At 47.5% G+C, this 60,948-nt stretch overlaps 1 protein-coding gene and 1 pseudogene across 1 annotated transcript; both read left to right on the top strand.

Annotated features, from left to right (window-relative positions):
• Nucleotides 1-15,834: 15,834 nt before the first annotated feature.
• LRRC38 (leucine rich repeat containing 38) lies at nt 15,835-44,485 on the top strand (the record flags this gene model as incomplete). The annotated part of the gene is made up of 2 exons (XM_056122914.1): nt 15,835-16,969; nt 44,145-44,485. Coding segments are annotated over 2 exons (1,389 nt in total), but the record flags the coding sequence as incomplete, so codon positions are not given.
• LOC130032277 (uncharacterized) lies at nt 18,558-18,680 on the top strand (annotated as a pseudogene).
• Nucleotides 44,486-60,948: the final 16,463 nt, after the last annotated feature.

Below are 60,948 nucleotides of genomic sequence, written 5' to 3'. Positions count from 1 at the left end.
ACCCGTGGAGTACTCAATATGCCAAAAACAGTAACAATGATGGCCCTAATTCCCCTGACCCTGAAAGAGCCCCCAATATGCCATTGGACTACACTAGCATGCAACAGAGACGCATGGAGACATTACCAGCTCCCGCTCGAGCAAATCTATGAACAATGGGATGACAGTGATACAGTGACACAGTAATACATAGCAATAAACTTGGTTCCCTTTTCATTATTTTGTTTCCCCTCTGCATGTTTACAAAACAAAATTGGGACCAGATTGCTCATCTTGTTTCATATATGGCATATTTTCACTTAATATTTTGCATATCAATAAGCACTCTGTTAAAGCAGGGTTTTTGCAAGTTGCATTGTATTTCATTAAGTGGACATAGCCGGTCTGCTCACTGCTATACATTTTCTATCATCTAATTCTTTTTTTTTTTGAACCACACCCAGAGGTGTTCAAGGGCTATTTCTTACTGTGTGCTTGGGTGTCACTACTGGTGGTGCTAGGGTGTGAGGTGGGGGGACTCTCAAGTGCCAGGGATTGAACCCAGGCCTCTAGCATACTGAATGGTGTATCCCTTTATACCAAATCCAAATCTATACCATATCATACCAAATCCACACATTGAAATTCTAATCCCTAAGGTGATGGTATTAGGCTGTGGGGGTGGCCTTTGGGAGTAGGTAATGAGGGTGAAGTCTTTGTGAAAGGAACTAAAGCCCTTATAAAAGGGACCCTATTGAACACACTAACCCTTCCTATGGTATGAGATAACAGTAAAAAGAACCCAACTACAGGCCTGAAGAGACAGCTCTAAGGGCTGAGCACATATTTTACTAGGGAAATGAACCCAGGAGGTCCCAGCTCATTCCTCCAGTAAATGCACCATAAGGAGTCATACCACAGCAGTGATCCAGGAAAAGCCCCAACAACCCCATCTTCCTCCCCAAATCCAGTATAAACCAAGAAACAAGCCCACACCGTATTAGAACTAGAACCTGACCATGTTCTAGTTGCTAAGTGTTTGGGCTTATTTTATTATTTTTTAAAAATTTTTGTTAGTGAAACACCTTGAGGTACAGTTGTAGACTTATAAATTTTTGTGCTTGAGTTTCAATTATACAATGATCGAGTACCCCTCCTTCCACCAGTGCCCATTCTCCACCATCACTGATCCCAGCACCCCTCCCACACCCCATCCCCCCATCCCACGCCACCTCTGAGGCAGGGCATTTCATTTTGTTCTCTCTCTCTCCTTTTGGGTGTTGTGGTTTGCAAAAGAGGCATTGAGTGGCAATCATGTTTGGTCTATAGTCTACTTTCAGCATGCTTCTCCCATCCTGGGAGGATCCTCCCAACACCCTTTATTTGGTTCTCCCTTCTCTATCTGAGCTGCCTTTCTCCCTAGCATGTGCGGCTGGCCTCCAAGCCATGGAGTGAATGTCCTGGTATTTATCTTCGCTATTCTTGGGTGTTAGTCTCCTATTTTGTTACTTTATGTTCCCCAGATGAATGCAATCTTTCTATGTCTGGTCTCTCTTTCTGACTCATTTCACTTAGCATGATACTTTCCATGCATTAGCACAGCGGATAGGGCGTTTGCCTTGCACGCAGCCAACATGGCCGACCCGAGTTCAATTCCTCCACCCCTCTCGGAGAGCCCAGCAAACTACCGAGAGTATTCGATATGCCAGACCCAGTAACAACAAAGTCTCCAATGGAGACGTTACTGGGCCCGCTCGAGCAAATCGATGATCAACGGGAGGGCCTTTACTTTTATACTTTACATACATAACTTGTATGTAAATTTCATGACTTCATCTTTTCTAACAGCTACCTAGTACTCCATTGTATAGATGTACCAAAGTTTCTTTAACCAGTCATTTGTTCTTGGGCACTCAGGTTTTCTCTAGATTCTGGCTATTATAAACAGTGCTGTGATGAACAAACAAGTGCAGGTGTCACTTCGACTATACTTTTTTGCCTCTCTGGGACATATTCCAAGGAATGGTATTGCTGGGTCAAATGGGAGCTCAATTCTTAATTTTTTGAGAATCGTCCATACTGTTTGAGTGTTTGGACTTATTTTAAGGTTACAGGAGAGCCCTGTGAAGTTGAAATTTCAACCCTAATACCAGGCTTTCTGTCTCAGGAACTGTGAGACAAATTTCTATTGTTTCTAAGCCATTCTGGTATTCTGTGATATAGTCCAAGGACTGAAACAGTATTTTAGATTCCTTTTTTTAAATTTTTCCCATTATAACTAACCCTGTGATAAACATCTCAGTGCCTACCTCTGGTCAGCTAGTGGCTTTAGGCAAAGCTCAGATAACTTTTTGAAAGATCCCAATGGGAGGAATGTGAAATGCAGTTTAGAGTGTGGCGAAGCTTCTAGACAGCAGCTTTGTAATCACCAAGAGTGAGACTTACTCTCCCAGATCAGGACTAACTGGGGGACAGCAGGTGGAAACACCAGAAACGTGAAGAGAATGTCCAGGACTTTGTGACACTGGATGTGGGATGGAGAGAAGTAGCTGCCTCCAGGGCCATAATCAGTGATAACAGCAATGATACTAAAATAACACAATGATGATAAAATTAAAGAACTCAACATGTGTCAAGCGCTGTTCTTGGCTTCTATTGCTTCTTTTAATTTTCTTCCTTTCTTTCACTTTTGATTTGGGGACACACCTGGGTGCTCAGGGGCTACTCTCAGCAGCACTGTGGGCACCATGCGAGGATGGTGGGCAAACCTGTACCTCCTGCCTGCAAAGCATGTGGTGCTGCTCTTTGAGCCATCTTCCTGGCCTCCTCATACAGTACTTGGGACTTCCACTGTAAGTAACAGAGCTGGGAGCCTAATGCTCGTGGTTGGCAGTACTCTCTGCATGCTTAGCTCAGTGCCCACAATCCCTACTTGGTTCCCTTAACTGGGAGCCAAGTTAATGTGGCACATGTGGGCCTGCCACATAAGAGGGGTTGCCTGGAGAAGAACAGGTGGCCATTTTATCCTACAAATGAAGCAAGTTTCAATGGCCCCAAACCACTTGGAAGATGTCTGTACTCTCAAAGCAGGGCTTCCAACTGGACATTGGCATTATAGGTCCTAACTAAAGATTTATCCAATAAGGGTACAGTAACATGGCCAAACAGGGGCTCTAGCCAGAAACCAGATATTGCAGATGGAAGATAATTTGTGACTGGGACCAACTGGGCTGCCAACTAGGTCTGCAGGGTCTGAGTTTATCTGCTGAGTCAGGCACAGCACACAAGGGTGGCATGGCAGAATGCCCACCCTTCCAGTTGGCCCTGGGCTGTCACTTTACCCTCAGGGCAGAATGGAAGCCCCAGAGGTAAAATGCTACTAGCCAGACACTGACAAGTAACTTCCAACATTTTTCCTGCGGGTTTACCTGATTCTCTCACCCCTTTTCCCAGAAGAGGACCATACATACAGGTCAGGAGGGTAGTCATCTGAAATGATTGATCTTGAGGGCCACAAAAATCCCCCCTCAATTTCCAGTGCTGCTCTGTTTCTGAGGGCTCTCTCTACCTCCCCTACTGGTTTAGATTCTGCCTGGTCTCCTGAAGGCCCGAATGAGGCAGCCACCACTCTGTCTCCTGGTTCTCATGCAGCCCCTGCTCTGTGAAAGAACACCTACTCTGATGTTCTTTTTGGCTTTCTTCACATCAACTCTGACTTATAAACTGAGTCCCTATGTCACTAACTTCCTCCTTTGGGGAAGCAGAAAGATCTGATCTTGGCACCAGCCTGGAACTCATCTGAGATTGAGATTCAGTATAAGAACAATTCTCTCCTCTTCACTCCCCTTCTTGATGGAATCATGTCCTCTAGGGCTAAACCAAGGTCCCTGTTTAAAGGTGAGGTAGAGAGCAGAGCTGTGGGTGGTTTTGGGTTGCTGAAAGGGTTCTGTGTGGGCAAGTACTCAACTTCATCTCCCTCAAATCTACTGTTTAGGAGTTTGCCAACCTCTCAACCCTCAGCTACCCTGATCCAGGATCCCATTATTACTCTTGTTTGAATGAGTTTTATTTAAATATAATTTACCTATCACAAAATCCACTCACTGCAAGAGTACATCTATTAATAGATATAGAGTTGGGCAATCCTTATTACATTCAATTTTAGGACATTTTCATCAACCCCCAAATTTTCCTTCTGCTTGTTAATATTAGTCTACACTTCCCTTGTTTTCTACAAGATCTGTTTTTTTCCCTATGGATTCACCTATTCTGGATATGTCATGTAAATATAATAATTTTATTTGTGTCTTTCTCTTTCTGGCTTCTTTAACCTAGCTTAATGTTTTTGTGCTCCAGCCACACACTAACACGGATCATCAGTTCATTCTTTTTATAGTGCATTAATTTTCCACCAAAGTATGGACACGTCACTCTGTTTATCCATTTGCCAGTTGTTGGGCATTTAAATCATTTTCAGTTGGTGTGAAAACGAATAATGTGACTGGGATCACTTGCCAAAATACCTCAAGATAGACTCATGAGGTCCTTTCTCTTGGATGGTTCTTGGAAATTTGGGGGTTATCATACCCTTGTCCCCTTAAACTGTATGACAGTCTTCTGACCTTAGCCTTGCCTCTCTCTAGTTCAGTCCTATTCTGTCCCCATAAGTCATTTCACTGGCATATCCAGTTATGTCTCATCAGGATAACTCCTGAAGTGCTCAGAACAAAGCCCAAACTCTGACCTGTAATTGTTTAGTGGTCTTCCTGCCACAGCAGCCCCCTTCTTCCCTCTTCAGTTCATATCTCAGGTTGGGACTAGACCATACTGGGGTGTCATTGTCTCTCCAATGTCTAAATCTCTTGAGAAAGAACCCACAAGAGATGAACACATGGAAATTGCAGCACTACGACCAGAGCTTCTACGATGCTGGGCAACAACCAGGCGTAGATGCTCCCAACAAAATTTCAAAGCAAATTATAAGCTAGGAATTGGATAGTCTGGGTGAGTTTCCAGTACTGATTTGAAAGTTTCAGCAAACCTTTCTCAAGTGCTTGCTGCTGAATTCTTAGGTGTTTTTGTAAGAACTTGTGTCTTCATGTGTTCAGTTTCCTCTCTCTGTGTTTTATTTTCCTTCTGAGAGATTTCCCTTTTGCTTAGAAAACTTCTATTTGTCCTTGAAAACCTTTATTTTTCCATTATCTCACCTACCTTCTTGGATTCTGCCCATCCAGGTAAAATTATTATTATTACCTTCCTCCTCCTGTGTATCACTTTGCTTGATAAATACTTTAATCGTGGTATGTTTTGTGAATTATTTACATCAAAAGTATGGGTATCATACTAAGTTAATCTATAAGGTATCTGAGGGAACCACATTTATTTGCTTCCATCTATTTAAAAAAATCCAGTTTTTTGGCATATAAATGCTCCATACTATTTATTATTTTAACTAAAATAAATATTATCAAGTCTCAAATCTCTCATGGTCCTGGTGGCTGATAACACCTACCTTACTTTGTGGAGCATAGTGACAGACACTGGTGCAGATAAGACCCGTCCTTGCAAAGCGGCCCAGAAGCAAAGACTTGCAAGAGAGAGTATCTGGGCAAAGTTGGCAAGAACAGGGTGTCAGTCAGCACCAGATGTTAGGTCTTGAGCCTCACTCACCCTCCTAGTCACATGAGCCCTAGACACAGAAACTGTAGCATATGCTTAGCAAGTCATCCTAACTGCAGCATCTAGCCTTGATTGGGATTGAACCAGGGCAAAGCAGAGTTGTAGAGGTGACAGGCCTATGATGCTGAACTTCATGTGATTGGACTTTCTTGTAAGCCGAGATCCCCTATAAAATATGCGTGTATCTGGCAAGAAGGGGAATAGCCATCAGATGCTCCTGGAGGGTGTTTCACCATGTGCCTGTCATTCTTTGCCCTGTGTTTGCCCGGACCTAGTCCTCAACGTGTCCGGGTCACGTTGGGGTAAAAACTGTTCCCCAACATTACTTACCTTCAAAAACTTTTAAAATAAGAATGAAATAAGAAATAAATATAAAGATTAATAAAAGACCAGAAGGATTCTGCAAAGGCCAAGTTCAGTAAATTCTGGTTTGGCCAGAGCATGTGGCTTCTCAGCTGGACACGAATTGACCTCATTTATTTCAGGAAGGCTTGAGGCTCTCCTGAGTCTTCTACCTTGGCACCATTCGGGCAGGTGTTTGGGAGTCAGCAAAGGACAGTGATTAAGTGCTCAAGACTGTTGAAAATTGTGGCCTTGGGCCTAGCAGTGTTGCTCAGTAACAGTTGATGTGAGGCTATAAGTTCAGTCCCCAGCACCACCAGACATGCTCAATAAAATCCCAGCTGCATTGCTGTTGGGATTTCTGGGACCCTACCAAAGTGTGCAAGTTTTGCAGCTGTTGTGTGAATTTTGGTGATAGCAACAACTACAACAACAAAGGGAAGGAAAAGGGAAAAGATGACTCTAACTTACCCAATGTCTTCTGAGGTTTTGTCTTTTTTTTTTTTATCATTGTCATGTTTCCAGTGTCTAAAATAATATCTGGCTCATAGAAGTGCTCAAACTGATACTTGCTGTATAATGAACGGAGCCAAACTGTCCATTCAGCCTTAAATCCCTCCCAGCCTTGTCACCTTGACCCCATGAATCTGTTTCCTTATCTGAAAATGGGAGTAGGGACTGGAACTACATTTTGGCTTATTGAGATTAGAGCAAGCTTTACATATCGTGAGCACTCAGTGAAGGTTAAATATTATTCGTGCATACATATCATTTTTTTCTGCTGTCTTTAAGATCTTCAGTAATGTTGAAAACTATTTTAGATGAAACTTCTAGACTGAATAAGCCTGCGGCTTGCATAGTACGAGTGTCAACCTCTGCCACAGGATGATACAAACGACTAGAGTCATTGGTTAATTGTCTCATGAACTCAAGTGTGATGGCTTTGGGAAATGCATGTAAATTTATGCAAATAAAATTCAAATGCATATAAAAATAGTCTCATGTGTGCCTCCGCATTTACTAGAAAGAATTCTGGTGGCTTTATACTACTTGTTAGGGTTATGTCAGGTTTACCATCTGCCCACTCAGGAGCACCACACCTGGAGGTACGTGTGTGGAGTGGAGGAGGGGTTCTTGGGAACAGGACAGGATGCTGGTTTCAATACTCTGAGGACAGCTTACATACTGTTCAGCCACTAGATATACAAGGCTGATCCAAAATAAAGTTTAGAATTCTAACATTTGAGACTCTCCATCTAATTAGCATGTCTAATCAGCAGCCAATTAAGACCCTCCCTGTAAGTTGTCCCTGTACCTGAAGCCCTCTGAGTTTCAGGACACTGGTTTTTGGGTGGGTGAGGGCCAGTCCTCTGAGCTCATCCACTGTGATCTGTGGTCTGTGTCTGTGAAGTGAACACAATGACCAAGTCTTGATTACTGCTTTGGGGCTTACATGGAGAGTATCCTATCATCATTATTATTATTGTGGAGCGTAAGGGTAGTATGTGTGGGGTTGGGAAATTAGTTTATGGGGCTCTTAGAGACCTACACATCTGTGACCTTTGATCTGGTTTCTCAAAGCAACTCAGATCTCCTTTTAAAAAAGAAATCCAACTGACATTCTGTAAGGAAGAACGATTCTTTCAAATATGCATTCACTCATTCAACAAAGATTCAATGGCAACCTGTCCCCATAAGCTCCAAGATTTAAAGAGAAAAAGTACACAATCTTTCTTTGGGGGTGGGGGTGGGGCACACCTGACAATACTCAGGGATTACTCCTGGCTCTGTACTCAGGAATTATTCTTGGTGATGCTAAGGGGACCTATGGGATGCCAGGAATCACACTGGGGTCAGTCTCATGCAAGGCAAGCACCCTACCTGTCCTACTATTGCTCTGGACCAGGACACAATCTTTGTTCACTGAGCCTTTGTCTGCAGTCCTTGTTCATCAGAATCTTTCTTCTCACCCCAGAACTCACTAGCAATGAGGTCGAGGACATAAACATGTCGGCAGTAAGTGACATGTTTACCTTCACAAGGGCACAAAGGGCACAAAGGAGGGGAAGAAACAGAAGCCTGGATGGCAAGAGACACAAAGGAGGGAATATCAGTCTGTACCTGGGGAGGTCAAGGCTGGCTGCAGAGGTACATGGTGCCTTGAAGGGCAAGCAGGAGCTCTGCCTGGTGGATGGGCAGAGAGAACATGGTGTGCCAGGGCACAGAAGCATGAAGCTCCCAGATCCAATTTGAAAGACGTGTCAACGGTGTCAAGATGTTCTTTTCTCTAGTCAACCCACCCACCCATCCTTCCTGACTCCCTTCTGATGCCTGTGATCTGTGATGAGACTGATTGGCTGGTTCTACATGATCTCCTTGACTTGTTTGCTACTGTCTCTCCAAGGACATTGGGAGCCTCCTTTTGCTGTCTGCTCTCTCAGGACACAAGTCAGTGCCTTTCTTAAGCAGGGAAGGTATCTGTTGCTAGTGACGATCCTTCTGTTACTTCTACTTATCAAGTCCCCTATGTCATTGTGCCATGAGCTCATGTGTACATTATCTCACAACTCCACTAGCCCAATGATGAAAAATATTCCCCATTTTCTAGAGGAATCACCCAAAGTTTAGTCAGCTTACTGCATGTGCAGAAGAGACATATCTTGGAAATGATGGAACCAGGACTGAATGCAGGCTGACTAGCCTATGGGCCAATACTTACAGCTCTGTCGCAGCCTATAATGTCCACTCCTATTTCAGTGTGCTTAATAAAGTCATAAGAACTGAAGTTTTATAGACTGACAGGAAAAGCCCAAGCTCTAGCCATAGAATGATTGTGTCTTATTATGGCAGCATCATCAGCTGAGGACTCCCGGAGCGTGCATGTGACTGGGCCTGCTCTGTACTCCTCACTTCATACAGGACCTATTCTCCTGGGATTGAGAAGAGAGGTTCAGATAAGTGCCCAAGGAAATTCAAGAAGGTGCCTTCTGGAGAACAGGTTTCCTTGAGCCAAATCTGTAACATGGCAAGAGGCAAATGAGAAAGATAGAGGGTGTGAAAGCCGAAGGTGAATGTGATGAATCTAGCTATGAGGAGTACCGAGCATTTGATATAAGGTGAGAGTAAGTAGAAATGAGTGTGGGGGACCTCAAATTTCTCAGGTTTCTCAGAGGTTCCTGCATGAACCCCAGTTCCTTCTGCAGGCCCAAAGCAAAGGTCACTTGGGACGGATGAAGTCTTCAGCTTCTCCAGAACAGATGGACAGGTTGTCCAGGTGAGACCCTCCCTGGAAACTGTGGGGGAAAACTAGCCTTGTTTAAGAAGCCATACTTCAGGGTAGCTAGTAATTAACTATATATTCCTGGGCATCTTTTATGCTGTAGATTAACTGTAGCAGCTGGAGCAATGTAATAGCCCCCACCTCCCTCCACCACCACTTCCCCATCCCCTATGTTTCATTTCGGTTGTGGAAGGTTGAGTTTTGGTGTAAACGAATAAGCAAGTTAGGCAATGGCAGGTGGTAAAAGTGCTTTTTAAAAAAGTATGAGAATAAATGGTAGTACAGATCATAACTGAGAAGTCATGGAGGCCAGTGCTCCTTGGGCCTGGTCAAGAGCACAGTAAAATGCCCCAGCGAGAGGGCACACAAGGGCAGAGATTCAGGGCAGGAATAATGTCAGATATTAAATGTGTCAAGAGATCTGAGTGGCTGGACAGGGGTGAACCTCCTCACTATAACTATGGGTAGAGGGGGTCTAAAATAAGGTGAGGGAGGCTGATTCTACTTTTGATCCATGGAATTTTATTCCAAGTGTCACAGTGCTTTAGCTAGCTGTTGCTGTGTAACAAATCATCCCGAAGACTATTCATTTCAAACAAAGCACATTGTTTGGAGAACATATATGCTGGGGAGTCCTGAGAGCTTCAGTAACAGGACTTATTCTTGATTCTGTAAGGCTTATTCTATAAGGACTCCTGACATGATTTGGGAGAAGAAGCATGGCTTCCTTAAAAATGGATGCTATGAGACATTGGGATAATCCCATTAGTGGGCAAAGAAAACAGTAACAGTAACAACAGGTGTGTGTGTGTGTGTGTGTGTGTGTGTGTGCGTGTGTGTGTGTGTGTAGGGGGCAGTGTTTGGACCACAGATGGCAGTGTTCAGGGGCTACTCCTGACTCTTTGCTAGAGAGTGACTCATGGTACTTTCTGGGGAGCCATCTGCAACATTGGGGATTTGAACTGGGATTGGCCATGTGCAAGGCAAATGCCTTAGCCAATGTACTATATTTCTGTCCCAAACAATTATTTTTGTGTTGCAATTCTCAGGGGTCAGGCATCTTGGCCTACTTTTCTGGGCCCTCTGATGCAGGGTTTCTCACAGGTGACCATCAAGGCATTGACTCAGCTGTGGCCATTTCCAGGTTGAACTGGAGAGCCTCCAAGTTCAGGCGGGCAGGATTCAGCTCCTCACGGGCTGCTGATCTGGGTCCACCCTCAGTTTCTCAATAGATGCTTGCCTCTTGCCCCTGAACCTCACCCCCTTCCAGCAGCACACTTTGGCAAGAGAGACCAAGAGGTGAGCAAGTCTGAGAGCAATATAGAGGCCACTGTCCTCTGAAACCTAAACACAAAAACAGGACCTGTCACTTCAGCCATATTCATTAGAAGAAAAGTCATGAGTCAGACTCCACTCCAGGGCTTGGGTAGTGGGGACCAGCGTGAATCATTTTAGACGTCTACCCATCACACAAGCAGCCATTGGAGGTATCTAAGTGGAGATGTGGGGTGATCTTATATTTAAAGAATTACTTGGTTTTCTTGAGTACTGGGATGGGGTGGGAGATTGGAGCAGGAAAGTCAGCAGGGTCTTTGTCTAAGATAACAGGAGTTTGCAGAAAGGTGACTGTGGAGGTGCAGAGAAGGAGAGCTGAAGGGTCCTCTCAATGACTTTAAAGTAGGGGGAAGGGAAGAGGAAGTGGAGGAGAATCCTGAAGCTGTCACCACAGCTGTCACCTGTGTGCCCAGAGCTCAGGTGCCTTATAATCTCTGGGCCTGTGTTCTGGGCTTTTCTCCTCCTGGGAGGATTCGAGATGGTGTGAGCTGCATCCTCCTCTGCTTCTGCTCCGGTCTCAAGGACACACACGTGCTGGGTGGCTGGCCAGCATTAGGAGCATGGCGTGAGCAGAGAACAGATGCTTCCTTGTGCTGCCTGAAGGAGTGACTCCACACCCTCTGTCTTTTCAGTCTGTCCATGCTCCATCAAAGTACCCACGACCTGGGGGAGGAAGGTTAGGGGAAATGCTGCTCACCTGGAGGTATCCAGCTGGAGTTAGAGAGGGCGGGAGTGGCTGTGTTTGTCCTTATCTCTCTGTGTGTCTGTTTGTGTCAAGAGAGTTACTGTTAAGTGGTGATTTATGATTCAGGCTAGGGATCAGGTCCCTACTGACCCAACTGACTCAGGTCTCAGCTGACCCAGAATGTTAGCGCATCACTCACAAACCGCTTCCAGAGAGATATTTGCACCAATTTTTTTTCTCTGCCTGAAGAAAAACACCCGTGTGCAATCCTGGTTGTCAATTGACTGTGCCAGTTTCACTGCTTTGTTTCTGAAGAATCTTATTTCATCCTCACCACAAAGCAGGGAATAGGCACCAGTGTTATCCCATTACACAAATGGGAAAACTGAGGCTAGGAGAAGGTAAGCAACTTGCCCGGTGATAGAAGCAGGCATGGGGAGAGCCAGAATTTGGTCCAAACCTAGGTTTCTTACCACTGCCACCACTCTGTCACCTATGTAGGCTGGTTTCCTTGTTCCAGCAGTAAAATTAGAGGCAAGAATTCTTCTACTAATAGTAGGTTCTGACTTAGCAGAGGGGGACAAAATAGAAGCAAGACCAAAAGCCACTCTCATCACCCCTAGACCCACTGCGGTGGAGATAGTCAATCAGGTTTGCTATTATTAGGAGGCAAGAGATGGTGCCCTCTGGTGGTAGTTTGGAGAAAGAACAGTGGGTGGTAACCAGGGAGAGTAGTGTGTTAGCAGGTGGGCATTTACGTAGCTGCGTGCATAAAGCTGACCACTGTTTCCCAGGAGCCAAGATGCCCCAGGAAAAGAGCTAGCCATATATCCTGGGTCCGTGGGATGTCCTCATGTCTCTGATCAGATCTGCTCATCAGAGGACTCCCATAACCCAGTGACATCACCAAACATGGGCTACACGGTTTATTATTCAAACCTAGAGACAGTACCTAAATTTAGATTCCTTTCCCTACTATATTGGCATCATCTTGTTTGCAACATGGAGCCTAGGATTTTTTTTTCTTTTGCTGATTTAGAGGTCAGTCTGACAGCCAAAGCTAGGGTAGCTCATGACTGGGTTGTTTCTGCTCAGAGGCACCCAGTCTTCATGGAGGATTTCCTCGGGACCATCCTTTGCATAGTTCCTCAAGGTCCAACCTAGATGGATTCAAACATGGCGTCTTATATGACCAGGCAGGAGGGAACTGTACAGGGGTTGGGGCACAGAACGGGAGGGCCAGGCCTTCTGTTAGTCCTCAGCTCACTAGATGGGGAAGGCATGACACAAGGTTCTCGAATCATGTGGTGCCTGGGGGATTTTCCATGTCCAACAGGAATGGGAGGGTGCGGTGGCTGAGACTTAATACAGAAACGAGTTGACAACCTGAGTCTCTGCAGGCCCCTCTCTGCCCCCTTTAGGGTTTTTCCTCACACTGGGAGTGACCCCCCTTTTCTGGAGGGGGGAGCAGGTTGCGGGGAGCAGCTGGGAGTTAGGGTGCCTGAGTTCTATTTCCAGCAGCGATCACTGACTCACGCTGTGACCTTGCTGAGGTCATGTCTCTGTTTCCCTGGCTGGGAAAAAAAAAACTCAGAGGTGGCAGCTTGCATTTTTGCAAGGCAGAGGAGACCTGGGATATGGGGATTTCCCTGTTTCCCTTGTCTCCAAATCTTGCCTGGTTCCCTGGCTATTCATGAGACGTTACGCTCAGATTTATTTATTTCATTTTATGTTTTTTGGGTCACATCTGGCGATGCACAGGGGTTACTCCTGGCTCTTCACTCAGGAATTACTCCTGGAAGTGCTCAGGGAACCATATGGGATGCTGGGAATCGAACCCGGGTCAGCTGCGGGCAAGGCAAACGCCCTAGCCACTGTGCTATCGCTCCAGCCTCCTACGCTCAGATTTAGATTCGGGAGACTTTAGGGAACACTCAAAGCAAGAATCCACGTGCTTCTGCCATAGCAAGAGCGTTTTCACCTGCGCCGTTTCTCCAAACACCTCTCAGCTCACCTTCCCACACTTGCATGGCCCCACATAGTCTTTACATTGTAGGCAGCAGGTGGATGAGAAGGAAGGTATTTCCTCTCTACTTTCAAGGCAAGACCAAACCTAGTATTCCCCAACACTTTCATCACCAGGGGGGCTGCTTTCCTCCATTTACTCCCACCCACCCCCATGCCGCCTCCCCCCTTGCAAGTCCTTGCAACACACCTAGCATTATGACATATGTTTTCATTCACTACCTTCACCCCTGAGCGCCTCTTTCTGCTCAGCACAAAAGAACTAGGGCTACTACTTGAATTCCTTGCCAAGAATTGCAGCATTCACTCTGGATGACCTCATAGGTAAAGGCCCAATTTTCACCATTTCTTTTCTTTTGGGGGGATGGGGAGGAGGCATTCTGCTTCATGGGACCCAGGGATTTTGAGACCAGGGCTGCAGTTAGCCAGACGCCTAGGCAGGAAGGTCCCAGGAGCGACGCCCCCAGGGCCACGGGCTGTAGCAGAGGACCCCCAAAGGGAGGGTCCTGAAGCCCTAATGCTCAGGGCTTCAATTTGGAATAGTTCATCAGGGCCCATTAGTATTGGCATGGGCGCCTGGAGACCGGAAAGGTGGAAGATGATGCTGATCATCGGGACAGCTGCTTGCAGTTCCCGGAGTCTATGCCCAGAGACTTTTGCCCACCTGGCTGAGCATTGCCAGGCTGCAGTCACGCCCCCCTCCCGTGGCCCAGCACTCTGCCCGTCTGGAGCTCAGAGGCTGCTCCTCCACGACCTGCCTCCTCAAGGGGAGGAGACTCAAGTGCGGGCTGAGACCCTGAGATTGAGACTGTCCTGGCACACTCGGGGACCATGGGAGAGGCGGTGCGCTCAAGAGGTCTGGCTTGCCGGCCTAATACATAAGCCCAGAAAATGCTGCAGGATCCGGGTGCCTCAGAGCTTCTCTGGGATCCCTGGCCCCACCCCCAGCAAACATTTGTTCTCTCTTGAGCCCTTGGCTCTGCCCCAGAGACTCAGATTTTGATCCGTCTAACAGCAGCGGGTCTGCACGTGCCTGGGGGAAAGGCTGGGGGCTTAGCTCTGTGGTTTGGGAACCTGAGCCTCCTCCCGGCCAGTGCTCATCAGGGCGGGGCCGGGCAGGGCCACTGTGGACCCATTGGTCAACAGCTGTTCCCTGTGTTATTTTGGTCTCGGTGAGAGGTTATCCATTTTCCAGGGAATTTGGACCGAAATAGCCAAGAGCAAGATGATCTCTAGGTGGTTCTGTGGGGACCTCTTCTTAGAAATGTTTCTGAAATGGGATGGAGGGAAATGCCTTGGGCTTGGAGAGGAGATAGATGAAGGAGAAACTCTCCTGGAGGGACCCAGTAAGCTTCATGCTCCTCTAGCCTCCACACCTCCCAGGAAGGCTTGTGTATGGGGTGGCTTGGAGGGAGGAGGGGAGTCCAGATAGGTGTTCCTCTTCCTTCCTTCCTTCCTTTCTTCCTTCCTTCCTTTTCCTTCCTTCCTTCCTTCCTTCCTCCTTCCTTCCTTCCTTCCTCCTTCCTTCCTTCCTTCCTCCTTCCTTCCTTCCTTCCTTCCTTCCTTCCTTCCTTCTTTCCTCCTTCCTTCCTTCCTTCCTTCCTCCCTCCCTCCCTCCCTCCCTCTCTCCTTTCTTTCTTTCTTTCTTTCTTTCTTTCTTTCTTTCTTTCTTTCTTTTCTTTCTTCCTTTCTTCTCTCTCCCTGCTTCTATCCTTCCTTTCTTTCTATCTCTTCCTTTCCTTTCTACTCTCTTCTCTGTCCTCCCTCCCTCCCTCTCTCTCTCTCTTTCTTTCTTTCTTTCTTTCTTTTCCTTTTCCCTTCTCTCTCCCTGCTTCTATCCTTCCTCTTCCTTCCTTCCTTCCTTCCTTCCTTCCTTCCTTCCTTCCTTCCTTCCTTCCTTCTTTCCTTCCTTCCCTCCCTCTCCTTTGTTACTATAGTTTGTTTTAATTTTTTGGGCCACGCCCTGTGACGCTCAAGGATAACTTCTGACTGCACTCAAGAATCAATCCTGGCACAGTTCCGGGTGTGTGTGTGTGGGGGGGGGGGGGGGGGAGCAAACCATATAGCTTGCAAGGCAACCTCCTTCCCCTCTGCATTACCTATCTGGCTCTAGTGTTCCTGTTTCATTCCTTTCTGGTTTGGTTTTGGGGCCACACCCAGCAGGGCTCAAGGTTACCCTTTGCTCAGCACCCACTCTTAGCAGTGCTGGGTCGGAACCAGGACCTCCAGCAAAGGAATCCCGGGCTGTGCCCACGAAGCTCTCTCTCATCTTAGCTTGTTCTCTTGACCCGGGGATCCGCTCACAAAGCGAGAAATATTTTCCCCTTCATTTTCCACAGTGGTGGAAGGTGGGCCAAGGGAGATGCGACCCAGGTGGCCCTGAGCTCACACCACATCCATCGGAATCCAGAGCCTTATATCCCTCTCGCTACAGACAGTGGCCGGCAGCTGTGGGAGGGCGGGTACCCGTTCCCTACCAGCCCAGGGCCAGCATGGAAAGTGCTGACGGGTCCTGGTCTTCCTCGGAGCCACAGCAGGGGGCCCTGGCAGCTGCCGGCCCGTCTCCTTGAGATGGGTCAAGCGCGGGTGGGGGCGGGAGGGCGAGAAGACCCGCTTCTCCCGGGGCTCCCTCAGCTCCCAGCCCGCAGCAGGTGCCTCGCACCCGCCCGCAAGCCCCCGGGGATTGCCGCGGGCGCGGAGCCGGGAGACCCAGGTTGCATGCCCTCCGGGACCTGGGGGTGCGCGCGGGGCGCGAGGGCGCACGCCCGGGACACTCGCGCGGAAAACGTCCCCGGGCTCGGGAGCGCTGCCCGACAGGTCTCGTCGGCGGGTCTCCCCGTTTGGGGGGTCGGGGGGACGGCGCCCGGCCGCCGCCCCCTGGGCTTTGGCCGCGGGTGCCGTGCCCGTCCCTCGCCCCTCCCTCCGCGCCACTCCCCCGCCTGCCGCCCGTCCCCGCCGCCCAGCGCCGGAGCTCGCGGGGACACAGGCGTCGGCGTGGCCATGCGCCCCCCGCGCCGCCCCCCGCGCTCCAGCCGGCGCGGCCGCGGCGCTCGGGCTCTGCTGCCTCCTGCTGCTGCCCGGCCCGGGGCGCCCGTGCCCCGCGGGCTGCGCCTGCAGCGACCCGCACACAGTGGACTGTCGCGACCGCGGGCTGCCCAGCGTGCCCGACCCCTTCCCCCTGGACGTGCGCAAACTGCTGGTGGCCGGCAACCGCATCCAGCGCATCCCCGAGGACTTCTTCATCTTCTACGGCGACCTGGTGTACTTGGACTTCAGGAACAACTCGCTGCGCTCGCTGGAGGAGGGCACGTTCAGCGGCTCGGCCAAGCTCGCCTTCCTCGACCTCAGCTACAACAACCTGACCCAGCTGGGGGCCGGCGCCTTCCGCTCGGCGGGGAGGCTGGTCCGCCTGAGCCTGGCCAACAACCGCCTGGCCGGCGTGCACGAGGACGCCTTCGAGACCCTCGAATCGCTGCAGGTCCTGGAGCTCAATGACAACAACCTGCGCAGCCTCAGCGTGGCCGCCCTGGCCGCGCTGCCCGCGCTGCGCACCCTGCGCCTGGACGGGAACCCTTGGCTCTGTGACTGCGACTTCGCCCACCTCTACACCTGGATCCAGGAGAACGAGTCCAAGCTGCCCAAAGGTGAGCCTCTATGGGGGGCGGCGGCGGGGCGATGTCCCACACAGCCCCCGCTGGCTTCCCAAGAGGAGGGGGGAGGAGGAGGAGGAGGAGGAGGAGGAGGAGGAGGAGGAAGAGGAGGAGGAGGAAGAGAAGAAGGAAGAGGATGAAGAGAAGGAAGATAAAGAAGAGGAGGAGGAAGAGGAAGAGGAGAAGGAGGGGGGAAAAGGAGGAAGAGAAGGAAGAGGAAGAAGAGGAGGAGGAGAAGGGAAGATTAGGAGGAGGAGGAGAGAGAAAAGGGCAAAGGAAGAGGAGGAAGACGAAGACGAGGAAGAAGAGGAGGAAAAGGAGGAAGAGGAAGAGGAGAAGGAGGAGAAGGAAGAGGAAAAGGAGGAGGGGAAGAAGGAGGAGTAGGAGAAGGGGGAGGAGGAGGAGGCAGCGGTGGCTTGTGTACAAGTAAGAGTTAAATGAGAGTTTCTCAGGGTGCAGCCTTCGTGGTTCCCAGCCTGAGCTTTTCCTGGGACTGCTGGGAAACGTGGGCCAGGGGCATCTGGAATCCTGTATAATTTCTGGGCTCCCTGGCCTGCTCCGTCCTCCCTTTCTAAAGTAAGGTGGGTGACATGTCTGGGTTCCCAAGGCCACAAGCAGCTTCTGGAGTTTGGGGTCCTAGAATTGGCGGAGGGGTTGTTTTACGTTACCCTTCCGTAGGGAAGACATCCTTTGGTGTGTCAGCACCCTTCTTCCTGCCGTGAACCTGGAGAACTGGCCAGCCAGTTCTCAGAACTTTCCTGAAGCCCCTGGGGCTGAGCAGGTCTGTTCTCAGTTTACTCTTCTGTCTCCAGGATGAGAAATAGTCCTGGGGAGAGAATCTTGGTGGTCTGCTCAAAGCCATGAGGCAGGGAGAGGTTTCTAGGGCTGTGGCTTTGCCAGCCAGAGATGGAATCACCCAGTGAAAACCTGTGAGCTGCTGGTCTGGTTGCTTTCCTGATGGATGGCTCCAGGTGTGTCCAGACTTGGTTGGAAGAACATGAGGGCACAGCAGTTATGGGTTCTCATGAAAATGAGCAGGAAGTACATAAAGCCAGAGCTCAGAAGGTGGGGACTGCAGCCTCCTGCAGGGTGAGCCTTCAGATAGGGTGTGGGCAGTGTTGGTCTCCTGGCAGGTGAATTCCAACCTTGTAGTGAGCACCAGGAGAGCCTCCAGCAGGGCGCTCTGGACCCCGTCTCCTGCTTCCACCTGTCCTGAGGGTTGGGGAACCTGAACCATAGGTGTCAGATACTCATTAGGAAAGGTGATCTAGCCAGTGATGTGGCTCAGTGTAGAGCACTTGCCTTGCATGTATATATAATGTCCCAGATTTAATACCCAGTAGGATCCAGTCTCCTGAGCATTGCCAACAGTTATACCCCAGCCTCTGGGGTTAACTGTGATTAACTTTTTAAAAAATCACTGGGTGTTTGTCCCTAAAATCAAAACAACAATAACAAAAGAAGTAAACAAAGTAAAAGGTGAGATAAATGCAGCTTTGGGCCCGTCAAGGCATCACTCAGCAGCAGCCCCTTTTGTTCCAGAACGGCTCTATCGGCTCTATCGTAAGCGTGAGTTTGCCCAATACTCTGGTTTCTTTTCAGATCATATGAATCTTTTGCCTTTTTTTTTAAACTAAATATTTCCATGGAGAGGAACAATTCTGAGTTTTTACGCAATGTTTTTAAGCCTTGCTTTTGCAGGGCAAATAAAAGAAGCACGCTTTCCCTAGATGAGACTTGCAAGATACAGAGTCCTCTAATTTTAAGCTTTGATCTTTTTTTAGTTATCTGGCTCCCCTTGCTCTCTTCTCACCAAAAGTTTGTCCTGAGGAAGACATCGCTGTGGTCTGGGGTCGACCTGATTTCACTTGCTCTGGCCCTGCTTGCTAGGGGAGTTGGCATCCTCAGTCCCCACGATTAGTTGAGCTAGCACAATTGGCCTCATTGTCATCTGCATGAGGGTAAGGCATTCCGGGTCAGAGGGCATGAGCTTTAGGCTCTGCATGCATGACTGTGACCTTGAACATAGCACACAACCCACATGGGCCTCAGTTTCCTCATCTCTGGATACTTTGGTTGATACCTGAGGTCTTGCAGAGCCCTGAATTTGGAGTCTGAGACTGTAGATTTGAGTCCCAGCTTAAAAAGTGGATATTGCACCAGAGTGATAGTACAGTAGGTGGGGCATTTGCCTTTTTTGAGGCCAACCCGAGTTTGATACCCAGAACCCCATAGGGTCCCCCAAAACTTCCCTCAGGAGTGGTCCTTGGCACAGAGTCAGGAATAAGCTCTGAGCAACACTGGTGTGGCCCCAAAATAAAATGGAGAACTGGGTGTCTCTGGGGTCACTTTACCGCCCCTTGTCTTGTCCATGTGAGATGCTGGGATTCAGGAATGCTGCCTCGTGCATAGCATCAGGTGGTCTTCATGAAAACCAGATGATGTGGGTGAGAGTAAGAACCAAGATGGATGTGAGGGCACTTCCTGCTTCCAAGAGAGAGAGGATATAGGGACTCTGACAGTAGAGGGTGAGTAGGGAGTATGGGCAGTTGAATGGTTTCAAGCAGACATGGGGTGGGGGAATCTCATTCTGGGCAGTGAGGATGGAGGTAGCTAGAGGGTTGCATGAGGACTTTGGGTCTGGGGCATGGGCCAGGCTCACCCTAGGCTGTGCACGTTGTGAGTCTCAGGAGCTGTGAACTAGAGGCGGGCATGAAGTTGTGGATTAGCACCAGCCTAGGCGGGCTGGGTTTCAATCCACACTCAGCTTTGTGCCCTAGGCCGCCAGTGCCTGACCTCTTTGAGCCTCAGTTTCTCTAACCCCGAGGTCAGGGTGCAGAACCACCCTTATCCCATGCTTCTTGTCCAGGTTGGATGAATGATCCTGATGAAGGCCACAGAGGTGCTCAGTGGACAGTAGGTACCCAAGAGCTGCCAATCTCCCCTTCCCTCTCCCGGTGCATTTGTGTCTCTGCTATTTGCACAAGCTGTAGGAAATGGCTGATAGCTTCTGGTCATGAACTGCCTAGATCCAAGTGCTACCACTTCTCACTAGTGGCGTGACTTTTCACTCTGACTACCAGAACATGAGGTCAGATGGCAGCTGTTGATCAGTGCAATGGGCTGTTACCCACTTTAGAGGGTTGTTGGGAGGATTAAAGTGGATACTGTGGTTAAGGGCTTGGACCAGTGCTTAGAACAGTACATAACTGTCATTAGTGCTGTTAATTAAACTCTTGTTTGTTTGAAGTTCTCCCAGGTAGAGTTTGGGGACCCAGAGGCCACTCCTGGTGATCTGTAGCCAGCCATGTGAGCTGTTGCTTCTGTGCTCTGGCAGTCACTGTAGCTCTTGCAGGCCAGTATGCTGGGGACCTCCGGGGCTACATCCAGGATATTGAAGGATGGTTAGGCGCCAGAGATTGAATTTAGGACCTCATACATACAAAGCATTTTGAACTTTCTCCCCAGATCTTTACATTCTTTTTTCACCTCAAGGTGATGGGAGCAACTTGCCTAAGGTCATAGCTTAGGGGTGACCTATTATCCTAGGATCTCCTGGCTTCCAGCGACCTACCAAGATGCTCTCTCTCCTTGCTCTTCCCAGACAAGGAGCAGTGGCAGGAGCCTAGTAGCTTCTGTCCTACAGACTTTCCCCTCCACTTCCATGCTCTCTTCCCCCAGAGAAGCAGAGAAGAGCTAAGCAAGTGACCTTGACCAGCTCTGATGGTTATACCCAGCTGCCAGGGAGTTATGTCCTTGCAGTCATGGGAGCACTCAGCCTAGAGCCCCAGGGGAGGAAGGAACATAGCAGCAGAGCTGGGCTGGGCAGGAACTGCCCTGTCGCATCTGATTTGGGGGGAGGAAGAGGACACAGGCCTGCCTGCCTGCAGCAGCCAAGTTCACAAAAACAAATCAAACTAACAAAACCCCAAGAACGATGAATTAGATTGGATTTCAGCTCAGTAACCAGGAATGGTTTGATAAGTATGTCTCATGCAAGATTTGGGGCACACAAAAGTATGTTGTTTTAATTGAGCATCTTGTTTCATACCTAGATGCTCTACCCTGGAGCCTACCTTCCAGGTACCCTCCCTTTAATAAAATAGTGCCTGGTAGGTACCTTAATTCATGATTTACCACCAAGAAACCTCTGAAGTGCAAAGTGAAAAGGTTGGGCAAGGTAGAGCAATTATCCTACTCCTAATTTTTTTCTTTCTCTTACACTTTGGATTCGTTTTATTTATTTATTTTTATTTTAATTTTTTATTTGAGGTAGAAATTGTACATCTTTATTTAAAAGTATTCTAACATGTTGATTTTCCATTAATTAATTAATTTATTATTTTTTAAATTAATTAATTTATTTATTGAATCACCATGGGAAAGGTTACAAAGCTTTCAGGTTTAGGTCTCAGTCATGCAAATATCAAGCACATTTCCCTTTACCAAAACTTATTTTTTACTATGAAGAACCCCAATAAAACCCCACCCCCCACCCCTCCCAGTCCCTGTGGGGCAGATGAATTCTAGTTAACACTCTATCTGCTTTGATTAGATTCATTGTTTCAATAAAAGATTCACCACTATTATTTAGAGTTTACCCCCCCCCCCCCCCCCCCCGAATCAGACATGCTGACAAAGCATTGTGAAGTGATTTGCTTTCTACAGCTGGGTTCAAGAATTATATGTTGGTTTTGGATTTCTGCTATTTTACTTATTGACCCTGGAAGTATTTCTACTGAAAGTCAGATAGTTAAGAAATTGGTTTCTGTGCTCTGGAGTCGTGGCCGTGCTGGAGAGCCGCTAGTGGGGGGCAACTGGTGGCCTCGGTAGGGCGTGAAGGGCGGACCGAAACGCCCCCCTTCCCATGAGGTTTTAGTCGCCCCCAGTCCCCCGGCTCATACCTGCTGTCCACAAGGCTCCCATGCGGCCGCCATCTTTCTTTCCAGAGAGGAGAAGGCGACTGGGGCAACACCCTTTCTCCTCCGGACAAACCTGATGGCCTGGATTAACGCATAGTCCATTCACTTTTCTGCTCCAAGCTGCCGGGTTCTGCATTAAGTCCTTGTGCTTCTGGGGCCGTGGCCATGCTGGAGAGCTGCTCGCAGGGGGCAACTGGTGACCTCGGTAGGGCGTGAAGGACGGTATTTTAATTTTTTAATTGAGCCATCATGAGATACACAGTTACAAAGCTGTTCATGATCAGGTGTTAGTCATACAATGATCCAACACCCAACTTCATCAGTGTCCATTTCCCACTACCAATGATCCCAGTTTCCCTCCTACCACCCACTGCCCCCCACAGCCTGCCTCTCTCTCTCTCTCTCCTAAACATTGTGGTCTGCAACACAGATACTGAGAGGTTATCATGTTTGTTCCTCTACCTACTTTCAGCATGCAGTTCTTACCCAGAGTATCATTTCCAACGATCTTTGATATAATGGTCCCTTCTCTATCCCAATTGCCTTTTCCCTGAGCACTTACCTAATTCTTGCCTACAGGCAGGAAACCTTGGCAGGAGAGATTCAGAGAATCCCTAGCATGGCCTCTTCCCCATCTCTGATACTCCTACTTTAACTACCTCCAATCTCAGATTCTGTACCAGGTCTCAACTTTTCCCCATGAGACAAAAGTAGAACCTGGATATTTTGAGACAGTATGTCACCAAGCCCATGGTGACCATTGCTCTGGCCAGACTTGGAAACCAGAGACTTGGGGATCTCTCAGATGACCAACTGGAACAGAGAGGTGGGGATGGGGTAGAGAGGTTCTGGGGAGATAGAGAAATGGCAGGGATCTTCAATGACTTTTGCAGCTTGAAGCCTTTGCTTCCACTTCCCTCAAAAGGTCAAATGGGAGGGAATGAAAACCAACAATGGTGTTTCTTTGAGAACCACTTTTGTTTCCTGTGGAGCCAGTTTGAAATGCAGATTCCAGAGTCTCCAGACTTGCTGATGAGGAAAGAGGTCAGGAAACTGCATTTCATACTGGGAACTCAGTCCCAGTACCCCAGCTCCCACATACACACTCCAGGGTTCCAGCCCAGTACTGCTCCTCCTGGTGGACCTTTGCAGTAGTTCTGAAATACCTGTGACTCATTCCGCCAGGTCCAAGCAGCACCATATCCTTGGGCTCTTGCCTTGAGCCACTGACCTGGTTGACTGAGAATTTCATGTCCTCCTGAACACTGCTTTGGAGGTCCCTTCTCCTCCCAAAAAAATTAAGGGAAGGAAAAATAGTTATTCTTTGAAGAACTGGTTCCATGAAGGTTTGGAAAGTTGAAGTCAAATTCTTCCCATGCCTGCTCTGCTAGAATCTAGGGGACTGCAAGCCACTGGTCCTTTCCCATGTAACTGGCTTCTTGGAAACACAGAAAACAGGAGGATCAAGGTTGAGAAACCATCACCGGTTTCTCAGTGAGATCTGCTCATTTCTTTGAGAATTTCTTGAGGTGGACATACAGGGTGAAAGTCAGGCTATTTTAAACCCCTGGGTACCTTTTTTGCCTAAGTGCCCCTCGGAGGCTGGCATCGTTGACAAATACGCAGTACCTGTCTCTCCACACTTCTCCCACTTTTTAATGCATTATTTATTTAAGAAATGTTTTCCAATTTGAAAGGCAAAAACGATCACGTCTCCTTATTGCTTTAATTTGCAATTTGCATTATTTGATCACCAGCTGAGTGGAAGTTCTGTGTGTGCTTAGACACTTAAGAGACTCGTGTTCTGGGCAAAGGTCAGCTGAGGTCTCTTGCCCTCTTGCTAGTGGCCTCTCTCTTGCCCCTGACAGGTCTGTGCCTGTCCTGTATGCCACAGGCTAATGTGTTTTTAACTTGACTCTTAATTAGAGTTGCGTCACAGGGTGTCACCTTTCTCAGCATCCTTGGTGCCCAGGGCCCGCTGTCAGCTTTTACACGCAGTATGGTCTGGAGTTCTGAAGGAGAGTCAATGGCAAACATGACCTAAGATAACCTCATTCCATTTTGTCTGCTCCCTGGTGAGTCCCACCGAGTCCTGCTGCTCTAAGTCGCAGAGGTTGCTGAAGATGTCACATTTATGGTGTATTTTATCAGTGAGCTTAAAGGCATCCTGCGGGCTGAGCAATGATCATGCCTTCCCTCTCAATTCGGACAGCCCCACAGGCACACTTAGGGTTAAATACTTTCAGCTAAGTGGTCTCCTGCTCTTTCAGAATCTTCAGTCTCCAAAGTAGTTTGTGTGTGTGTGTGTGTATGGTGGTGGTGGGGGAGCCCATACCCAGGGATGCTCAGGGGTCACTCCTGGCTCTGCACTCAAGAATCATTCCTGGTGGTGTTCAGGAATGGGATGCTGGGGATTGAACCTGGGTCAGCTCCATGCAAGCCAAACACCCTATCTGCCGTACTATTGTTCTAACCCGAAGGAGGTACTTGGTAGGGTTTGTCACCTTCGGGCTATGGGGTGGCAAGGTGACAGTGTGGGAAGTCGCAGAAAGACCTGCATGTCTGTAAGCTGTTGTGAAGGCCCGATTCAGGCACATTCGTGGGTCCATGAAATGGAACTGGATCTTGAACCTGGTTGGTATGTGATCATAGCCAGAGAGCTGAGAGCAGATACCAGTCCCAGAAACGTCCTGCCCATGGGTCCTACAGCCTTCCTCTCCTCCTCCCTCATCCCTCCTCCCTCCTCCCTTCTCCTCTCCTCTCCTCTCCTCTCCTCTCCTCTCCTCTCCTCTCCTCTCCTCTCCTCTCCTCTCCTCTCCATTATCCTCCTCCTCCCTCTTTGTTCTCCACCTCCCCTTCCTCCTCCCTTTTCCTCTCCTCTCCTTCTCCTCCTCCTCCCCTTCCTCTTTTCTCCTCCTCTTCTCTCCTCTCTTCTCTACCTTCCTCCTCCTCTCTCTTTTATTCTTTTTCTTCTCCCTTCTCCTTCCCCCACCTTCTCCATCTTCCTCCTTCTCCTTCCTCCTTCTCTTCCTCCTCCCATTCCCACCTTCATTTTCTTTCAGCTCTCTGCTTCCTCCTTAGCCTTCCAGCCTTCACCCCTCTCTCTGGGCCTGCAACTGTCTCGAAGGGTTGGGAGCCTGTCCAAGTGATATCACTGGATCCTATCTTGCCTCTCTGTTGACTTTTGTCTGACATTGCCAGTTCTTGGTCTTGCCCATTTTGAGGACCCAAAATATGCTTTGTCCCTCCTTGAATATCCAGCAGCTGCTGCAGTGCGTGGAGTGTTCGGGAACCTCCCCTTGGCTCTCAGTGTGCTTCTGTCTCCTGGCTGCAAGACCAGTCCTCCCGCTATGGTCTGGTGCCACACATGCCTTACAGACTGCCTGAGCACTTCCCATGCCTTGTAATTGCCCTGTTTTGATATATCTGCTTGAAATTCTTGAGCAAGGAGTGACAGAAGGACAGTATTGTGAACTTAATGCCCCCCTCCCCGACCTTCAGATTCACAAACAGGCATATTCCTTTTGCAACCTTATTTGGAATTAGATTTGTTTTAAATCCCTCCAGATTTGTTCTGATCAGGTACAGTAAGACACACAGACCAGAAACTGATTGTTGTGAGGGAAGATATTTCCCTCCTTATGCAGTCAGAAACATGCTGCAAGAGTTGCTTCACTTCCTTTCCATGTGGAGAAATAAACACTAACAGTCTGAACTGGGCTTCTATTTGTTTGCTTGGGTGGATGGGGGATTTGTTTCTGCTACTGCCCCAGGCAGCTGTTCCCACTGACTTTGTTTATGGGGTGTCTATTCTGTTCCAACACTGATCTAGCAGGCTAGAGCAGTAGAAATCCTAACCAGCCCATGTATGTAATTTTAAATTTCTGGGGACCAATAGGTAGTAGAGGAAGTAAGGTGCCTTCATTGGCACTTTTTACCATATTTGGTTCCCCAAACACTACTATGGGTCACTCTTGAACCCAGAGCCAGGAATGCCCCTGAGCACCTCAGAGTGTGATTCATACAGGAAGGAAGGAAGGAAGGAAGGAAGGAAGGAAGGAAGGAAGGAAGGAAGGAAGGAAGGAAGGAGTCAAGACCCTGTTTGCCACAGTTGAGAAAGTCCAATGAACAGGTGAAATGAATTTTTCCATTTTATTTTATCCAGCATAAATAAATGAAATCAAAGAAAAGTTTGTCATGTTGCCCCTGCTGCTTTTTTCCCTGATCACACATTTTTCACCTACAGCATCTGTCAGTCTAGCCGGATCATGTATCAAATTCTCAACACGTGGCGAATGTATCTCTGAGCAGACCACATAGTTCTAAGTTTCTCCCAAAGACAATCATGTCAACTGGGATCACCCCATTTCATGGGAGGAAAAGATCAAGACACCCATAGACCCGTGTCATTTGGTCAAGGTCACCAGTCAAGAAGAGGTAGAAGGAGACTGATCCCAGGATGAACTTCATTCACCATAGCTCCTTCTCAAATCACACACCAAAAAACTGTGATCCCTCCACCCTATTGAGTACACTGTCCCTTCACTAGCTTCTGTCTTCCCAGCTCAGAACCTAGACTTGGAGACAGTAAGATGGCTTGAACATAGTAGTGGAAAACCAAGTACCCATGAAAATAAATCCAGCACCTCCTGGTGCTCACTGGAGCTTTATTTGCAACAGTAACTCCTCCTTGCTTGACAGATGTCAACTAGGGCCCTTCCCCTGTTTCGATCTCTCCAGTGCCTCCCATATCGATGTCGGTGGGCCCCACGGATGGCTCATGTGTAGTGGGGAGGAGAAAGACGGTTACTTTCTCCTGATCCGCCTTTGCCACCTGGGACCCAGGGTTACTGGGTTCTTGTCTCGCCTCGCAGAAAGGAATTTCAGGAGTAGATATGCAGTGAAAATTACACAGATTTTACTTGAGGTTTTGAAGGGAAAGAGGAAGAGAGAGTGAGAGAAAGTGGGAGAGAGTGGAAAGTAACTGCTCAAGAAAGAGCCTGGGCTTCTGCAAGGGTGGAGAGAGCCCCTACACACATCCCAGCACTGGACATGAAAAATATGAAAGTACACATCTCAAGAGGGGAGATGTGGGCGACACATGTGCTCAGGCACCACATGTGCTTGGACATATGGGCACAGGCAGCACATGGGCTCAGGCAGCATATATATGCACTTCCTTGCACTTCCTTTGTTCAAGGTGGCCTTTATAAGGTTTCTCCAACCTGCTCCCATGTGAGGCTTCTACCTAGGGATAAGTCAGTTGCTAGGGAGGTTACCAAGGGGTTGAGAGTGGTGATGGTCCTCTTTGAAATTCCTTTCCCGACCTTTTGTTACTGCAGGATCTTTTGTTGGAGGGGGTTGGTCCAGCCTCCTCAGGGTCTCTTACAGACTGGCACCAGTTCTCCATGAGGTCAGGGAGATTACTTCCCAGAGATTTACTGCCATTGCTTTGGAGGAGGACTTCCCTATCTGCCTGCCTACATCAATACCACTGAGAATTAATGCTGCCAGTGGTAGAGGTGTCTCAACCCTCTGGTGGGGGCGCATGGGTAACAGCCCAGCAAGCATATGGAAATTATACCAGCACTACTGCAGATTATGATAACTCAATAAAAACTGATTTGGAAAGAAGAAAAGAGTAGGAGCCATCTAGAACACTTGCAGGGGCTTCTCAACCTCCCCCATCCCTCCCCATTATTTGAATTCTCCTTTCACCTTGATTTCCTACCACTTTCCCCCCTTTATAAACTCCCAGTACCTCAAACATCTTTCTCTTCCGTAGGCACACCTAGTGAGCGCATGTGAACGGTAGCATCTTCGTGCTTTGTAGGGTCTTTGTCTCTCTCTGTGGGATGTCCTTCTCCTAGTGTACATGTGCCATCCAGGCTTTTCCTGTGGTTCCACTGAACCCTGTAATCCACTGTCTCTATCTGCTCTCTCTGTTCCCTGGCCTCCTCTACATCTCTCCTTTATAACACCTGTCACCATCTGCTATGAGACACATTTCACTGATTTGCTCTCATCTGCCTTCCCTTACCAAACATCTTAGCCAAAAGGGCAGGGACTTGTCATTTTGTTTGTGATTTAAGCCCCAGAGCTAGAACTGGGCTGGTATATTAGAGATGCTCAGTGTGTGTTTGCTGAGAAACTGAAATGACTCAATGGATGAATGCTGAGGTCAGGCAAAGGGCAAGAGTAGAGAAGGAGAGACCTTCTGGAGAGACCTCCAGAACCATCCCCTTTGCTCAGTGAAACCAACATAAGGATTAACCAGGAAAAATACAAAAAATGCAGAAGTTAGGGAGCTGGGCTCATTGTTGAGGCACAGGTTTGGGTAGAATTTAAGACATGGTGAGACAGGGCTGGGGAGAGGGAGATCTTGGGAAAATTGAGAGTTCCCTGGTCTCTTCCAACTGGGAAGCAGTTCTTGGAGCTTCCTGCCCAACTAGAAAGTTTTAGGGACTCCTGGTACTGTAGTAGTGAAACACTGTGATATAGGCAAATGGTTTTTTAGTTGTCAAATGAAGACTGGCAAGTACCTGGTCCTGTCTGCAGATGTCTGAGATGCAGTCACGGAACATGGGCAGCTAGTTCTGCCCTCAGAAGTTTCACCCTTGGGGGGGTGGGCTGGAGTGCTAGCACAATGGGTAGGGCGTTTGCCTTGCACGTGGTTGACCCAGGTTAGATTACCAGCATCCCATTTGGTCCCCTGAGCACTGCCAGGGATAATTCCTGAGTGCAGAGTCAGGAGTGATCCCTGTGCTTTGCTGGGTGTGACCCAAAAAGAAAAAAAAAAAGAAAAAAAAAGAAATTTCACCCCTGGATAGAAACTATAAGAAAATTGATTTCGATACACTATAATGGGGAGCAGCTAACCATTAGAGCTCTGAAAATAGGCTGCAGGGAGGCAAACATCCCTGAAGGCATTCAAGCAGAAACCAGGTGACCATGGTCAGTGATGCACAAGGGAGCACTGGGTATGGGGTGAGATTTGCACTCCTGGTGTTTGGTCTTCTGTGTGGGATTCTCTCGGCTTTTATTCTATCCTAGTGCTAGTGCCAGAGGAGTGTCACTGGGATTGAAATCTAGTGACTGTCTGCCTCAGTATTCAGAGCAATCCCCACCTCCCTTCTCTTCCCCCTCCTGCTTCTTTCTGAAACTCAATAAATAAAACTCTTACACTGGACATCTGGGAAAGAAAAAGCTCTGACCTTCTTGCATTTCTCAGATCTTTCTCTACTCATGCTGAATCATTGGAGAAACCGGACTACCTGCCAACGACCAGAATCAGCTTCTAAATATGTATCATGTATGTTGAGTTCACAAATCGTTCTCCCTGGAACAAGGCTGCTGACCTTTGTGGCTCTCCCTAAGATCGTGGGACCTAGGGCTACCACCCTCAGAGATTGGTACAGCCAGCTCCTCTCATTCATTCATTCATTCATTCATTTGTTTATTCATTCATTCATTGTCTTGCTTCTGCTCTCTGCTCTGGAATGTCTGTGTCATGAGCTGTTAGACACACTCTCAAATATTACATAAATATCCAAAGTCCCTTGGTTGCAAGTCCAGCTTCTTGGTTCCAAATGATCCTACTTTGGGTCCAGAAACAAACTTAGTAAAGGATGTAAATAAGAAATGATTTGAGAGGGCTGGGAACAGCGAGTAGGGCGTTTGCCTTGCATGCGGCCAACCTGGGTTTGATTCCCAGCATCCCATATCATTCCCCAAGCACTTCCAGGAGTAATTCCTGAGTGCATGAGCCAGGAGCAATCCCTGTGCATTGCCAGGTGTGACCCCAAAAGAAAAAAATGATTTGAATATCTTAGTAGAAGCCAAAGCAGACCAAACACTTTTTTTAGGGGTGTAGGGGTACTCAAAACTTATATCTGGATCTGTGCTGGGGCAATTACTCCCAGGAGGGCTCTAGGGACTATATGGGGTGCCGGAAATTGAATCTGATGGTGTGTAAGGCAAACACCCTGCTCAATGTATTATCTCTCTTGTCCCTAGACCAAACACTTCTGGAAACAAATTCATTTCTGTTTGCTAAGCAAATCTGCTGAAGGTTCTACTTTCTTGAAGCAAACATTTTAGAAGATCAAAAAAGCCAAATTAGATGTGTATCTAGCTGACCCTTCTTTATTTTCAGATTAAAAACTGGCTCACAGAGGCCTAGAGGCCTGTGCACAGGTAGCTAGTAAAAAGCCTCGACCAGAGCCAGCATCCACCTCCCTCTCACTAGAAGGAACTGGAGCCCATGGCTGTGAGCTCTGGGGCTTTGGATTTTAGATCTACATTCAACTAATTCATTTACCAGCATGGGACCCTGGGCATATGCTACCCTCTGCTGTGGTCTTCTCATGTGGAAAATACGGACAATAATATTCAAGTGTATACTGCTGAGGTGCTTAGAGTTATTCAGTATGCTGTTCCTTTTTCAGAAAAAAAAAAAAGAAAAAGAAAAAGATTACCATCCCCTGGAAATCTATCTTCTTTGAGCAAAAAAAAAAATCACCCCTCAATTGCATCTGGAGACTTCTCTCACTCCACAGATCACCCCAATGTTCCCCATAGTTATCAGGGTCACAGAGGTAAGCTCTGTAAAGTGCTTGGCAAGGTGCAGGGTGCACAGAAAGTCTACGTGTTTGTAGGTATTGTTGTCACTGCTGAAAATCAATGGCCCATGCCACTAACCCAAGGGCCCGGTTCTGGAGGCTCACATTTGGTCTCAGATATGGCTCAACAGAGCATTAGGAAGGATCACCTGGATCCCACACTCCCTTCTGCAGCTCCTCACTGTGTGTTATTGCAGGGATAGTTCAGGGACTTGGTTGTTAACAAATGACCACAACATTAGTGGCTTAAAGTGGCAACACGTCCTTATGTCACTTGCAGTTCTTTGAATGCCACCGAGCCTAGCTGGATAATCCAGGATAATGTCCCTATTTCAAGATCTGTAATCCACCTGCAAAATCCCTTTTACCAGGCAAGGACCATTCACAGATAACGTGATCAGGAAGTGAACATCTTTGGGGGAAAACAATCATTGTTTCTCTGCCTATGAAATTAGAATTGAAGTCCTCTTTACTGTACAGGTTTTTGTTTGTTTGTTTGTTTGTTTGTTTTTTCCCATTTCTTGTTTTGTCACACCTGACAATGTTTAGGATTTACTCCTGGCTCTGCACTCAGGATCACTCCTGGCAGGGCTCTGGGGACCACATGGGATGCCAGAGATCAAACTTGGGTCGGCTGTATGCAGAGCAAGCCTCTTACCTGCTATGCTATCTCTCCAGCTCCAGGCACAGGTATTTCTTATGACTCAACCCCAAATGTCTCACCCTAAGGTCGCAGTCCCCCAACCATGACTCTCTGATCCTATAATGACAGTTGCCACAATCTCAGGACACCCCACCTTCACCCTCCCACACCCCACCCCCGCCCCTGCTGAAAAAACACAAGATGGGAGTATTTGCTGCTAAGACCCCAGTATCCCAGACCCTTGCTTGAACCTTGTAGGTAGTAGGAAGAATCATTAATGTAACAATCACCAAACAGACTTCTGGCATTTCAGGAACAGCATAATTGTGCTTGTGAGTACATTGTTTTGGAGTTGCTTGTGTAGGCTGTGGTAGAAGTGTCATAGTCATTCAGCATGGGGAAATGGTTGCAATAGCACAGAGGCAGAGTTCTGTTCCTGGGGGCAGAGGAACCAACAGAGGAAGGAAGGGAGGAGAGGGCAAGGGAAGGAGGGAGAGAGGGAGAGGGAGAGGGAGAGGGAGAGGGAGAGGGAGAAGGATGGATGGACAGGGTCTAGTGGGGAGAGAGGAGGTGGCACCACTGAGCAGAGATGAGGGAAGGGACACCCCATCTTCCATGGAAGGGATGAAACTGCTAAAGAAAGGTCAAATTACATTCCACAGAAGGCCAAGATCTGAATAAGCTTGGCCAGGGTGCAGGCTCACAGTGACACAAAGAGAAAGGAGGCTTTGGTAATGACTCTGCTTGCCTTTATATTTCAATCTAAAAGTATGTGTTTTGCAGGACTAGGGTTGGAACCTAGGGCCTCACTAATGCAAGGCAAGTGTTGTACTCCAGAGCCATCCCCAGCCCCTTCTGCTTGCTTTTAAATCCAGACCACCACAGACCAATTATATGACTTTGGGCAAAGCCACGCAGCTTCCCTGAACACTGGTCTCTGCATCTGAAACACTCCCAAGTGTCCGTATGTGCAACTAAAGCAGCTGTTGTTAGTCACAATAGCCAAGGGGTGTAAGGAATCTGCAGACCCATTGACAGATGACTGGATAAACAAAATATAGCTCATTCATGCAGTGGAATATTATTCAGCCTCGAAGGCAAGGGAATTCTGTTACATGCCACAGTCTAAATGAGCCCTGAAGATGTTATGTCAAGTGAAATAAGCCAGACACCAAAGGACAAATACTGTCTAATGGACTTAGATGAGGCTCCTAGAGCAATGAGATTCATCAAGACAGAAGGCAGAGACAGACAAGGGGGCCAGGAGCAGGCAGGAAAGAGAGGAATAGGGAATTATTGTTTCATGGGAATGTGGTTTCAGTTTTACAAGGTGGAGTTCTGGGGATGCTGTAGGTGATACTTATACCACCTTGCAAAACACAGAAATTTTAAGACATAAGTCGGAGCTGTAGATATAAACTATATGTTATACTAGAAAATAAATGTACATAAATTACCTTAGATATTGTATCTTGTCAACAGTAATAATAATGGGTCTCATTCCCCTGACCCTGAAAGAGACTCCAATATGGCAGCGTTGGGAAGGACGAGTAAGGAGAGGCTGCTAAAATCTCAGGGCTGGGACCAATGGGGACGTTACTGGCACCCAGTTGAACAAATCAAAGAACAAATGAATGACAGTGACAGTGATACAGTGATAATATCCTGTCAAGTGTCAATTATAGTACAATTAAAAAAATCATTGCTCTTGCACAACAGGAATTCCCAAACAAAGAAGAAAAAAGGCAACTTAAAAAAAAAGGTTAACCAATTCACTAAATTAGGGTAAAATAGAGATTCAGCAAAAAGGCCTGAATACACCTGAAGTGAGCTCAGTCAGTCCCCCGGAGCTCAGGTGTACAGCTTTGAGGATGGAGAGGAGAAGCAGTTTGCAGGGTCAGTGCAAGTGGACTCCAGCCCTAACTCCTGACAGTGCTGACCTTTGTTCTTCACCATCACTTCCCTTCAATATCCGCTGCTGCACAGACAATTCCCAGGGGCCCTCCCTGTCTCAACCAGCGGGCAAGGCATCTGATTAAGTCATCAGCTGATTTCCACTAGAAGATGCATCAGAAGCACAAGATCAAGAATGCCTGCTGGATCCTCTGGGATGTCCTGAAGAAGTGGCAGCATAGCCAGGGGGACTCCTCAGGGGAGGTGACAGCTGCCATTCACCTATGCTCCAACCAGACTTCAAGTCCCTAACCTGGGACACCCTCCACTTTGGTCCACACATAAGTGAGAAAAATCAACTGACCTCAGGGGACTTTTCCCAGCTTTTCCTCCCCCTGAAAAGAAATGAGTAGCTCATCACTGAGGGTTACAATGTCAATGCCCTGGGAAGGTGGTCATGAATCATCATAGATCACTATGCTAGTTACACATTTGTGTGTGTGTGTTTAAATATTTTTTGTGGGGGAGGGTATATGGAGCCAGGACTGGTGTTGCTCAGGATTTACTCCTGGTTTTGTGCTCACGGATCACTCCTGGACGTGCTCACTGGCTTATATTCAGAGCCGGGGATCAAACCTGGGTCAGCAAGCATCTTATTCACTGTACTATCTCTCTAGTCCATGAAATCTTCTCTCAAGAAAGAAATCATCTGCATTCTACTTCAAATACGTAGCCCTGCAGTGCCACAACTCATATCCTCTTGTGAAGTCTGTTGTAGACCAAGCAGCTGCAGCAAGGGCTATGAAGCCTGGAACTTCTCCAGGGGCTTGGTTGGGATAAACTTAGAAACCCATGTCCATAAAGAGCACTGAGCAGGAAGATAGGAGCCTGTGTTCTGTCTAGACTCCCAGGTGCCTAACTTCTCTGGGCCTTTTATCAACTACCCATCCAGTGGGTTGTTACTCACCTACTAACAGATCACATAGCCGCATATTTTAGGGAGCTGGTGTTGGTAGTGGGTGAGTCACAGCCTTCAGAGGTGTCTTTGATCTAACTCTCATGCTGTGAAATCTGGATGCACTGCTGAAAGTGGGCCTGAGGCTGTACTACGACCAAAGGTGTTTTTGTTTTCTGATGTTTTGGGTTTGAAGCTCCAGAAGACTGACAGGGAGCATGGGGTGGGGTGGGGGCTTCAACTCAGCTGAGTCCTCTCCAAGGAGCAGAGGAGGGACCTCAGAGAACCTCCCTGCAGGATGCTCGTTCCTGCAGGAAAAGGGAGGGGGAGCCCCCTTCCCCGGAGCTCTGGCTGCCGCAGTGGGTTGTCTGGAGTGAGGCAGAATCTTCCTTCCCAGTCCTCCCCGCTGCTTTCCCTCCTCTGGGCACAGCTTTTAAAGCTCTTTGCACAGGTCTTGGGTTGGGCCTGAATAACCCCAAGTAGCACGGCCTGTGAGGCCACAGTCCAGCAGTCCACTCTCCTGCAGAGAAACACAGGTCAGCTCCTGCAGCTCATCACATCAGGAAAGATGAAAAAGCGACAAAACTCATGGCTGGCCTAAGTTCAGAGGCTCTCACAAGTCTTCAGCTGACTGGATGCATTGTCAGGAATCATCAGAACTGTAGACAGATGCTCCAAGGAGCTTTATCTCTAGTATTAAAAATAGAAAAATAAAATAAATAAGCGCTGGAAATATTCTGGGGTTGGGCGAGACAATCACACTTATCCATGAATCAAACCCCCTGCCCTCATTACAAGTGAGGTTTGATAGCTGAAGAGTGACAAGGTGCCTCCAATGCAGTTTCCAGCAGAGTCACAGAGATTTGTATTGGGAGGAGTGAGGTCTATGTACACACAGGAAAACATGCAGAAAGGATACACCAACATAGAGGAGATAAGTATTTATGGGCTATTTTATCCTCCTTTTGGTTCATTTCAATAATTTTGTCTTATGCACTGTCTTTGGATACTAAATGGATTTACAACAATAAAAATTTCTTTATCTGTTGTTGGCGAGGTGTCCTCCTAATGGTTCTCAGGAGAACTGTGCAGTGCTGGGGATTGAACCCAGGATCTCACACCTCTAATTCAAGTGTGTTCTATCACTTGAATCATATTCCTGGGCACCCACTCCATCAGTTTTTTAAAAAATTGTTGTTGTTGGTTGATTTACTAGCAGAGCTCAGGGGGTGTAGAGGTCATTCCTGAGACATGCAGCTTTATGGTACAGTCCTGACTTTTCCATGCTCAGGCTGGCAACATAGTATTGTTAAAATCCCAGTGGTGCTGTGTCCCCACAGGTCCTCAGGACAGTTCTCAGGCAGTGCTGAGCCTATGCTCCAGCCCTTTAAACTATCCCTGAACGGTCCCCCAATCCCCACCTTCCCAATTTTTTTCGGGGGGGATTGGTGTTTGGACCACATCCACCATGCTCCTGGTTCTGCACTCAGGAATTACTCCTGGTGGGCTCAGGGGATCAAATGGGCTGCTGGAAATATAGCCAAGGTCAACCACATACAAGGTAAGTGCTCTAGCCATTGAATTATTTCTCCAGGCCCCCAAATATTTTTTTTAATGACAAACTAGGCCTGTCGTTGTTCAGGTTTAGGCAGTCCCTGGGAGGCCAGACCAGGAGAAAAGCCCCAAGGGATCTTTTGGCTTCAGGCTTGTTGGTTGGCAAGGAGTGAGAGATTAATCTCAATCTCCCATCCGCTGTGTCACTGTCTATTTTGGGAGAGTGGCAGCTCTTCACCCTCACCAGCTCAGGTGCCAGCCTCTGGGGAAAAGTCATCCATCAAGGGGAGAGCGCCAACCTGCCCAAGGAGGTATCCCCTCTCTTTAGAGCAGGCCTCAGTGCCAAAAGTAGAGGTGCTGAGAGGAAAAGAGGCTCCATAGGCTGTTCTGCATTCAGGCCCAGAAGATGCTGAAATCTGCTCTTCAATGGGAGGTCCATAGAGGTGCAGGGTGGGAGGACCCAGAGCAGACCAAAGGTGGCACTCAACCTCACATCACACCTGTTCTAAGCTTGATGGAACAATTTTCACTCCCCCGACATCTTAAGTTTTGTGGGACAGCTACCCAGTGAGGAGATTTGCAGCAGTGGGATGGAGGCTGAAAGGATTGGCATCCTCCTCATCCTTGAACTTTGCTTTTCTCTAACCTGTGGGTTGGGGGTTCTTGAGTGTCAACCACAGAAGCCCGATCTGGCTAATGTGGGCAGGGAAGGAACTTTTGAAAGAATGCCAGGTAATTTAGAGAATGAAAGAGCAGACCAGGAAAGCAGGCTCAGAAAAGAATAAAGAAGCTCCCAGCTAATTAATGAATTCTCCAGGATGGGGCTGCTGGACGAAGTGAGTCTCCTGTCCTCTTCTTGGTTCTACCACCCAAGGTATATATATACTGGACAGAGAGGTGCTGCCAGTGTGGGTCAGCTACTCTCCAAAACACCTGACAATGACCTTCCAGTGGGAAGAGATGGAGGATAAAAAAGATGATGAATATTCAGTTTCCTAATCTGTGAACCAGGGTCTTCCTAGCATTAGACACTGAATTTGTTTTGGTTTGGTGTTTGGGCCAGTGATGCTCCTGGTTCTTCACTGAACCAGAGAAATGGAAAGCACTCAAAGATGAGGTACTGCTTCACTCCCATTAAGATGCCATTATTACATCTTCATTTAAGGGTCTATTGGTGCTACAAAATGCTTTTGTAGAAGCAGAAGACTGCCTGCCACATGGTAAAGTGATGAGAGAGGCTTGATAATTTGCTAACATTTATTCAAAAATATATGGAGAGATAGTACAGCAGGCCAGGTGCTTGCCTTGCATGCAGCTTATCCAGGTTCAATCCCCAGTATCTCACATGGTCCCCCAAGTTCCATCAGGAGTAATTCCTGAGTGCAGAGCTAGGAATAAACCCCAAGTATTGCTGAGTGTGCCTTAAAAAACAAATAAGATCCCCCATCCCCCCCCCCCCCCCCCCCCCACACACACAAATATCTGAAGGACACAAGGGATTCAGCAGGGAGCAATAACAACCAGACTGACTTCTCAGAGCCAACACTTGAGTGGGGGGGGGGGCAAGAAAGTAGAAAATAAATAAATACACGGACAACATGTCACACAATGCTGAGTGCTAGAGAGAAAAGTTTTGAAGGTTTAAAGGGGATGTTGGAAAATTATGGGGATGGTGGATAGATCAGGACAGGTTTGCCTCTCTGAGAAGGAAGCAATCTGAACAGAGACACAGAAAGGTATGAGCAGGCAGAAGGAACAGGTGCAAGAGGCCTGAGTAAAGGGTGTTTGGGGTATTGAACAGGAAGTCAGATGGAATGAGGGGTTTCATAAGAATTGTGGAATTTTTTTTATGAGAGAAAGAGGGAGTGGGGAGGTTGAACAGGAAATAATGGAATGTCAGTTTTTCATGAAAAGTGTTTCTGGGCCCCATTTCCTTAGCTGTGTGTGTAGGATAATCCCATTTATCTCCTCAAGGAAGATTAGGGAAATTTATGTGTGCTAAGGGGTGTGGGCTGCCTTAGAATGTAGGTGCTCAATTAGAGCTTCCTTCATGTGTACACATAGATTCTTCTAGTTTAGGGCATGGAGGAGTACCCAGGCAGGGGTGGCTGAGTTATGCTGAACTTGGAGAGATGAATGTTCCTTCTTCCCAATGTTCCTTCTTTCAAATTCTGCCCAATGTTGTTGCTAAGAGTCTCCCCTGTGCTCTCTGAGCCTGGCTGTCCACACAGGGTTGACTCGCTTTGCAATGTAGCTGCTAATCCCTGATGAAATATCACATGCAGAGTGTTTAGAAGAGAATGACCTTCACTTACGAAGAAGGAACAGACTGATAAGTACATGAAAAGATGTTCAACATCACTATTCATTAGAGAAATGCAAAGCTAAACTACACTCAAAGATGAGGTATTGCTTCACTCCCATTAAGATGCCGCTCTTGCATCTTCAATGTGAAATGATAAGCATGGCCAAGGATATGGAGAAATTGAACTGCTGGTGGCAATGTAGAGTGGTCTGACCACTGTGAAAAACAATGGAGTTCCTCAAAATATTTAACACAGGGCAGCTAGAGATAATCCAATGGCTGGAGCACAGGTTTGGTTCCAGGAGGTCCAGGTTTGATTCCCATCACCATGTAGAAGTTGTCCCTGAGCACTGAGCCAAAATAGTCCTCAAGCACCACTGGGAGTGGCCTCCCCCCCCAAAAAAACACATAAACAAATAGAAAAATTAAACACAGAACTATGTAATTCAGAAATTCAACTTCTGGGTACAGATGCAAAATGGAAAACAGAAACCTCAACAGATTTTTGTATGCTGATATTCATAGCAGTGTTACTTCTAATAGTAAAAAAATAGAAGTGGCCCAAAGTGTTTGCCCAGACATGAAGAAAGAAAACAAAAACAGTAAACCCAAACAATGGATTCAGATTTTAAAATGAAGGAAATCTGACACATGTTATAACATGATGGATTCAAATTTTTTTCCTTAGTGAAATAAGTCAAACATAAAAGAACTCATCACAGTGGGTAGGGCGTTCGCCTTACAAGTGGCCAACATGGCCGACCCGAGTTCGATTCCTCCGCCCCTCTCGGAGAGCCTGGCAAGCTACCGAGAGTATTCGATATGCCAGACACAGTAACAACCAAGTCTCCAATGGAGACGTTACTGGGCCCGCTCGAGCAAATCGACGATCAACGGGAGGGCCTTTACCTTTAATGTGTAATCTCACTGAGATGATTTGACCGATTCATAGAGACAGAATATAGAATGGTGGCTTACCAAAGGCTTGGGTAAGAAAAGCTGTGAGATTTATTTTAAAGGGTAAAGAGTTGGAAAAAAAAGGTAAAGATTTTGGGGCGGGGCATGGATAAAAAGGTTTTGGAAATAGTGGTGATGATTGTGCAAAATTGTGAATGTCCTGAATGCATCTCTAAAATGGTAGTATTTATGTATATTTTACCACAATAAAAAAAATGCAAAGAAGACAGAGAAGGAGAAGGAGGTGGAGGAGTCATTATTCCTCTTTAACCAGAGACTGATTTTTTTTTTTTTGTGGGGGAAACTCCTAAATAGTGTTTGGGGGTGTGGTCACCCCTGGCAATACTTGGAAAACTAAGCCAGATGGTTCAATGATCTGATCTGCAGCAACAGTGCTACCTATGCTCAGCAAAACTGTGTGCCACCAATGTCACCTGGTCAGGGTGTCAGGATTCGAACTCTGGTTCTTCAGTTCCTGAACCCAGTACTGTCTCTCAGATGTCTGAAGACTGATTCTCCACATGCAGATCATCAGTTTTTGACATTGCTGAGACCCTATTGGGTTCCGATTTGGAGATTTTTCTACCTCCCTAACTTATATTTCTTAAGTAAAGGAAAGAAGACAAGTCCACTCTCCCCTCAGTCTCATGTAATGAGGAAAACATCTCTCTGGCTACTGCTGAAAATGCAAAGCCAAACTACACTCAAAGATGACAGAATAAGCACTTGTGGTGGTGAATTCTGCATGCCAATTGGCTGAGCCACATGGTGCACAGAAACAAAATCACTAGCATTATTCTGTGTATCTGGGTGATGGGATGTTCTTGGATGAAATGAACATTTGTATCAGGAGACCCAGTAAAGCAGGTTGCTCTCTACAATGTTCATCCAGTCAGCTGAGGATGGTTAGAATGGCACAGCTGCCTCTTTGAATAAGAGGACACTCCTCCTAGCTTGCATTATTGAGCTGGACATTAGTTGTTTTCTGTCTCTAGATTCAAACTGAAACAACCATCTTCCTGGATCTTGAGTTTGCTGGCCCTTGGAACATAGCTAGACCACCTACTGCTTATCTGCTGCACATCCTGGAATTTCTCAGACTCCATTATCTTGTGTTCATTTCTTATCATACTCTCTTTCTCACTCTCTCTGTATCTGTCTGCGTCTCTCTTTTTCCACACAACCATGCATATATATGTGTATGTGTGCATCTCTATTCAGATATGCTCAGACACACACACACCTACATATACATACTATTGTATCTATATAGAGAGAACTCTGTTTCATACAGCTTCTTCCTCAGATCTCTTGAGTCAAATGTGGGTATAATTTGAATTTTGGAATATCTGAATGATGATTGTGTTTTCTTCCTTTCTGAGCATGAACGAGCAGGCACTGTACAAAGAGCTTTTCTGATGTCCCCTCATTTTGTGTTCACACATCATCCTGAGGCTAGGCTGGCCCAGGGTCAGACCACATCAGGCAGTGGAGACAGCTCCAGTTGGCAGTCTGCTCTGATAGTCATGTCTGCATTTCCAAGCATCTATGGAGCCCTTAAAGAAACTCTGGCAGGGGTTGACCTTTCGAGTCTGTTCAGATCAGAGCAGGAGACTAAGAGATTTAGTTAGAGGTTTTCTAGGGCATTTCTATAAAAGACATTTGGTTCAAAGAGAGAACTCAAAAGGCAGAATACATGATTTGCATATATCTGGATTCTATCCCTGGCACCAGTGAGTTCCTGGCACACTGATGAAAGTGACCCTGGAGCATTTTCCAGGGAGAGGACCCTGAACATCTTTAAATGTGTCCCCCAAACAAACAAACAAAGACACTTGGCCTAATGGGAACTTTCCCTGAGGCACAGAAAGCCTGATGCAGCTCTGGGCCTCATTGGGGGTCATGGGATGGTTGGAGTTAGTGGGTAGAGTAATTCTTGCCTCAATCATTTCTGGTGGATTCGATCTTAGTCAAATAATTTGACTTCTTTGTCCCCCCTCTGAGAGGGGCACCTGACACATAGGACATGAAATGCCAGATAGAAAGTGACTTCACAGAGGAAGTGACATCACAAGAAAGTGTAACCACACAGGAAGACACATTTGCATCATGTTGGTAGACAGTTGAAGAGTTGGGAAAGAAGGGAGGAAATTCCAAAGCAGGAAGGGCTATGAAAGACATTCCCCTCCTCACTGTTGCACACCCACACCAGTGTCCACTGCCCTCCGGCCTCCCTCCCACCACTCCATTCTTTCTGCTTCCCTGACCGCTGTGGGGACATTACACTTTCTACCTTAACTTTGTGCACATGTCCTGAATTACGTCTTGTTAGACCTAAGAATTCCTTGAGTCTTTGTACCTGTCCTGGTACAGGAAGTGAGCTTAAAGCCTCACCCACTTTGTTTAATGCATGAGTTAAAGAAGTATAATAATTATACTATTGTATAATATAAAATATTATGCTTATTTACCTTTTTTGTTTTATTTTTGTTTGGGGGCCACATCCAGTGGTGCTTAGGATTTACTCCTGGCTCTGTGCTCAGGGATCACTACAGGTGGTGCTTGGCAACCATCTGATATGTCAGGGATTGAACCCAGGTTGGCCCAGACTGTTCTGTTAGTCTGACCCACTAAATGCCTGTTTACTTATTTATTTTTAGAAGAGGGTTCCCACTTTGTTCTGTTCCGGACTTTTATTATTTATTTATTTATTTATGCTTTTGGGGTCACACCTGGAGATGCTCAGGCGATAATCCTGGCTCTTCACTCAGGAATTACCCCTGGTGGTGCTGGGGAATCACATGAGATGATGGGGATAGAACCTGGGTCAACTGCTTGTAAGGCAAATGCCCCAACCACTGTACTATCACTCTGCCCCCCCAAATGCCTATTTAATAACTAAGAGTGACCCACATAGCCAAACTGCTTGGTCTAGAGCAGGGGTTCTTGTGTGACTTTGTGTCTTTTTCTTTCCTCTTGTGAGGCAAGTGGCAGGGTCTGGGGGCAGTTTTGTTGTGACACTGAGTGTTGGGACCACTGGCCTCTCCTAGGATGGTCAAATCTGGTGTTTCTCAACCTTTTTCTATCTGTGGCCCCTTCTGACCTGGTGTGATACCTCCCCCATGTCCCCCTTATCATTTGGTCCCCTAGTCTCATTCTGTGGTCTCTGATTTACAGTGATCTTTATTTGTGGTTCCTTTGGAATATGTGGGGATCCCACATGGTCTCCTGTTGAGAAATGCTGCTCTAATCAACCTGGAGTATACAGAACAGAATCCCCACATCCTGCAATAATCAAACCCCACTTGTCAATGGGGGTGAGGGTGAGAAATCCTGCTCTACGGAAAGATCCCACAGGAAAGGAGGTTCTTGAGTACTACAATTAATGTCAAGTGTGTCTTTAGAGCAGCCTGAGAGCAATGCCCTGCCCCACTCCCTCCCCTCCCGCTCCCGTGCTGGGCCCAGCTGACTTTCTTTATTGGGTTTCTTTTTATTACTCTGTCCTTTGTGGGCGACAACCCCCCCATCCCCAATTCAGCCTGTGTATCTTATCGAACCAGCTCCCTCAAGCGTGGTTCCAGAGTTTCCCAGCTCAGGTGGGCTTGTGTGCCGCATTTTCCAAACAAGCTTATTTCCCGTAGCCACAGAAAAATGCGAGATGACATTTTCTAAAAGCAATGCTTTATAAAAATGCCAAGCCTAATCTCAAGGCACTAAAAAGAAAAGAAGATTGTAGAAATCAGAATCAACTTGGGGAGTTTTGGCCAGACAGGGTTGGATTTGAAGGACATGTTGTAGAGGCTTGTGTTGTTTTGTGGTGCTGGTTTACCAATTAACACAGCTCATTGAAGAGCGTGTCTCCTACAAAGTTCGTCTCAATAAATAGTGACCTGTTATGGGTTTAAAGACGGAAAATATTACCTTGGAATATTTGTAAACTGCCTGTGCTTTATGCAGTGGTGTCTGTCTTGCTTATGTTTATAATGGCTTTGCTAGTGCAGTGAAACTGTTAAGAGGAGGCAGGTCAATTGATTTTTCTACTTTTCCCATTGAAGAAAATGTGTCTGCAAGCAAATCTTAATATTACTCTGTGGACGGCTTTCCTGGTCTGATGAAATTCATTTTGAAAGGCTCAGAAAAAAACAATAAATATTTGGTCTCATAAAGGAAAAGAAACAATCAAAAGCTGTAGGCCTGTCTTAACTGGGGAAACCTGTAGAACTCTGGTCTGGCTAATTCCTTGGGAATGTAAGTAGATGTTGATTCAGAGAGAGAAGGGGATGTGAGTCTGGTTGCTAGGCAATGGTTCCCATGGAGAGGAGAGCATCAGTGGGTTGGCTGCAGACTTCTTAAAAGATAAGCCAGGGCAGAAGGAAAGAGGATGCCCAGAGTGAAGCTTCGGCCGTCATCTGTTTCTGAGCTGGTGATGGAAAGATACACAAATGAAAACCCTCAAAGGTGGTGACAGGCTTGCATGCAATGAACAGGGCTGCTCTTGGCAGAACGGCAATCAGCTAATTAGCAAGGTATGAAAGCATGGTCCTGACTTTCCACTAGTGCTGGAGATGGGGTTGAGGGCCAGCTTTTTGAAACCAGGAAGCACTAGAAGAAAAACAAAAGAGCAAGCCATTAAAGATTTTCCTGAGGATTGAAAAAAAGCCAAAGATGAGCAGAGATCGCAGACAGTTGAAAGGATGTTCTACACCCTAAGCAAGTGGTATGGCAAATCTGTCACTAGCTGGCACAATGCAGACTGGAGAATGCAGCGCCTTAGAGGGATTGCACCACCCCATTCGGATTTTTACAGTAGCACTGTAGCACTGTCCTCCCGTTGTTCATCGATTTGCTGGAGCAGGCCCAGTAATGGCTCCATTGTGAGACTTGTTGTTACTGTGCTTGGCATATTGAATACATCATGGGTAGCTTGCCAAGGCTTTGCTATGAGGGTCGAGATACTCTCAGTAGCTTGCAGGGCTCTCCAGAGGAGCTGAGGTATTGAACCTGGGTTGGGTGGAGTCGCTGCGTGCAAGGCAAACGCCCTACCCTCTGTGCTATTGCTCCAGCCCTTTCGGACAGTAATAGGGTCAAAATAAAAGAGCTTGAGTTCCATTCAAACCAACTCCCCTCCCCCACCCTCTATTTCTGGTGTGTGTGTGTGTGTGTGTGTGTGTGTGTGTGTGTGTGTGTGTGTGTATGTGGAGGGTAATGCTCCTACCTTGTGCTTTGTAAACTTTGACTAGCCATCCCCCTTCTCCCAACTTCAAGCCATCCTGTGCTGTAGCGTAAACCTCTCTTTGGTTCTTCCCACCTTTTTTACAGGCCTGGAAGAAATCCAGTGCTCGCTGCCCATGGAGAACAGGAGGGTGTTCCTGCATGAGCTTTCCGAAGCCAGCTTCAGCGAGTGTAAGTTCAGCCTCTCTCTCACGGACCTGTTCATCATCATCTTCTCAGGAGTGGCCGTGTCCATTGCTGCCATCATCTCCAGCTTCTTCCTGGCCACCGTGGTGCAGTGCTTCCAGAGATGCACCCCCAACAAGGACACTGAGGACGATGATGAGGATGAGGATGACTGAGCCACTCCTCCCATTCTTCGTCTTCTAGTGCCCCTGTCGGGGGCTGCCTCCGAAAAGAGACGGAAAGGCTGAAAAAGAAAAAGGAATAAAAAATCCCCATTAGTGCCCAGGGCAGCCCTTGCTTTGTGTCTGGCTGCCCCCCAGGAAATCAGTGGGACCTGTCATCTCAGAGCTTAGGTTCTGCAGAGCAGAGAAGTCCAGGAAGACTTCCGGGAGAAAGCCTGACTCCTAGTTCTAGGTGTGTTCATGGGGAGGTAATGGTCAAATCAGGTTCAGAGTTGCCAGCTGAGAAGCAACCCTGGGAGTGTGAGGCTTGTGGCACAGAGCGGAGACGATCCTGGGCTCCCTGTGTCTTACCTGTACGGGGAAACCAGACATGCCTTCTTGCTCCGTAGATGCTGCATTTCAGACAGTGGAGATACATGTTCAGGCCCCTCTCCTCTCTATGGGGACGTGCTTTTATTTGCTCCTTTTGGCTTCAGAAACATTGGGATGCCGTGCAGAGAACAAACCTATTTTTAGGTAAAATGGTTCTGAAGAAACAGTCAAGAACTAGCCAAGGGGTGCTTGCTGTTTTATTTTGGTGAGTGGGCTGGGGCAACTTTCGTCAACAGAACTCAAATCTGATCCATCGCCTAAAAAGTAGCAGCTCACAGAGGCCCTCTGTTCCCTTCCGACAACCGGGAAGGCTCTGCTTAGAGTCTCTCTTCTCTGTCAAGTCCTGCCAGCCACCTGGTTTTCTTGTTGTGTCTGCCACTCCACCTGCCCTGAGGATCTTCTGCGTACTTCCTGTGCTGGCCCCGTGTCCTTCTTGTCATCTGCATTTGCGCCAAACTTTCCCAGAGGCCAGCATTCCAATAGGCAGGTTGCATCAGACCAACAAAATGTGAAAGCAAACGAACAATCTGGGACATGGCCTAAAAAGACCTTTGGTGGTGGCCTGAGGGTGGGTGTGACATTTCTTTGGAGCATGGGCTGCGACAGCCAGTGTTTTCCAGGAGATGGAATGCAACCCTTTTGCATTTATCAGTGACAGTATGAAGCAATGTCATACGGGTTAATCCAAACTGACATGTGTTAATGGCTATGGGCCTTGTTGGGACCGAAAACTTGAATGAGGGGCTTAAGAGAAACCTTGGGATAGTCTGGGAATCACCTCTCCTTATTTCTCAAATATATTCCTTTTATTTCCTTTGTTCATTGTTCTGTGCATCTTTGCTTCCCACAAAACTCATGAATGCTTGATGAGGAGCAGACACAGTCCAGGTACCGTGGATGCACTCCGAGTGAGGAAAACAGGATCTCTCAGGGCTTTATATTCTTAGGCATAAGTCAAACTGTAACTGCAGACAGTGGTAAGTACCAAGAAGGAAATAATTGAAGCTCTGTGATAAGAAAGTAGTAGGGAACATTTGATAGTGCATAGTTGCTTGTATTATCCAGGGTTCTCCAGGGAACCAACCAAGAAGAGAAATGTAAATTATGTCAATCTTCTTTCTTCCCCTTCCCTCCCCTGCTCTTTTCTCCTCTCCCTTCCTCTCTCCCCTTTGCTCTTCCTTTCTTCTTTCCTTCCACCCTCTCTTCCTTTGTCTCTCTTTTTCTTTCTTTCCTTTCTACTAGCCTATCATCTCTCTGTCTCTTTGTCAAGGTCATTAGGAATTGGCTCATGTGGTCACAGAAGGTGAGAAGTCTCACCTAATGGTCTTGGCTAACTAGAGACCCATGGAAAGTTGATGGCACAGCTGCAGCCAGAACTGGGAGCACCAGTAGTCAAGTTCCCATGAAATGCAGACTAGACTCAGCTCCAGCAGTCAGAGAGAGGGATTCTACCTTCCTCAGTGACTGAATGTTACCAACCCACACATGGAAGGACAATCTGCTTTGTGCCATCTACAGATTCAAATGCTGATCTCATCCACAAGCACCCTTTCAGACATACCCAGAAGTAATATTTACTAGAACATCTGGGCTCTGCATGACCTGCTTTTTTCTTCTACAGATAGAGTAAGTCAAAACATCAGAACAGGCCTTCTGGCTGGCTGTTGGCTGACTCCCTCTCCTTTCCTTACCCTCTCTTTCCACTTTCCTTTTCTGCTCTTCTTTGCTTCCCTTCACTGTAAGGGCACCCCATTCTGGCACCTAGTCCCACTGATGCAAGTGGAACAACTTTCCCACCACCCTCCCCACACACAGACTTAGAGCTGCTGCCTTCTCATCCAGTCAGGGGCAGCTGCAGAAGCAGCCTCTGGTCCAATTCCATGCACCCCAGCACCTGAGGAAACCCCCTGTCCAGGCCCTACCACTTACAAGCAAGGCTGCAGAGAGGACCCGTGAGGAAAGATTAGTCACTGGGAGTATTAGGTGCTGCTTAAATTCCTTTAAAATTTCCCTTGCATCTACCTCTGGTGTGGACGCAGGTTCTGGGAGATTTTTCTCCCATCTAGAACTGTGCTGACATTGGCGAGGTGGGGTGGAGAGGAGACAGGAAAGGGCCTGAGGAGCACTGAGTGGGGTGTTTGAATCCCATAGTCCAAGACCAGCAGCATCCCAGTCTGGACTCAGCTGTGTAGGAACTGGGTCTGCTGCCCATTGTCTTGCCCCCACTCCCACCTCAGGAGCACCTATCAGAGAGAGAGTTAGAGACCCTGGAGCCAAATGGAGTCCCACCAAAGTCACAATGCATTTCTTCAGAATCCTAGGGAGATGGTGCATTAAGTTATGGGAATAGTTTCATACTCTTGTTCTAAAAGACTCTAAGGGGTGACGTTCCACTAAATGTGTCTGTCTGATTTTACTTCTAGACAATAAAGTAGACATCAGTCTGTTTCCTTAGAGACATTAGTCCTGCAAAGCTCAGGGACTGATGATCATTTGCTGAATGGGTGAGTGGGGAAGGGACAACCCGGGCCTTGTGAGGTGCCAATCAGTCAGCATTTCTGCTGGCTGTATCCCAGAAGTTGGAATCAGCATGCTTCTGGGGGACAAATAGCTTTTAAATATTTCCAGTTAAAATAGTCACTGGCACGATATCAAGTCTTTATGAAACACTAGGGACATCAAGGACATCTGTGGTCAAATACATTCAGACCAAATGTACTGACCACAAGCCAGCTGGGGACATGCCTTTGGAGAAGCTTCATTGCACAAACACTAAGCCAGGATTTAGTGCTCCCTGACTTCCTGCACGGTTTCAAGTTACTATCAACAACACCAGCCTTGCTATGGGGGCTGAAGAGATAGAACAGTAGATAAGGCACTTGCCTCTACCAAGCTTTCCTTGGTGAAATTCCCTGGAGCCACATATGGTCCCCCAAACAGCACCAGGAATGATCCCTGAGCACAAAGACAGGAGTACACGCTGAGCACTGATGGATGTGGGCCCCGAACACTCCCCTCCAAAGCAATGCTATCTCCTGGTGGAGGGTGTCCCCATGCATCATTTGACTCTCTCGTTGCCTCGCTTTGGCATCCTGATCACATGGCCCATGGTCTTTCCTGTACAGGATGTGCCCAGATGTACAATAATTCCACTTTCTTGTTGACGTCTTTCTTGTTGATCTCTCTGGACTAGAAAATTTCCTCCCCCTGGGCAAGATCTTTGGCCATTTGTGTCCCCAGCATTCAGCCTGGCACAGAGGAGTGGTGCAGTCACTACATGCCTTGTTAGAAGAGTAAGAGAGTGAATTCCAGGTGCTACATTAGCTATCTGCAAACATCCTCTACTCAAGCATCCTTTTCAGATCATGCAAGAGATGCTCTGATTGCAATTTTGTAAATGAGGAAATAGAGGCCCAGAGAAGTTGGGTAGATCTCAGGATTTGGTGGCACCCAGAAACTTTGCTCAGTTTAGATAATAGTTTATGTGCATCATGAACTCTCTATGTGGCTAACATGAGCTCAAGCTCTCTATGAAATTCACCAAAAGGCCAGGCATTAACCAGAATTCTCTAGGGGTGGGGAGTGGGGTTGGGGAACTTGCTTATGTAATTGTGAAAGCTGAACAAGTCCAAATTCTTCAGGATGAGCTGGCAGACCGGAGATCAGGTGAAGAGCCCATGTTTCTGTTCAAACGTGAAAACCATCAGCAGTAGATTTCCCTCTCACTCAGGGACTGTCAGTCTTTTTGTACTATTAATGCTTTTGACTGATTATATGAGGCCCACGCACAGTATGAAGGACAATCTGCTTTATTCAAAGATCTCTAACTTAAACATTAACATCAAAATATATCCACACAGGAACATCCAGAATAACATTTATCCACATCTCTAAACACTGTGGTCCTGCCAGGTTGATACACAAAATTAACCATGACAGACTGGTATCCTTCACACTTCCTGTTGTGGTCCATCAGACCTACTAATGAGCAGAACTGTTTTGGGGTTGGTGGTTATTTGCCTGCTGAGACGCAGCTGATAAGTGATGGACTGAGATGCATCTGGTAAACTGGGTACCCCGAGCACTGCTATGTCACTATCCATCCATCTACATACCCCCTCCCCCCACTCCCAATCCAGGAACAGGCCTAGTAGGTATACTACCATGTCACATATTTCTTAGGACTGTGTGCTGGATTCCAAGAAAGCTGCTTGAACTTTCTGATGCACCCAGGATGGTTTTATATTGAATTTCAAAACCAACAGCTCAGAGGCTTTCTGGAGAGTTAAAACTAGCAAAATGTTTTGTCATTCTATCTGGTTTACCTGAAGATCTTCCAGATGATCTGAAGATTCCATGAGCTTCTCAAATGAATCCTTGTTGTGATGATAACTGATTCGACCAGAACAGCCTTTAGGCCTGGGCAAGATGGGCCCCTCTTGTGGGTCCAGCTGCAGCCTTATCCAGCTATGTTCTTCCCTTGGGGTGAAGAATGTGTATGCATCTGCTCATCCAGAACTAGATTGTAAGTATCCTGGCACTAATGACCCCAATAACCTTTGGGCTGAGCCTTTTCCTGAAAGGCAGCTTGAGAGGTCAGGGTGGATGCTACTGGGGTTAAAAAACAGAGATTGGACGTGCTCTTGTCTATTCACTTGGATGCTAATGACCCCTTGGGACACATGATGGAGCCAGGGCTAGGAAGAGTTATGCAGGTGGCTCAAGTCATTCCATGGTCCCATTCTTACCTTTCCAGGAAGTCAAGAATTCATTTCAACTAGGGCTTCTAAATCACTAAGAAGACAATTTTTTCAAATAGCTGGGTAGAACACTCATGAATTGCCTAACTTCATTAATAATTCATGATTATTTAGATATGGGTGAATGGAGGGTGTCTGTGCTTTTGTTCTAGCTGGGCACCCCAGCAGGGATCAAAGTACAGAGCATTTCTCTTCTGAAAAAGGCAGGTCCACTCTGACCCTGAGCCGGGAAGAAAGGCCAGGAAGTGGCACACACACTGTTTGTGATCGCCAGAGAGAGAAGGTGCGTTCAACCTCCATCCCTTCTCTTCCTCCTTTCCCGCCTCCCTACCATCTCCCTATGGACTCAGGTGGCTCTATTTCTAGGTACAGTCAGTGGCAGGTGGTCTTGTGAAGTCTGGTTAAATTAAACTGGACCCCAGATCTCTAAGTCTCCTTCATGTCCCATCACCACCAACTGAGCCAGCTGCCAGCCCTGGGTCTGGGCTACAAACGACAGTTGGAATGGCCTCTAATGGTTTAAAGGTTAAGTAGTACATTATTGGCGAAGTGAGCTATTTGTAAGAAGTGTGGAGAAACCTCCCTAAAGCCCTGTTTTATTTGCAGTAACCAACAAGGTAGTTCTGTGATTCAGGCTCAGGTCACTGGACACACATTTAAACTTCAAAATGTTTTTTTTCCCCAGGTAAAAGAACATTTCTATGGCTACTGTGACTTTCACATTTTTTTAATTTTTCTAGAATTTTATTTACTATTATGATTTTTAACTCTATTTCATTTCAATTTTGGGCCAAGCTTACTGTTCTCAGTGCTTATTCCTGGCTCTGCACTCAGGGATCAACTCCTGGCAGGGCTCGGAGGACTGTCTAGAATGCTGGAGATTGAACCCTGGTTAGCCACTTGCAAATAAAGCACTCCACCTGTTACTATCCTTTTAGCCCACTAAATATATTTTAACAGTTTGTTTTTTGGGGGCTGGAGTGATAGTACAGTGGGGAGGACATTTGCCTTGCATGCGGCTGACCCAGGTTTGATCCCTGGCATCCCATATAGTTCCTTGAGTACCTCCAGGAGTAATTCCTGAGTGGAGAGCCAGGAGTAACCCCTGAGCAAAAAGTAACCCCCCAAAAGCAAAAAAAATCATTATAGTTTAGGTAACATGGTTGCAATAACATTAACATTTATAGTATTGATATACACACTTACTGCACAACCCCCCACTCCAGCAAAGTGCCAGATATACTTGTTTTTAAAAAACAAAGTAGAACATTGCACTGTGTTTTTGCAGATGTGGCAACACATTTAAAAGAAAAACATGGTTTTACTGAGTTTAAGTGAGATATTATTAGTCTTGGGGAGGGCACAGCCCCACCTGTAGGCTGGAGGTACAGTACAGGGGTTAAGGCACTTGCCTTGCTTGCAGTCGACCCCGGTTTGATCCCCTGCACTTCATGGCCCCCGATAAATATTAGGTAGAAATCAACCTCCACTCTCATATTAGGTGGAGATCAACCTCCACTCTCCCCCAAAATTACACCATATTCAGTCATAAATGTTTTTAGTTGCTCCTTGGAATTCTGCTGGTAACTAACCAGCCTTTGATTTGTTCGATGAAATCGAGTCATTCAGGGTTTGTTATTCAGCCAGTCCCTGCCCCAACCCGAGCTGGTGATTATGACTGATATGAGTGCCGTGGCTACTTGTCAACAGGTCTAAAACTTTCGGCGGGTGAAGGCTCCACATTCTGTTCACTCTGGCCTCAAGCCCAGCATCTCTCACATTGACCCTCTTGAGCTGGAAGTCCTCTCTGCCAACAGTTAACAGGAGCTTCTTTCCAAAGTGTCTAGCCCATGAGAACACTGAAATTCAGGGCAGAATCCCTGCTCCACACTGGTTCCAGCCATGAGTACCATGTGGTCCCTTCCCTGCTCTCAAATTCTGATGCACTTCTTGAACAATTCCTAGATTGACTTCTTGAACTATTCCTAGACAAACAGAAAAGGAGGTGCTCTTTGGAGATCCCCAGAATCCAAACTCTGTCCCAGCATCAGATTACGGGAACAGAGAGCTTGCCCTCTGCAGATCTCTGCCACATCATGCCATAGCTGTAGCTCTATTCTCAGTTTCTGTTGTTTTGTCATCAGCCCATATTGTGCTGCTGCTAGTGGCCTGATCTGGTTGATTTTTAGTGCCATGAGGCTACTTGTACACTTGTAATCTGGGTGTCACCAGAGCCCATGCTTCTAAGAGTACAGTTCAGAACACTTGAGTACCCTAATCATGCTGATGGGCCTTACGTGCTCACCTGTAAGTCAGTAAAAGTTCACCCCAACTCCTATGCCAGTGCCCTAACTGCTGGCATGGGGAGTCTCAGGCCTCAGACTCTGCTGAGCTGGTACTAAGTGAGCATGCAGGGGCTAGAGCGATAGTACAGTGGGTAGGGTGTTTGCCTTGCATGCGGCTGACCCAGATTTGATTACCAGCATCCCATATAGTCCCACGAGTAGCACCAGGAGTAATTACTGAGTGCAAAGCCAGGAGTAACCCTGTGCATTACTGGGTGTGACTCAAAAAGAAAAAAAATTGTGAGCATGTACCAGGATTGTTAAAAGTTCGCCTTGATTGTTGAGGGTGAGTTACATCTTGCTCCTTGGGGTCCCTCTTCCTCACATGACAATCCATATTCCCTGCATGATCCATGGCCAGGTGACCCTTGTTTCAGCCCTCACTGGCCCTGCTCAGAGAGCCAGTGTGCTTCTCCTAAGAATGAGGTCAAAGTACCGCTCTGTGAACAAGCTCATCCCTGAGCCAGGTTTCCAGCCACACCTCTAAGACAGTTCTTATTTCCCAGCTCTCTTGCTTTCCTGAATCCCAAATCTTGGCCTTATCAATATGAGGGAGTAGGTTTCCTGGGGATGCAGTGATGGCAACCTGCCTGCTGGTGAGCCCAGATGGGCTCGGGTGGTTGGGAAGGCATTCAATACCTCCCTTCCTTCCTGATGGAGTCAGGGAGACCACAGTGTTCTGCTGAGATGGGGGCCAAGGGTCCTATGTCAGAAATGCAAAGGTGGGGCATTCCCACCATGAGGCTCTCCTTTTCCAAGGGGTTCTTCCATGATAAACTCTGTGAGGTCAGGCCCATTCATCAATGTCAGCACCTGGCAACTTGATAGGTATGTATGCATCCTCAGTGTCACAAAAACTGAGTCGCACATGCATAGCCTCATCAGTAATGGCTCATTGTCCATGGTCTCCACTGTGCAAGGAAATCCAAGGGGGTGCAGAGGCAGGCAAAAGTCTAAGCTCTTTTGTTATAGTTGACCTACACTACTGGGGATGGCTATAAAACAGTTTTTGGTAGAAGTATTGCCAGTATATTAAAATAGTAAAAAGACACCAGATAATTTACATTCTATTTGAATATCAGGCTGGAGCGATAGCACAGCGGGTAGGACATTTGCCTTGCACATGGCCGACCTGGGTTCGATTCCTCCATCCCTCTTGGAGAGCATGGAAAGATACTGAGAGTATCCCTCCTGCACACCTGGCAAGTTCCCTGTGGCTATTGTATATGCTAAAAACAGTAACAACAAGTCTCACAATGGAGATGTTACTGATGCCCGCTCAAGCAAATCGATGAACAATGGGAGGACAGTGCTACAGTTGCTACTTGAATATTTGGAGGGCAATTAGATTGGGCCTGCTGCTTCTTTGGGTGTTACTAGCCTGCTCAAGGGCTGGCTGGAGCGATAGTAAGGCGTTTTCCTTGCAAGTGGCCAATATGGCCGACCCGAGTTCGATTCCTCCGCCCCTCTCGGAGAGCCTGGCAAGCTACTGAGAGTATCTCGCCCACATGGCAAAGCCTGGCAAGCTCCCTGTGACGTATTCGATATGCCAAACACAATAACAACAAGTCTCACAATGGAGACGTTACTGGGCCCGCTCGAGCAAATCGATGAATAACGGGAGGACTGTGACCCGGAGCCTGCTCAACCCCCACCTTAAGCCAGCAGCCCCTCAGTAATCCTTCCTCTCCCACACAAGAGGGTCCTGCATTAGGTATCCAATTGCTCCATTGTTCTTCCTCAGGATCTTTGCTACTTCCTGCCATTCAGGTCTCAGCCTTCTCCAAGAGGCTCCGCCTGCCCTCACCTGGCCCCTGGGTGCAGCCTCACCTCTGCACAACACTTGTCACTGTGTGGAATCAGCGCCCTTATTGGCTTGCTGTATACTGTGTCCTCCTCTCCAGATGGAAAACTGTGAGATCAAGGTCCATGCTTCCCTGAATTACCTCGCATGTTCTGGTGCTTGCCATACTTACCTGATAAATATTTATGAAGTCGATGGGTGAAGGGAGTGGATGGTTGCATGATGGATGGGTGTGTAGGTAGGTGATGGATGGGTGGGTGGATCTATGGATGGAAGGGCAGATGGGTAGGTATGTGGATGGGTGGGTATGTGAATGAAAGAATTGATAGAGACGGAGGGAGCATTGAGTGGATAGGTAAATGGGCAGGTGGGTACATGGATGGGCAAGTAGCTACGTGTGTAGATGGATAAATGAGTGGGTGGATGAGATGATGGAAATGTTCAACCCTTTCAAGGACTTGATAACATATGAAGGATATATAAAATCATGGAAGGATTTGACAAGGTGCTGACAGTCCTATGATGGCCACGCTGCTAGAAACCATTGGTGTTTTCTTTCTTCAGCAGCTGCCCATCTTTGTTTTCATTCAGAAACTTTCCCTGCGGCCTTGTTGCAAGCTCCCAGATTTGGTGCCTGTCTTATGCCTTAAGTCTGGCTCCCTCTCCTTGCTGTCTGGAAATAAGCGCCTATCAGACCCCACATCCCGTTTAGCAGTCTCAGCCACCTCCTCTTCTCTCTGAATCCTGCTCTTCTCCCTCACAACTTGTGTTTGGCTGGGCACTGCCAGCCACCTTGGCATCGGTGGCTGGGTACTTAGTCGTTTCCATTTGTGACCATCTGACCCCTAATTAGTTCCATTAATTACTTGGACAGGTTTTTCCCTGCACTAAAGGCTTAAAGCCCAGGGGCCGGGTGAAGGCGATGCTCTTCACCTGCCCTTGTCACCACCTGTCTCTGGAGAAAGGATTTGGCACCCGGGTCAGGTTATTCAAAATTCAAAGATTTGCTCTCTGCTGAGGCCAATTGTCACTTTGATGAGTTCCCTCAAGAGCTTATTCTCAGGCTAATCCCGACACTTCTCAAGAGCTTGGTTGCTTGTTGGAAGGTATAAGTAAGTGCAGGGGAGGGCGGGGAGGAGTGTCCTCACTGGTTCCACATGCATTGACCATTGCAATGGTTTTTGGTCTCCCCCTCTCACCCCTGTGCCTAAGGAAAGGCTAATGTGAAACCGCCAATCCAGGGCATAGAAGTCCAAATGAGGCACAAATCCCTGCAGCCCCCTCACTCCCAACCCATCACTTGATTCACACACCCCACTCCCCCCACCTCCCAGCTCTGCAGGAGGATGGAACAGAACCCCTGTGTATCTGGGTTTGGACATTTCCCTCATGGGCCCCTCCTGCTTTGTTCTGCAGAATCTCCTGGTCCCAGAAGTTGCTTACCTGGGGTCTCTCTCATTCAGCTGGTCTTGCCCTATTTCTCTAGGCAGGCACTGGTCACCCAGCAGGAAACAGGACAAACCCTGGCGCTTTCCATCTGGGAAAACAGTGATCAAAGTAGAGTGCCGGGGAGTCCCTTGGGACCTGGGGAGCCAGGAGCAGGGGCCAGCTCAAGGGGGAAGAGTCAGAAAAAGCTGTTCCCCAACCATGCTGGCCCCCCCTCCCCATTAAGTGTCTGCTAGAGACACCCTCCACTGCCAGGAGAACATGGTTTGATCCTGTTCTATGCCTCCTTTGGGGGCATTGCTTCCTCTCTCCCTGCCATGCTTTTAGTGGTGGTGGTAGAAGGGGGTTATACCTGACAGTGCTAAGGACTGACTGTATTTAAAAAAAATTTTTTTAATTGAATCACCACAAGATAGTTACAAAGCTTTCATGATTGACTTTCAATGATTGTTGTACAGTGAATGAACACCCATCCCTCCGCCAGTGTACATTTCCCACCACCAGCGTCCCCAGCATCCTTCCCGCCACTCCCACTCCACCCCACCCCACCCTACCCCTGCCTCTATGGCAGACACTTTTCTTCTTACTCTCTCTCTACTTTTGAGCACAATGGTTTGCAAAACAGATACTGAGAGGCCATCATGTTTGGTCCTTTGGTCTACTTTCAGCATATATCTCCCATCCTGAGCGATTCCTCCAACTTCATTGACTTAGTGATCTCTTCTCCATCCTTACTGCCTTCTCTCCAGCACTTGAGACAGGCTTCCAATTGTGGACCACTCCTCTTGGCCCTTGTCTCTACTAGGACTGACTCTTGTCTGTGCTCAGGGATCACTCCTGGAGTGCTCAGGTCATCAAATGTGGAGCCAAGGACCCATTGGCCATGTGAAGGAAAAATGTCTTACCTGTTGTGCCATTGCTCCAGCCCCTCTTCAATCCCTCTGAGTTGTTGGTGCGACTCATATAGCTCACAAGTGTCTACCTCAAGAAGCTGAAAGCCACTGCTCTGAAATGAAAGACCCCAGGAAAGTGAGGTCTCTGGGGCCATCTACCGTGGAGGTTGGACTCCTCCCTGGTTTCTGGGACACAGACCTGGCATACCTGAGCAGGTCCACACTGATAAGCACCCTGTGACTTTTCCTTCCCTGTCTCTGCTGAGCTTCTCTGTGACCGTCCCTCATTCCCTCTTTAAAAGATCCTGTCCTGGGCTCTTGCGGGCTATGAGGCAGAGTCTGATTGATGGCTGGGTGTGGCCCACACTGGGGACCAATGAAATCCCAGCTGCTCTGCTGTTAGGGACCTCTGCGCTCCAGTATACTGTCTTGGGTACACCATTGCCAGATGTGTGAAAGCACCACAACTAAAGCATGCAGCCCCCAAAGGGCACTGTGGCAAATCTGTGAGCATCATGGTCAGGTGGAGGAGCCCTGGCAAGCATATGGGTGAGGGTCACAGCTAGAGTGTATGACCCCCAGTGAGAGCACAGTGTGAACACAGTGGCCACAGAGTGTAACTTGCAGCGTTTGTGTGTGTGTGTGTGTGTGTGTGTGTGTGTGAGAGAGAGAGAGAGAGAGAGAGAGAGAGAGAGAGAGAGAAAGAGAGACAGAGAGAGAGCGAGCAAGAGAGACAGAGAGAACATGCTCTGCTTATTGCAATGACAGTGAATGAAAGAGGGCAAAGCAGGGGAGTTGAACATAATAAATGAAAAATACAAGCTTCACCCCCTCGGCATCTATGGATGGAGCGACCCTCTCTCTTGCTTGTCACTGAATATAACCTGTTTTGACTGCTTTAATGAATGTCCAGCTGCATTTTTTGTGGATGCTCCGGGAGGATCTATTTATCAGCAGCTGGAAAGTTGAGCCCTAGTTCATCAGGCTAAGTGGGTGAGCAGGGGCAAGGAGGCATGAAAAGAATATACAAGCCAAGAGTATAGAAGAAACTGAAAGGGACCTTGTGGGGCTGAGTTGAGCTGGGATGGAGGTTTCAGTGCACATTGCTTCATTACATCCTAGCTGAGGGGGAGGGTCTACAGGGTCCTTCAAAAGTGGCGGCTGAGTCAAACAAACCCTAGGGCAGAGCCTCCTTAGCAACCCTGAAACTAACTCCTATTAGTTTTGTCCCTTTACGTCCCAGTACAGTCCTGAAAGCCAGAGAAGGGCTGGGCACAGTCCCCTCAGGCATGCAGTTGGGAACCATGGAATGTTCTTGAGTGAGGGCTTGGTGCACCAGGGTGATATTCTATGAAGGAGGAAGGATCTTGTCATCGGCTTAACCTCCTGCTGCCTCGAATATTTCACAGGCTATGGCAAGATGCACATGGTTGGACTATTTCAGCAAACCACCTTTAGAAAGGCACTGTTGGAGGGCGGGGATGGAGCTGAGGGTGGCTCTACAGAGGGGGGTCAGGGGAGGAGGAAAAGGTCCCAGATGACCATCTACTCTACAGAAATGCTCAACTCAGCTCCTGGGAATTCCCTGGATTCAAATTCGTTCTGCCTTTCCCCCTCAAGGTCTAGGGAAGCAGAACGCTCTGGGACACAAGAATTTTCAAGTTGCACAGCAGATGCTGCTGGCACTCCTGGTCAGTGATAGTCAGTCCTGTCCGCTTGTTGGCTGATCCTGGTCCCAGTTTGAGAGCCAGACTCCTCACTGGTACCTTCCAACCACCCCAGGTGGTGCCTGGGGACTTACTCTCATGCAAGTGGAGAGTTCGCTCACAACAACCATGCAGAGGCAGCAAAGGCCTTCCGGGGAAGCTTCTGAAAAGAGACCCCACCCCTCCCCTGACTTTTCCCAGGTCTTCCAAGCCTTCACACATGGTTGGAATATTTCCACAAACCTTTAGACAAGGCACAGTGGGTGGGCAGGGATGGCACTGAGGGTGGCTCCACAGCATCGTGTTTGGTTCTGCTCCCTTTTCTTCTCTCTCTGTTTTTTTTTTTTGCTTTTTGGATCACACCCAGCGATGCACAGGGGTTACTCCTGGCTTTACACTCAGAAATTACTCCTGGCGGTGCTCGAGGGGCGGGGGGACCATTTGGGATGCTGGGAATCGAACCTGGGTTGGCTGCATGCAATGCAAATGCCCTACCCACTGTGCTATCACTCCAGCACCCCCATCTCTTCTCTTTCTCTTGCCTCACAGTCTTGCTAAAGCGAAATTCAGTAAGTGCTTCCCAAGAGGGGCTTAGAAGTTTACATTGGGATGGGGCATTTGTTTTGAGAGATCAGCTAGTTCAAAAAGGTCTCTTGTCCCACTCTTGACTCCTAATGCCTGGCATCCTCTTTGAAGATATGTGGGCCATGCTTTACCCACACAGAGGGCAGACTCACACCCTGGAGCCCAGGCTTGGGCCCCTAAAGTTGGGCTGGTTTTAAACCAACACCAACCTCCTCCCAGCATATAAGAGCAGATGGAGGGTGTGAACTGAGTTTCTTTTTGGGCTAAAGGAAATGTTTTGCAACTATACAGAAGTGGTGGTGCATCACATTTTGAGGGTGCCGAATGTAGACTTTCAGTGATTCATTTTGTTATACGAATTTCACCTGAATTAAGAGAAAAAAAAGGCAGAGTAAGGTACTTTTTATTGGAGACATTATGAAACTCCTTACCTACCCTGAACTCTCCTTCTACTTGTCCGAAAGTGCGCTTCTCCATCTTTTTTTCCTGGCTCCAAACTCAAGTTTCCTTATTTGTAAATCCAGGCATGTGATTTTCTCCATTGTTCTTCAGAATGTGACCTCATTCTCAGTGAAGCTGACCTGCTCCCTATATCACATCAACTCCTTTCTTCTTTTCCCCTCCCTCTCTCCTTTCCTCCCTCCCTCCCTCCTTCCCTCACTTTCTTTCTTTCTTTCTTTCTTTCTTTCTTTCTTTCTTTCTTTCTCTTTCCTTTCTTTCTTTATTTCTTTCTCTCTTTCTTGTTCTCTCTCCCCCTCCATTCTTTCCCTCCCTCCCTCCCTCCCTCCCTTCTTTCCTTCCTTTCCTTTCCCACATCCACTGGTACTCCTGGCATGGTGCTCATGGAACCACTTGAAACCAAAGATTAAACCCATGGCTTTTGCAAGCACTCCAATCCTTTGAGTCATCTTCCTAACCCAATGGGGAGTGTTCTTTATTGCAACATCTCATTAGAACTCTGAACCCAGAACAGTTCACCTGGTTGTGACTCCAAACTGATTCCCTCCTCCCCATATTTTTGCTCTTCTCTCTGAAACACGCCTACCCAGCTCATTGAATAGACAGAATGACAGCCAGTAAAAATTCCTAGATGCCTCAAGAGTCTTGCCTCCTAGGTGCAGAGCCCGTGCAATCCCTTTCCCCTCAGAGTGGATACGCCTGAAAAAATGAGGGACTGCATTCTTGTGCTGACCTCCTTCTGTGATTGCATGAAAGGTCAAGGAGAAAGGACTTTGCAGCTGTTGACCTTGGGCAAATCTAGAGGGTGATTTGTCCTGGATGGGTGTGAGTGCCCTGAAGGGAAGTGCTGGAAGTGAACATCTCGTCCTAGCCTGGAGGACACAGGCTGCCTGAAGTCCTCCAGCTGCCAGAAAATGGGTTCTGCCGTAAGTTTGGAATAGTATCCTCAAAGGAGACCCCAGCCTCACAGTACCTTTGTGGCACCATTTGAGATCCTGCACAGAGGCCACTACAAAACCATGCCAGACTTTGACTGCACAGACTGGGAGATTGTAGTGGGTGTTGCAGAAGCTGCTGACTTGTTATTTCTTATAGAACAATAAACAGAGTGACTTGGGGAGAGAAACTCCCAAGAAACCTATGAGATCAAAGTCAAATGCTATCTGAATGCTAGTCTGAGGGGACCATGGAGTCCGTAAAATCTTGAAGACATTATTCAAAAGCAATTTGATTGATGTATAATTGACATATAACATATAGCACATTCAAAGAAAATATTTCTCTCTCCCTACTCCTCTCTACCATCTACCCCACCTCACTAATCAGTGTTTCCCTCCTTCCCTCCCCCCTTCCTCCCCCCTCCCTCCCTCCCTCCTTCCCTCCCTCCCTCCCTCCCTCCCTCCCTCCCTCCCTCCCTCCCTCCTTTCCTTCTTTCCTTCCTTCCTTCCTTCCTTCCTTCCTTCCTTCCTTCCTTCCTTCCTTCTTTCTTTCTTTCTTTCTTTCTTTCTTTCTTTCTTTCTTCTTTATTTCTTTCTTTCTCTCTTTCTTTCTTTCCTTCCAAATCTTGCCATGAACAGTGTTCCTCTTCCTCTTTGTCATCTCTCCCCTACCTCCTGTACCCAGGTAACCACTGCTCTTTTTGTCACTATAGATTATCTGCATTTTTCTTTTTTCTTTCTTTTTTTTTTTTTGATAACTAGAACCTCGGAAAAGGGAATTCTTCTGGCTTCTTTCACTCAGCACGACTATTTTGAGATTCATTCATTTTTTGCATGTTTCAACAAGCCTTATCTTTGTTGTTGTTCTTGATGAGAAACCATGAATTCTCATTGATCTTCATCGGGCACTCACTCAGCATCTCTGGGCCTCAGTTTATTCAGTCAGTAAATGGATCCCAAAACCCCATCTTTCCTCCTGGAATTTGGGACACAGTACCTCACCTGCCTGTGTACTAGATGTCCACTTTCTCTCTATGTGTACTCTTTTGGGTTCTTAATTTATGGGAAAAAAAAGAACATATGGAAAAAGAAAAGAACGTTTGGGGCTGGAGAGATAGTACAGTGGGTAGGACACTTGCCTTGCATATAGCTGTTTGGGGGTTGATCCCTGGTGTTACATATGTTACCTTGAACTCCACCAGGAGTGATCTTAAGTGCAGACCCAGGAGTAAGCAC

This window comes from Sorex fumeus, unplaced genomic scaffold, assembly GCF_029834395.1.
Source record: "Sorex fumeus unplaced genomic scaffold, SorFum_2.1 ptg000047l, whole genome shotgun sequence".
Lineage (NCBI taxonomy): Eukaryota > Metazoa > Chordata > Mammalia > Eulipotyphla > Soricidae > Sorex > Sorex fumeus.
The sequence above is the reverse complement of the archived record's forward strand: the minus strand, read 5'-3'. Positions and strand labels throughout refer to the sequence as shown.